Raw genomic sequence first — 60,000 nt, forward strand, 5'->3', positions numbered from 1 at the left:
GTCGCTTCGGAAAGTGTACCGCTGTCATCGTGTTTTGTGAGGGAGAAGACGAATATGTATAAGAGAATGTGTCCGTGCTCAGATGCTCTTCGTCAAAGCCTTTTACTATTTATGTGTTGCTGGGAAAACCATCAAAGATCCCATGATTCACCTGGTGGAAGTGGACTGTTGCCTATCCCTATAGCACCTTTGTCTTACTGAAAGATGTCAACTGGCTGAAGATGTTAGGTTAAAACATTCCATCTCTATGGAGAATGCAGCCCAGTTACCTTAGTGACCTGTGTGATGTCACCAAATCCTGTTGTGAAGCCAGGGTCGCCAGAGTGCCCGCATATGCCAAATCTCCCATCAACCCTCGCAGTACCTCTGCCTCAGTCTCTGCCAACTTCTGATGAGGTGATGTCAGTGTTGGCAGATGATATCGATGCCTCCTCAGTGGTGGCATCTTCCGCGTCAGTCCAATGCCAGAATTTGGTAGAGATCTCATCTCACGCCGACTCTCCTGAAAACAGGGCGGCTTTTAACTCGCCGTCCTATTTTTAAAACAACTTGGCATTTACTTTGTAAAGGTTCTCTTTAAACTTAGACAAGAACCGCGAGATGAAGGATTTTTTTTAAAAAGACAAATAGAAAAGAGAAACATTGTTCGTCATTTTAGAACTGGATGGTGACATTTATTTAAAGTATTATTTGAGGTCCTTTATAATTTCCCTCGAGCTTGAGTCATCACCCGGTTCATAATAACTTAAACCATCTGATAACTCAATCTGACTGCTGACAGTCGCAATGCTCACAATGAGGATGCAAAACAGGTATAAATTTGCTTAGAGTTACGGTAAGTGTAAGGTCAATGGTAGTTCACAGACAACTGACAAATGGCTGCTAGTATTTGTTTTTCATCCATAATAAAGCCATTCTTAACGATCCACCCAAATCCTCCATAATGGTTTTTTTTCCATTAAGGAAAGTCTCACCCATGTTTTTTATTGTTTTGTGCTTCTGATTCTTTGTGTTTATTGTTCTTTCAGCTTCGGGCCACACTCATACCGATGAGCTATTGGTGCATGACTCAGCTCATCGGAGACTAAAGTGCAACTGCTCCTCTTGGTCCATGGGTGTGGGGAATTCATCCAAACTGTCATGGAAAAATGTTAATCCACGTATTTAACGTTCTATTTATAGATGGTGGATTTTGTAAGGATTTTTTGGTTGACGGAAAGCTGAGATGACATCATGGTGACTAAACGTTAAGAGATACACCAACTGCTGATGCTCTGAAAGAGAGGAGAACATCTCTGACAGTGGAATTGTGTTTAGTCCAACATTTAGCACCTGTTCAGACTGTTATCAGACAACCGTGATACCTGATGAGCAGACAGGTTGTGACTGTGAACAGAGTAAATGGAGGATTCAGTATGCAACAGCTTAAAAGCAATGAACATAATACATCATAAATGGGAGCATCATCAGAGAATTCTCTCATCTGACACATTTTCTTTTCTTTTGTTGCCATCTTTGGCTTAGCTGTCCAAAGTCATTTATACTATGTTCATTACTACAGTCCATTACAACTGATGCTTTTAACGTTTAAAGTAAAAATCCGTCAGTAACTACACGTTCCTTGGTTGCTGCATGTTGCACTGGAAAAAAACATGAGTTTGTCCCCAAAAAGGCCCTCAAGTTGCGTTCCTCATGGATCCCCATGGCATAGTCCCCGCTGAGGTCATTGTTCTGTTTTCCTATGTGGCAATCTGACATTTAGCAGAACGTTCAGCACCTCTAAATATGGGTCCCGTGTCAGTTCCTGTTCTTGCTCCTGACAACCTTAACAACCTTTTTTTAAATCATTTTCCATGATGTACCACTGGCCTTAAGATAGGGACCCCCCACCTCAACACACACACGCACACACACACACACGCACACACACCCTACATCCTCCAGAAGACAGAGACCCCTGCGTCCCACAAACACACACTCGCACACACCCTTCAACCCCACATACACACATATATAAAAAAACTTCAGGAAATAAGGTGGACCGAGAGGTCCGTCTGGGTTGCCATGGAGGGTGGAGGACATAGAGGTCTGTCTGGGTTGCCATGGAGGGTGGAGGTCACAGTGCAGGGCCCTAATCAGACTCACATGGCACGAGGACCACAAGCTCTTATCTTCAGTGCTGGAATGTATCGGTGCTCAGGGACCCTCCCTGAGCAGGGCACGGCGCTTGGCAAGGGGAAGAAAAACGTGAGGGGAAGAAAAACACACACACACTCTTCTCAATGGCAACCGTCAAGCGGTAAGGTCAGTGAGTCAGCAACTGTGTTTTTGTGGTTTTCTAAGATCGCATCGAGCTTGAGACCGCGATGGTAAAGCTTCTGGGACACGACCGTGTTGGGATGAGACTATCTTGGTCTTGGTGACTAAACTATAAAAGGCCCTATGGAGTGGTGTGCACTCCACCGTGTGATCTCAGCCCCCCACTCCCACCCACCCCCACCCCCCGCTGAGTGAAACCTGGATTAATTCCATCCGAATGAGTCACAATCTTACCACAATTAGTCTGTCTGAGCCTCACCGCAGACTGCTAAATCATTGCGCTGAAAAGGCGAGAGGAGTTCTTTGGAGTGTGTGTGTGTGAGTGTGTGTGTGTGTTATGAACTCATGTCTCTTTTTCACCCTCATAAAAAAGTGCAAACATCCCCAGGGGCTCATATACCAAGTTCACCTGTTAACGTGTGACAGCAAATTTGTTGAAACTATTTGACAGTATGACAGCACTCGAGTCACTTTCTGTTGTTCAAGTTGTACTTCAAAAAGCCAAAATATGTTTCGAAGTTATCTATGCCAAATAGCTTACAGCACTTAACCACAATGATGCCATAGTTTTTTGAGAAGATTACATGATTACATTTTAAGATTTGAATGAAAGTTAAGAGAAATGTCTGATTCCCTTTTTATGTGAGAAATGCAACCAGACACTGATGTCTTCAATATGCTAGACACTACAGCCCTAAACATGGCAGTTTAGACTTGAAATAAAAGGAATGATGGCACCACTATGACATGGCACCACTATGACCAGAAGCGTACAAGAAGTGCTTTTTTGCCGTGACGTTAGCATACCCTGGTGCTACGTGCCAGCTTCAGGTGTACCTGCTGCCCTCGCTAAGCTAACCGCTGTGCTCAGTGTCCTCCTCAGTTCTGCTATCACGGTGTGCCATCTCTGCCTGTGTCCATGGGACAGCCCTGCCTGCACGTACATATGAGAGCTCCCTTACTGTGACACTCCAAAAATGCAGGAGGCACGTGTGTGTGAGTCTGTACGTGTGTGTGTTTTCGTATGTGTGTGTGCGCATTGATGTGTGAGTAAGATTGCTTCATTTGGTTACACCCTACGTAAGAAACTATCTGCATTTGGCAGATTCAATTCGAGCTGTTCCATCCCATCACAGACAATGAGGCTTGATACGCCTTCACACCTGGCCAGCACAAGCGTCTCATCACCTCTGATATTCCATTGTTTCCATTTGATTTGATTTGATTCCATTGTTTCTCTCCTTCTTTCATTCTGTCCAATTGAGCAGACACTTTGATTGGTGCAGTACAGGGAACCCATATACCTCACTGGTGCTTCTTTAACCCAGGGTATCTGATGAATGCGGTGTTCTTGTCATTCTGCTATTCTTCTTTATTCTCCTCAGGGCAGCCTGGATGCTGTAGGAGCTCATTTAGAAGTGGACCTGTGCCTGGTCAGCCACTCTCACTCTAGAGACTATGTGTTCTATATGTGTCCTTATTTACTCATGACAAACCTCTCTACTAAAATATCATGACGGCACTGTTGTTATCCCTCAAGGGTGATGATGTAAAACATTCAGCACTGTGTCTGTGTCTGTTTATTCTTCATTATTTAGCTGGATGCTTTCAGCCACAGCACAGACATGAAGACACAGAGCTTATCTTCATCCCGAACATCCCGATTCTGTCATGTTTAGGTGAGTCCTGACTGATGTGTCCTAAAAGGCATGACGTGTATAACTTTGATATGACCAATCAGATCATTTATGTGTGTCTGACAGTGAAAGAAGATTGAATTGGTGAGATTTACTTTGCGGTGAGAGTAAGTGTGCACAATGATGACAGTCACTGGAGCATTAAATGAGATAGACTTCAGTGGGTGGCTATGGACACAGGGTCTTCATTGTCGCCCATATCAACCACATCTGCCTATCAGATGAAGTCATGTCAGGTGGATTTGTGGGAGTCGGCACACCCTGGAAGGTCTGACTGAGAGCTCCGGTCCACTCATCACTGCCCTTGACACCCATCCTGGTAGGTTATCAGGAGAGTTTTGAACTGGTGTCAGAGATACAAGCACACATTATTTCCATGGCGACGGCCTCTATTGTTTCTGTTCTGGTGTTTCCAGAGCCCACGTAAGATGTGGAAACTATTGTGGCACAAACGTATTCTTTTGTTCTAAATTTAGAACCAAAGTTGTGTCCTTGTACTGAAATAATTCTTTTTTTGTCCCCCCCCTTGTCTCTGTTTCCCTTTAAGAGTCACATTTTATCTGCACCTGAGTGGGCGTCCAATAACGCGGAGGGGTCAGAAAGAGTAAACATGTGACGGATGTGACGGGGGTGACTGCGGGGGCTTATGGTAGACGACCATGTTTGACTGGCGTGTCTCTGGACTGACTGGCTCTTATAACAAAGGTCAGCATGACTGGCTGCTCATCCCCAGTTCACATTAAGAGCCATGCGAGATTAACATGTTCTCATTCAGTAGACACTTTCATGCAAAGGACTTTAAGTACAGGTAGAGAATATCGTTTATCAGTATGTGTGGGGATAAAGCCCATGAGTCAGATGTTCTTTAAAAGTTGAGCCATAGGAAACATTAGCATGATGATTGTACATCCTAGACATTCAGAACAAGCAGTGGAATCAAGCAAGCATGTGATAGACCCATATGGAATTGTTTTCTTCATTGAGTACTATAATCTACTAAATCAGTGATTTAAATGCGTACTGAAATGCAATTGTTAACTTAAGTGTAGAACTACCTAGTTGAAGTACCTATCGTATCACCAAGCATGGATCTTTTTTTTTTTTTTTTTTTAATGCCATTTTGCCAAGACACACAAACATATTGTACAGACAATAACAGGAATATGGTAAAAACACACATGGGGAAATAAGTAAACATAAAGAAATTAATTAAAAAAAAAGAAAAAAAAGAAAAAAGTAATACAAGGGGGTGGGGTGAACCTGGCCTTTAACAGGAGGAGACTTTACAGGGGCCATATTATGATTATATGGGCCCTTTAATATATAATATCATTTGTATTTATATTCTATTTAATTTTATTATCCAGTCATGTCTACATATATGTTTCATTTTGTAGCCATTTTCCCCAGTTCCTAGCAAATAACTTCTTTCAATTCCAGTTTGTTTTTGTTTGGTGACATATCACTACATTGTCTCTAGCATGAGTGGAGAACTGAGTTGAAAACTGTTAACTTGTAATTAGGGGGATGATAAAGTAGCGGATCTGATTTTCCCAGGCAAACTCTCTCCACTTTTGAGATTGTGTGGTGGTCTGGTGACATTTCCACATTTCACATTGCCTTAGGTATTTCTCTACAGTAGGACGTCACAAGAATCTTGATGAGGGGATGAACCTCCCCATCCTTCTTTTTTTTTTTTTTTTTTTCATAATAGTCCCTCCCAATAGTATCTGTAGATATCTGAACAATTCTGCGTTCCTTATACCAAAAATATCTTTTATTTCTTGGAAACTCAGCATTTCCCCTTCCTTGATAATGGTACATATTGATAAATGTTTTTTAAAGTAATTCTTCATCAAGCGTATTTGAGCCATCAACTGCACAATGCAGAATAACAATAAGAAAGATCATAAAATCATCAGCAGACAATCAAGAGGGAAAATGTGAGGCTGTTAAACAATAGTGGCAGTGTCTTTGATGATAGTGTGATAACCACAAATAGCAAAGCCCTGCCTGGTACCAAGGTCATGTTGGCTGTCACAACAAAACAATGCTCAGGCCAGAGGGGGGAGGGAATTTGAGGTGCGTTGAAATTTCCAGATTTCAAAATATCAAAGTTCAAAATTTGAACGCCTTTGTGTAAACATTCCAAGTTTTTTTTCATTCAAACGATGACCCTTACTTCAGTGTCCATGTACGTTCGCCGATAACTACTTCCTCAGACTGTTGCGTGTGTTCGCAAATGCAAGGCAAACGAAAGTGTTTGACAAAGTTTGTAAACGTTTCGTTTGCTTTGCTAATTTGAACGCACCTCTGGTCTTGTAATGATACAATTACATGCGTGGGGTATCCCAAGTCCATGGTTTGGAGATAAACCTGGGTAGGCTATCTCAGCGTGAGTGATAAACCTAGGTTAGGATTCCTTGGAGTATGGACTCTTGTATGGTGAGAAAAGGTGACTAGTAAGATGTTTCTTAGTCAGAGCATATTATTATTATACCATGGCAGTGCTCTCATATGAACAGGTCATTGAACAGCAGTGTGAAAAGTGCTCTCACCAGGACTTCACCAGGACTCCATACATTTTTGACAATATGTCTGTCAGACTGAACCTCACATTTTCCTCCATCTTCCAGCCAGTTACCATGTGTGAACTGAGTTGATGGATACAACAATGATTCTGCCCTTGCACGTGTTTTCCTTAAAAAGCTTGGCAGACGGCCAACATGGAACCTCAAATAAACACGCGCAGAATCAGTGGCAGGAGGAAACAAACACTATTTGATTAATATCTCTGCACTGGAGTTCAAACAATAGGTGCATTTCTACTACTGATACTCTGATGCTCCTTATTTTTCACTTTCCTGTCTTGAATGTGTGCTTTCCAGGCAATATATTTCTGAACTGACCAAGAATACTGACCAAAAATTCTAATTAAAGAATACTCTTACAATTAACTTACTGAACAATGCTACAATCTACTAATGTAAGAATACTCTCACCATCAACTCGTGTGTTCAGAATAGGTCACAGCCCTCTTCATTTAAGTTGTGGCAAAGTTTAATGGCTATTTGTGTTTGTTGAAGGCTGACAGTTTTACAGTAGGAAGAAAGAGATAAAAAGATATGAAAAAATTCTGATGAAAGATGATTCATTTTAAATGCCATCTGACCTAAATGTTTTCTAGACTATTCTGCAAGCAAACAGGTGTTTCCACCTTCATACCAATGTTGAAAGTCAAAATAACTTTGATAATGAGGTGGTCATATTACAAATATCCACAAACACAGTCATCACAGAATGCCATTTTGCCAAACAACTGTACATGAAATGCATGATTCTCAGAGTAAGGACAATGAGGGCACAGGCAGTTTTGAAGTGGAGATTAAATCTCAATTGTTCACAGTGACCCAAAAGAATGTGTTGTTTACTCATTGAGCTATGCAGTTCCCATAGTGTGGGCATCCTCGGTGCTGACAACATCCTTCACCAATGAGGAAAGAGGAAAGACTGCAGAAACAGCGGACAACTTTGCACTGCATCGAGGCCTGAAGGGCTCGGTAAGGACAGGTAATGAAGGAAGCTTTCCTTGAGCTTAGGACTTGTGTATGGTGGTGAGGTTTTTTTCACAAGAAAATGATATACAAAGACACACACACTCAACACACAGACTAAAAATAAAATGGACATGTCCCATCTCAACACGTTTTTGACTGGTTGATGAGAATGAGCTTTAATGTGCCATCCTTCGAAACAATGACAAAATTATAGAAGGATTGATACCACCTAAGACGGCAGTAAGGAGTTTTCATCTAAAACTAGCAAACTTACTTAATGAAAGACAATGTACTTGACTTGCATACATCAACAACAGCACAGATGACACTGAGAGAAGATGGCTAGCTTGCAAAATGGTTTAGTGTTCTTTTTACAATGCTGGCCAGTAAAAGTTATACTAGCATGTTCAGTTCCAGACTCAGATTACAAAACTATATAGTGCATTAGCGGGGAGGCTAGTGGGAACAACAGGTGTGTTTATCCGTCCTTCACAAGGCTATATACCATCAAAAAGAATTTGAGGATGACATAAAAACTAGTTTCCATCAAAAACATCATTCAAACACACACACATTTTTTGAATGATGTTTTTGACGATAACTAGTTTTTATGTCATCCTCAAATGCTTTAAAAACAATGGTGAGTGGACCATTAACTAAGTCACAAACCTCTCTACTGGCATATTGACAAATGAATTGAAGCCAAATGAAATACTTTCAGCTATAAATGGTGTGATAGCTCCATGATAAACATATAAGGAATAAGGAAGAGATCAAACAGATACACAAATACAAGGGGAAGGAAAGGTTATTTCCAATTTATTTTCTAATCGGTATCTCAACCATTTCATACCTGTGTCATAAAGAAGGGCACTTCTACCTTTCCACACAGATGCTAAAAATCAACATGGCTTTGAGAGCTGTCCAGGAAGTATTTGAATTGGTAAAACCAGGTGCCTCCAGATAGGTCAACATATAATGGAGGTCAGAGAGGAGAGCTGGTTTCTTTCAGAGCCTACACCTCAGGGTTACTATGAGGTCAGGAAGTGTTTGCCTACAATTGTATAACTATTGAGTAGCATGACCCAGCAAGTTATGAAGGAGATAGAGAATAGATGTCAACAAAGGAATATAAGACCAGGTCATAGAGATGGATGTGCCGCTGTGCCCTACTAACTGCTTTATCGGTGCTCTCTGAGATGAAATAGATTAGATAACAGAGTTTGAAGGTAAATTCTGCTCTGCGTTTGGCATAGAGGAGAGGTTATGTATTTGTTTTATGATAGGCTGTCAAAGGCAGCTTTCTTGGACAGCCCAAATTCTTGCCCATCAATCAAGAACGCTTTCCTGAAACCTCCATTTAACAGAGGGCAGAAGTTTGGCTTCTATTGTGATGTTTCAAACAAAGCCATTTTTAGAGCCAAATGCCAAGGGACATTTTTAAGTTTAGACTTTTTCCCCATTGTAAATGCTCTGGGGCTTTGCTTTTGAGACTTCAGGGCTTATTTATAGAAACGTCTTTTGCAAAAGCTTGGACGTGGATTTCCTATGTTTGTCCCCTGTTTCTAAATGTGATAAAAGTGATTTCTATATTAACCCGAGGGTTGTTATCGGCATAAAGATGGCAGAAAGGGCAAACGTCTGGCACCAGATCTGTAAGATAAAAGTCTGATGTGGAACATACCAAGTGAGGACTGAATGGGGATATGGAAAATGTGCCCACCCAAAGGCAACCCCTTCACTTTCAAAGTGCTAACTGGGAAACCACTGTTTTTCACAAAACATAAATACATTCTGTTCATACTTTGAGTGCCTGTGGTTAAATTGGCAGAGCACCTGGTAAAGCAATTTTGACAAATGAATCTAGACACCTCAGTTGCGGTTGTCAAACTCTATGCTTCATGCGACAGCTTCATGGGTAAAGCCCTTCCAGGTGTGGTCCTGATGTGGCTGCATCCCCCTCGGGTAAACTATAGACACCCCACTGAACATCGGCACCTTGGAACTAGAACTATGGAACCCTATACTTTATTCAAAGGTCGGCATGGTGAACAGCTGCTGATGTCACACATAACAATCTTGAACAAAACAAAGAGCAAAGAAGCATTCCTCTGCAAAGATCACACTGAACAGCCAGAAAGAAGGATTCCTCTTCAAAGATCACACTGAACAGCCAGAAAGAAGGATTCCTCTTCAAAGATCTCACTGAACAGCCAGAAAGAAGGATTCCTCTGCAAAGATCACACTGAACAGCCAGAAAGAAGGATTCCTCTGCAAAGATCTCACTGAACAGCCAGAAAGAAGGATTCCTCTTCAAAGATCACACTGAACAGCCAGAAAGAAGGATTCCTCTTCAAAGATCTCACTGAACAGCCAGAAAGAAGGATTCCTCTGCAAAGATCACACTGAACAGCCAGAAAGAAGGATTCCTCTGCAAAGATCACACTGAACAGCCAGAAAGAAGCATTTCTCTGCAAAGATCTCACTGAACAGGCAGAAAGAAGCATTTCTCTGCAAAGATCTCACTGAACAGCCAGAAAGAAGCATTTCTCTGCAAAGATCACACTGAACAGCCAGAAAGAAGCATTTCTCTGCAAAGATCACACTGAACAGCCAGAAAGAAGCATTTCTCTTCAAAGATCACACTGAACAGCCAGAAAGAAGCCTTCTGCAAAGATGGGAAAGCTTTCCTCTCACTGAACAGCCAGAAGCCAAAGGCCACACAAATGACAAATGTACATTAAGCACATCACATCAAAATCACAGATTAACTATGACTTTCCTTTCTGGCCCAGATAGAGTTCAGGGTCAACTGCCCTCCAGGTAATGTTAAACCAGGAGGGAGCACTGAGGGTTAATGGATCTCTTCATACCTGAATCAAGCGTCTTACTCACAGTAGACTTCTTTTAAAGGACGAGGCTTGCGGGATCAATATTGGCCTTGCAGCCACAAGTGAAAACAGACTGCCGTAGCCACTTTTATTGGTAATCATAAAGATAAATGAGTCACTGTAACAATTCACAATAAACACAGGAATACAAAGGCCGTTAATTCAGCATTTCTCAAAGGCACAGACGCTAGGCTAATTCCACACCCAAGGCACCAGTACTTTATAGCCCCCGTCGACCTTTATGTACAGCAAGTTTCCCATGAACTTTAGTACACTGAGTTATCAGCGCACACACAACAAACACTTTCATTCACTGCTGTGTCTCGTCTCGTCTTGTATGCTTTAAGTCATCTGCATTTTCTCCACGAGGGGTTAAGTCTGTTGGAAGATTCACGCCAGACCAGCCAAGCTCCTCATCCATTCTATAACTTATCTGCGATCTTGATTTATCTTTATAATTCATTAGGTGATTAGAAGAATTAGAGGTCATTAGAAGTACCGCCTGTGACAACATTCACCTATCTGCCTAATCTCAAGACAAATTAGTAATTCATCCCTCTACTGCGTGCAATTACACTGTACTTGATAGAGCACATATTTCTCAATACACTCCTCAATAAATGTCAGAAACTAGATAATATATTACATTACGCAAACAGGCATCCACACAATTCTGCACCCCCCTACCCATACACACACACACACACACACACTCATTTTATTTTATAATTGGTATCTGAACCATTTCATACCTGTGTCATAAAGAAGGGCACGTCTACCTTCTCACACAGATGCTGAAAATCAACATGGCTTTGATAGCTGTCCAGGAAGTATTTGGATTGGTAGAACCAGGTGCCTCCAGATAGGTCAACATTATAATAGAGGTCAGAGAGGAGCGCTGGTTTCTTTCAGAACCTACACCTCAGGGTTACTATGAGGTCAGGAAGTGTGTCTACAATTGTATAACTATTGAGTAGCATGACCCAGCAAGTTAAGAAGGAGATAGAGAATAGATGTCAATAAAGAAATAGACGGCCCGATCATAGAGATGGATGTGCTGCTGTGCCCTACTAACTGCATTATCATCTGCATTTTCTCCACGCTGTGTTCAGACAAAGACTGTTCAGAGCCGGCTCTATTATGGTTCAGGCCTGGAAGATTCACGCCAGGCCAGCCAAGCTCCTCCTTCACTCTATAACTTATATGCGACCTTGTTTTATCTTTATAATTCATTAGTGGGCTAAAGGTGAGGGGTTAAGTCTGCGCGTCACCATACCACACCACACTCATACCATCACACACATACACACTCACACTCACACTCACACGCATATAAAACTTGTCAAAAAAAGTTTGGAATTTATGTTTCGTCGATTATTTCTCTGTTGTTACAATGCTAATTGGCATTGTATTTTACATCATTGGAAAGCCTGTTTATTTACCTTTTTCAGTGATGTCCAACTTGTTACGATCATGCTTTTGTGGGATGAGCAGCACAGTTGATTATGTGGGTAGCGCCCTAGTAAGATTTGCCTATATGGCATGCCATCAAGGTGAGCAATGAGATCGTCCTTAAAAAAAAAAAAACAGTCCACTAGATGACAGTGTAGAGAATCATCAAAACTTGGAACATTTAGATGATTGTGCATGACTTGACAAACCGTAAATTATTGATCATGTCCTGAGTGACTGAATCTCCAGATTACAAGATGTAAGCAGGGATATCAGATGTTCTTCCTTCCCCTTGTGTTTTGAGTTATTGCCCCCTTGATGCTTTCAATTTTGTCCTTCTAAAACATTGTAATCTGGTAATACACCGCAAGGGGGCACTCTTGCCCTTCTGGTACAGTTCCGCAACCCCGTTGTTATGCTGGTTCACATCTACAAATAATAACTAGGACATATATGACTACAACATCCATATATGTTACCAATTTGAATGTACAATATAATTAAAGTGCCAACAAAATTACCATGGGAATGAGAAGAAGAATTCATATAACACTGTCTATAAATGCCTGTCTGTCATTTATGTTAATCTGAAATGTAAACATGAACTGGCTGGCAACATGGTAAACATGGCAAAAGAAACACATACGTGAATGATAGAGAATGATATGATGTAAAATCTCTCTCTCTCTCTCTCTTTTTCTGACATTTGAAAACATTGCACTGCTGATTGACACTTCAAATGCAACACACTGGTTGCACACATGTTGATTGTTTGTTGTTTTCGGGTTTATACGGGCTTACTAAGGCCCTGCAATGCAATAAAACATATTTCAGGGCTTATAAGCAAATGCAATAAAACGCCTGATCCAAAAACAAGATGTAAAATTATCAAACACTACATGTAGGCTTACAACTCTAAAGACGTAACCAGCTGACCACCAAAAAAAATCAAAGATTCATAAAATCCCAGTTTTGATACTAAACCAACTAACAGGCTATAGAAGCAATACGTTTTCAATTCTTGTCAATTAAACTTCTATGACTAAACTACGGACTTGGAATACCCCCTCGATTGCTCCACCGAATTTGTCAGCATGTACCTGTCGTAACTATAAGGAGCTTGTAAACAAGACGAATTGTCTGTTTTCATAACATGATTAGGTGTACGTCGCCCCCCTTGAGGACAGTAATCTTGTCCATTTACACAAAGTTAACACCACGGGAGAGGGTGGGGCGATTGTTTGGAGGGTACGCATGCGCACTAACGAGAACCAATCTTTCGCAGGTAAAGCGTTAGTATCGGAGATTGGTCGATTGTCTCGAGTTTCAGCTATGGTTTCAGCAAGTGTATCGCCTGGCCCCTGCCGTCCAGTAAAGAAATAGACGTTAGGTAAAGCTCTCTGTCAAGCTTCCTCAGTTTGTATCTGAAGTTTTCTACCCAGATTGATTTGAATTTTGTGTTTGTCGCATGGAGTGTTAGTCAAGTGGATACATTTTAAAGTCTGACGTTAGCCACTCATGCTAGTTAGCTACACGAAGAGTTTGTAGTATCGTTAGCTTACAAGCTAGCCTGCTACCTGTGTTTCCGTTTATGGGCTTCCAGCAGTCTAGCTAAGGAGTAACTTCAGTGGAGGGTGAGTAGAAAAGTCATGATTAAATAAATTGTGTTTGTGGTGTTAAATGCTTTTTTGTTTGGTTTTCTTTGAATTACTTAATTTGCTAATCAGCTAGCAACCTGTTGCATGTTTCAACAAGTTTGGCATTAGCGATGCTAACAATGTATTCGTTGTCATAGGTCTAAAGTAGCTAGCCACCTGTCAACTGTAACTGTCAAGTATTTCCGACCTGTGAACTTTTTGGTAAATGCTCATTCTGTTATCTAGAATCGGAGGAAAATCTCAATAAACTCTTGAAAGTTAGATAGGCAACTTACACTCTTAACGGTAGCCTGTAACTGGGGTCTGCAAAGATGATATGATAGTCAGATGATTTGGAAACAATGAAATGTATCATCAGGAAGTAGAATGGCGATTAGCACAGCAAAGTTACATCAGTGACTAATTGATACAGTTTTATGTAAAAGCCTTATGTAGCGAGAGCGTAACGTTATGTTCAGGTTGGTGAGATACAAAGTGAGTATTGCCAACTTTGCATGTCAACTCGTCCCCGTTTTATGGACCACCGCCCGGTACCCCTCCGCTTTGATCAGGGAGATCCTGTCAAATGAAGATTATCCTTCAGTGTCTGAAGTGTATTAGTTAAAACATTATCGTAAAAGTGGTTGTCCGCAGGATGTCTTTGTTGTTCTGTTATCTCACTATTGCAGACGCAGAAAATAAGTGTTGCTTTTTTAACAGGCATCCATACTGTGACTTAAAGTGTCATTGAGCCATGGACTTAGTTTATGTATTGTGACAAAATAAAATGTTGCATTAAGGCACATTTAGTATTTAGACATAACATTTAGACACTACTGTTATATCATGTGATTTGTGAGATCATATAAATTATTTTATATCTGTATAGCTGAAGCTGTGGGCCAGTCATAGAGTCGTGCCTTTACCCTCCTCCATGCATTCTCCAGCATTCCTGGCCAGCAAGTCCAAACGTGCTCACCTTACGCGGAGATCTGATGGAATGAACTTCCTCAGGCTCTGTATTCATATTACACCAGCAACACACACAGTCTTTGAAGGAGGTCTCACAGCCAATGCATATTGATTTGTATGTTGATATGCATGCATAGGTTTGTGGCCTTCACGGTAACCAGTGATTGTGAGACTTTAAGTTTAAAGTAGTGTTTTGTCAAAACCCTATTCTCTCAGGTACATGGAAGTTGTGAATGTCAGGGAGTCAAACATTGTATTACTTTCCCACTATTGTTGCTTTTGTTGTTGATTTTGCCTGTTGCTGTTAGTTAATCCATTCCAGTCAGTTGATATGTGTGTATTGTTGTAAGTGTCAATGTAAAAGGGAGATCATTAACCAAATGTCTGTCTAAACTGGACATCAGTTGTGGAAGGGCTTTGCTCTTGACCTGGGAAAACTGATAAGGGAGCCAGTGGATTTGACCTTGTACTATTTGTCAACATCAGTGACGTTTTTTAAAAGTGAGGCCCACACAATGAGTGCTTGTTTTGACCAGGTCACCCCCTCCTGTGGGATACCCCTTCCATTGAATTCATACTGCCCCCCCTAATGAGCTGGGGTTAGGGGGGGATGGTGACCGTAATATGCTGGGGGACACCTCTCATCTCTACGCATTGTCAGTGATTGAGTGCAGTTCGTTTCCATGCAATAGAAAGACTGAAAATAACCCTTGGGCAAAAGCCAGTGCAACTCTGTCAAAGTGTAATCAGCCACTCAGCTCTCCTCTACTAAGGTCACACTACACTCTACTTATCTTTCTCGCTCCCTCTCTTTTTTTACCTTGATCTCTCCCTCTCTCTCTCTCTCGCTCTCTCTCTCTCTCTCTCTCTCTCTCTCATTCCCCCTCTCTCTCCATCTATCTGTCTATCTATCTGTCTCTCCCCCTCTCATTGTTTTCTCTCCCTCTAATCTTTTCTCTTTTTCCCACCCCCATTCTCTCTCTCTATCTCTCTCTTGTTTCCCGTTCCCCCTCTCCTTGAATCACATAGTAGTTCTGCTCTCAGACCAAACAGGAACTGATACAGAGCACAGCGATTCTGTAATGGACACCAGTAGGCTGTAGACTGAGAGAGCTGTGCTTTCCTCTGAGCAAATGCTCCCTGAGAAAAGATCCAGAAGAACAAGAGAAGGAAAAAAAAGACACTAATCAGGTAAAAAAACAGTTTGGCCTCAGCTGGCACTTGTAGATTGGTATTACTGCGATCAAAAAGTATGTTTTTCTTTTGGAAGGTTCCTAACTTGAGTGGAATGCCCTGGAAGTATATAAGTGGCAGCCATGATAACAGCTGGTGTCGTTTTCTAAATGTTAAAGACAGGTGCTTCAATGCTTCCTTTCTTGAGCCCTTTAGCATAGGGTATACTGAACCATCCTTTACGAAAGGAAAGGAGATAATGCTGTCCCACAAGTCTGACAGCACATTTTAAGTGGCCGTTCAGGAAAACAAACGATCAACGTGATCCACCTCAATAACATCCGCCGTTGCATAAATACGTAACCTAGTGTAGGCGGATTCTCTTAGCACCGCAGTTGTCCTTATGAATTCTTCTTCACATCTTTTCTTGACCTCATAACGTTTTCCTTGAGGTCAAGGCGATGTGGTTAGGAAAGCACATAGATCGTAATTGTTTTGACTATTCGACGCAGCCTTCGAGATTTGCTATCTGGTTTGGTAGGTTCTGGAATTTATGGTGCATTTATATGGGTGTTAATTGCAGGGATTTTTGGTGTGCTATGTACTTTCACCACACTGAGCTGTGGACAGATCATTTTTCAGAAACCTGTCGTTCAGGTTCTGATGTTTTCTATGAAAGGTGTGTAGGACATTTGGTCGCGGTGTGTGTAAGTGTTTTGGTCATTACTTTGTGCCTTACAATTGGCAAGCCTTCAATGTGAGGAGCTGAGTTGCAGTAGTATGGTAATATGCTCATACGTTACATAATGGCAGCCAGCAGCACCTCTCTCTGCCCCTCACTGGCTCGTTCAGGGTACACATGACCGCTCGAGTTGAGTGTTTTTAAAGTGTGCCAGGCTGGGAGCAGGCACTGGGAGGTAGGCTGTATCTGCTGGCCTGCTGCTGTCCAGTTGATTCTGACTGCACTGCCTGTCCGGGCAAGATCGAGCCTACTCTACACTTAGTGCCTCAAGGGGCTCCGGCTCCACTGCACTGCACTGCGCTTTTGGCAGAGCACTGGACCTGTCCGGAAGAGACTCGGGAAACTGTCCATACTATTCACTGAGGTTCAGGTTCTTTCGGAGGAGCTTAGTATTCCACACAGAGATATTTTCTGGTATGTATGATCATTGCAATTTCCTTTCGAATGGGGTTCAGGAACTTGTTGTCGGCTAAAGAGTCCTAAAGAAATTATGAGTTTCCATTAGGGTGGGAATCTTGTTGTTCCTCCCATCTCTAGCTGGTAGGCATGGTCAATGCATTTGATGGAGTCTATTTCATTGTAAGACTTGCATTCAACCTGTTCCCCTCTGATAGTTCCTGGACCAAGCACTACCTGTGGAGTTGGAACTGAACCAGGATGAAATGATCTGCTGAGCCATATTTGGCCTGGATACCCTAATGTGGAACTGATCGTAAAGCTCTGAGTTCTGGAAATAGTTCCCTGTGTTGATAAAGGCCCTTAAAAGTGCAGCTTAGTGATTTTTCTGTTTACCCTGAGGATGGGTAAATGTCAGCACCCCTACGTCTGTGTCTGTGTCTGTGTCTGTGTCTGTGCTCCGGTTCCTGGCTCGGAGTATGCAGACATCTGAGCGGCACCGGCCCTGGGCAGGAAAGCAGCTTCTGAACCATTCTTCTCTTCCTCCTCTTCTCTTCCTCCTCAATCCTCTCCTACTCCTCTCCTCCTCCTCTCCTATGCTGAATAATTTGGATTTGTGCCGCCGTGTCTGTGCGACTCTAAACCTCCCTTACAAGGCACCGGCCTCGCTGCAAAAGGCTTGCGCTGTATCGGCGAAAGCACACACACACACACACACACACACACACCAACCATTGCCAAAAGCACCGTTGGACACACCTTTGGGGTGCTTTTTTGAGTGGCACTTCCAAGAAAACTTTATGGATTTCCAGGCAAGCCTCTGGCTGTCTATTGATTAATGCAGCTGAGGGTTTAGACTTGGAGCTGTTCAGAGAGTGCCTGCTGGTTATGGTTAATGTTGTAGCATATAGGGTTTTGTTGTCCAGAAAAATATAAAGACGTGCAATAAAATGCCTAAAGACAATGAAGACCATTGTTAAATGCTTTCAGAGTTGTTTTTTTATATAACTTAGTCTACCAACATTTTAGTTTTGGACTGTAAAAACTACATTTAAGGGCATGCTTCAGACCTGCTGCTGTTACAAAGTACTGGGCTGCATTTTTTTCCCCCTTGTTCTTTTTCCTCCCTGAGGTCGTTTGATGTTTGTTCACCTCTGTGAGTAACTAGGCCAGGAGGGTATTCCAAGTACGCTACATGGTTTAGTATCAAACCTTATGTGGTAAACCTCCTAAAAGAAGAGCCCTACGACTTTGTTTTGCTAGAAGAATGAAGCCTTAGGGCTCTTCTATTAGGAGGTTTACCACTTACTGAGTGGTAACTCAGCCAGTTTTGTCATTAAACCACTAGAATCCCCCCCAGGTGTCTGAACTTGCCCTCTGGGTCTGGGCCGTCTCCAAGCCCTCTCCCCCCCCCGCCTCTGTTCCAGCTGCTGTGCCTCTGTGTGTTTGCCTATGTGGCTGTGTGTACACACAACCCCATGCACTCTAAAGTGGTCCGACTGGTTCAGGCAGCCCAGGATTATTGCTGTGACCTGACGTTTTAAAGACTTTCATTCCATATTCTTATATGGGGTGAATTGCTTTTGTCTAACATTGGTCTGGTATTTGTGAGGAGAGATTAGCTGCAAACAAACCCAGGGCTCAATTCACCTTGTGTATGATGATGATTTACCTGTTTTGAGAGCTTTGTACGTGTCTCCCTGTTATTTGGGCTCATTCTCCATAATTAGGGTTACTTAATTATGTTACTTTTGACTACAGCAATGGCCTCTAGACGTCCAGCACCTCAAGTATTTTCTCTCCTTTTGAAAATCCCATATGTGACAACATCTCATAGGGTGTCTCAATACAAGATGTGGTGTGGTGTCAAAACATTAATGATTAAGGAAGTACTGATGACGTAGGAAGGACTGTACTTTCAAGGGAGGTTTAGGAATGTAGCTTATTGTGTCTTCTTTCTTCTTCCAGTAAAAGGTCCAGTCAGGAGAGAGTCTGAACATTTGAGAAACCAAGGCTACTGTGGTCAGCTCTCAGAACCCCTGCAGTTACACAACCCCAATCTGATGATTCCTGGATAAGCGAATAATTCATGTAAGTGAGGTTTATGCAATGTCAAGTAGGGTAGATCTCAAAGTGTCATGTTCGAGTGACCACACTGTTAGTGCAAGTTAGGCATGTTGCTCTTGGCAGACAGACAAATCCAATCCAAAGTATTTTGGCTTGTCTCGTCTTGTACTGTAGGAAAGTGTCGGGTAATGATGTGTTGACCATACACTGCCGTGCATCAGGGCCTCCGTGTCCCTTTCCATAACATAAAGGACATTCCCAACCTTGAGCTCTGGCATACGCCCTCAGCATGTAACGGCTGGAGCGCGTGATGGCAGCGTTTGTTTTGTTGCTCCACACTTTGAACAGAAACATTCCAAAGTGCAGGCCGATACCACACCAACCTCTCCCTTCACTTCCCGCTTTGAGGCACGCCCACCGCCGTACGCCAATGCGAGCCTCGTCTGGGTCGTCATGGCAACGGATTGACTCACCAATGGACTCCCAGCCCAAGCTGCACAGATTAAAACAGCCCAGCCTTGATCCCTCTTAGGGTCGGGTGTGAGCGAGCGAGTGAGCGAGCGCATGCCCCCACTCCAGCTAACCCAGCTCAAAGTGCGCCACGGGGCCCGTTTGGATGCCTTGCAAAGCTGGCTTGAGCCGTGATTAGCGTCGCCACGGCAGGTAACTGACACTAGTGGCTCATTGAAGAAGAAATCTCTCTATTCAATCTCTCGGTGGAACACAGAGGTGTGATGTAAGTTGATGGAGTGGTCCAAATTTGAGGTCGGGGATTATCCAGCAGGAGCGAGGGTCTCGCTTCTTAAACCTGGTGTACACTGTGTGATTTTGGGCTGTCCCAGATAAAACATTACCAATGTGAAAGAAATGTGGCGATATCTTTGGTCGGTTCTCCAAAACTCTGGTCTACGTTGCACTGTGAGAAGATTGCCATTGTCCCGGTCTTGCGACAAAACTGAGATTGTGCCTTTCCATTTTTCTAAGGGTTTCGCTCTCTCTCGTCGCCTCTTTACTATTTGCCTATTTATTTGCATTCTCACTTCCTTTCATAGTGTTCACATCGATGTCTTGCCCGTAGTCCACGCACAGGGTCTGAAACTCACACAAACCGGGGTGGAGCCATGCTGTGACACAATCACAAGTGTGGTGTGATGCAACTCTAGGGTCAATTCCAACTCTGATCCCGGCATCCAGTCTTTCTCGGCCTCTGCAGTGTTTACGTTCAGTCACTCCCTCCACTCCACTCCAGCCCTGTTCCACTCTCTTCCAAGCCACACTCAGGCCAGCCAAAAGCCTCCAGACGGAGAGTAATTAGTTTATAGCCGTTCAAATGCTGGCAGATGTTTATGTAATGCTCGCCTCAGTTTAATATGGACTCGGACTTGGAACAACCCTCTGAGCACCTCAGGCAGACTGTGTGTGTGTGTGTGTGTCTGTGAGGTAACACAGCTTGTCGCTGGCTTGAGCACCAACCTTGTCTCCGGGCTAATTATTGCTCTGTTTAACTGTGTTTAACTCACCCGATCTCCCCTCCTCCCTGCCCACATCCTTGGGTAAGCAGTGTCAAACATTGGCCTGAGGACTGTTGCATTGATTGACCTGAGGAAATGGAGACTGCCTGTGGTTTGCGAATGGATAACAGAGAGGGTTTAGTGCCTGTAGAGGGTGAGGGACAGAGATTGCCTCTGAGCTTGTTAAAGTAGCAGTAAGGAGTTTTGGGCTAAAACTAGTGAGCTAACTACCTACAAAGCATGCAGAACCCTTGTAAACAAGTTAACTACCTAAGAACCATACACACATCACCAACATCCCAGTTGGCACTGCTAAAAGCTGGCTAACATGCTAACTCTTTTTTTTTTTTCATGGGCTGTTGGCTGTGGGTTCGACAATGTGTTTTTGTCTATCGTTCATGTGACCAAATACTATCAAAATGAATTTGAAGATGATACCAAAAGTAGTTGGCTATAAAATCATCCCTCAAAATTTGGCAAATTGCTGCATAGTGTTGATGTAGCTCTAAATGAACTGAACTGAACTGAGACTCTTGGAACACTCTCTCCCGAGCAGTCATGTGACTAGCAAGCCACCGAGTGGCGTTTGAATCTGCTGATGAAGACAGTACTGCTGTCCGTGGTTCTGCTGGCCGTGGTTCTGCTGGCCGTGGCACTGCTGGCCGTGGTACTGCACACGCGCAGGCAAGCGAGTCTTAACACTCTTCTCTGCTCTCTGCAGGAACCTCTGGCCACTGCGGTTTGGACTCTGGGATGGAAAACCGAGGTAAGCGCCGCACGCGTCCTGCACGTAAGTCTCACTTAATGCCTCCATTAATGCTCATTAAGATGTGTTCATTGAAACGCAGCCAGTGTCCTAACAAGCTCCGGAAGTGTACGCACCTCAAGTGCTCTAGTTCACTACACAAATCACTCCTGTGGGATAACAGAATATGCTACATCCCTCCAAATACACACACATACACAAATACACACACTCCCACAACCATACACATGCACACAAATAAACAAACATACATGTGCACACACACACACACACACAAAAACAAACAAACACTGACACGGATGTGTACACACATACATGGCTGTGCACTCACACATATACACACACATACACACACACACACAAATGACTTTGTCTGGAATGGCCTTGACTTTGCTTGATTTCCACCGATTGATATGATGATTTTTCTGTTGCCTCACCTTTGGCAACTAGACCGTTGTGCTCAGAGTGTGGCTGTGTAAATCAGCGGGCGACGGTAAATCAACTTCAACTTCACTTCAAAAGCGTTGCTGGGTTTCAGTTGTGTGATTCATGGCCGTGTGTTGACTCAGTGGGTTATCTGATTGTGCTTTGCCCTGTCGGAAGAGCACAACCGCTCACACCTCGAGGAGTCCTTTTCTCGAAAGGACCTACGTGTCCGGACAGCACAGCGTGTCCGGTTTCGCTCAGCATGGATGGTATTTCTTCTGAAGAGGAGAGCCTTTCAGGTACTCACGTGCTTGTTTGTCTCCTGGGTGATAGGGAATAGGGCCCATTGGAATATTGAGTTTTTTTGAGAGTTTTGTTTGTAGTTTTGGCAACTTCCTTGTTGTGGAAAAACCCAACGGAAGTACTCAGGGCAGTGGATTGAAAATGGGACAGGGGTCCCTGGTTTGGTGAGTCCTGATCGACATTTGCTGCTTCGTTTTCTGAAAAGAAAAGAAAAGAAAAAAGTCTTAGAGGATGCATTGATTACTTAAGTTTTATTGTTGGACAACAGCGGTTGGTTTGTTTAGTCACTCTATCATTTGAAAGTGTGCTGTGAATTAGACCACCCTTAGTAATTACATGTCTGTCCGCACTTTAATGGAGATGGAGAATGAAGTATTGGGAGTTCTGTTGAGGGAAATCTCATGAGCGTAATAAACTGCTCCTGAAGAGTTGGACTGTCTTCTTTGCCTTTGTAGTGGAGCAATGAAACTCATTATCAGTGACACACCACTAGGTGTGTGTGTGTGTGTGTGTGTGTGTGTGTGTGTGTGTGACTGCACACAGCTATAGAGGCTCCGTTGTGAGTTGAAGTTGGTTCCCTGGCCTGATTGTTGTTTTAATTGGCTTGAATACGCTTACACAAATATCTCCACACTCTTATACACTTAAACACACACAATTACACACACACTTACACATACACACACACACACACACACAGAGAGCAGCATCATGGTTTGTCAGGAAATGGAGAGCAGAGGGGATTAAAAGGTGAGCTCCTTTCATCCCTGGCTGGCCCAGTGTTCTTGCCCTGATAAAAATAACCTGTCTCTCTCTCCAACAACACCTCCACCGCCGCCTCCACCTTCACCAGCCCTTACTTCTCACCCCAGATAGGGTTATCGCAAGCAGGGCTCAACTCCTTTCTGCCCCACGGGGGGTGGCATTAGGTGCGGTAGCTAAACTTGTGTTGATAGTTTTTAGTGCTGACCTCACAAAATAAAAGTTCTCAAAACAACAAGAAAAAAAAGCATTTAAATATACCCTTGCACTTCTGCTGATGCGAGCGGGTTAATAGGTATGCTGTATGCCTACTAATCTGCTGACATGCACAGAAGTGCAGTGGCATATGAAAATGTTTTTGAGTCGTGCACTTAAAGTGTCAAAGTGAGATGACCCAGCAACTTCTGCAGAGTTTGGGAGGGGGGGGGGGGGGGGACAGGAGGCTCTGGGTGCCATGGTGTATTTGATGGTTGTTTCCAGGGAGGTGGGCCAGGCCAGCGAGGAACAACTTCCTTTCGGGTCGGTTTTGAGATGAATATATCCCACACATCAAACAGAATGGAAGACAAGCTCCTGCATGCCAGAGATTCCACACGCTGACAGGCTGACTGACAGGCTGTACCTATGGGAGGCCCACAGAGGGCGCTGCAGTCAGTAGGACAGCGGGGAATGAATTGCATGAATCTGTTTGGTGTCAGCGCACAACAGCAACTTCTTTTGCTTGTGCTCCAGTTTGCAGTTTGCAGTTACACTCTCTCGCCCGGCAACAGAGGCACCCAAGGGCTCGTCTAACAATAATGATGAAGATTATGACTACGATGAGCAAAATGATTAGTACATGATTATTTCCCCATTACTTGCTCGTTCAAAGGCCGTTTGAAAGAGATTGTGGTTTTAATTGGCTTGAATACTCGGCAGAATGTGAAACTAATCGAACTTAATGTAGTTTCAAAACTTGCTCTATTTAAATATTGAGTAGTCGAAATGAGGGCACAGTTGTGTAAACTGTTTTATAGAGAAAGAGAGAAGTGTGTGTGTGTGTGTGTGTGTTTGTGCGCACGCCTGCATAACCACTATCAGACTTAAAACGAAGGCCTGTTGCTTATGCCTATCTTTTTTTTTTTTTTTTTTTTTTTAAGTCACAGGAAGAAAGAACTTCCTGCGGAGGAGGTGATGTTTTCACTTGCTGTTCTTTCCCTCGGTAGATAATGGCTTCATGCTACTAGACTCCCATAGTTCTCCCATTGAGTCAGATGTTTAGAGTTTTCACGCACAGCTGTGTCATTCTCCAGCTCTCATTATACCGTGTCCACTCCTGACTTGTTACTCACCGATCTCTCCCTTACTCTGTAGTTGAAGCTGTCTGTTTGAAGTTGTCCTATTTTATTTAGATTTTTTGCTTGTTTTTTTGTGCTCTGCTGTATTGCTTGGCATGGTTTTGCTTCCGTTCGATAAGAAGGAGAAGCCTGATTTGGGAGCAGGGCTGGCGAGAGCAGCTTGGTCCAATTAGACAGTGTGTTTATTGAAGTCACAACAGAGGAACTAATTAGTGAGTCATCATATGCTGTGAGTCATTACGCAATGCAAACTCAGTCCTGAACTCCCATTTTAGTTTCAAGATCTAAAATAGATTTCCTCGAAGATTTCCTCAGGCGGGACAAAAAATGACTTTATTTCAGAATGGGTCGGGTTCATCTCAGCCAGTGCCTAGAGCGTGGGTTGAGGGCGCTTAACCAATCAATAACTGTGGAAAAGTAGCTTAAGTTTGTAAGATCATTTTTGTCTAATATGACCCCAAATTAATGTTCAAGAATATTTGAGACCCCATCAGAGAATAACTCACCTTTTTAAACCTTTCGGTTTAATTATTTAAGTTGATTGAGGCCTATTCTATAATCATATTTTTGGTATTATTATTACTATTGGTGTTGTTGTTGTTATTATCACTTATTATTAGGAATAATTCTATTGCTGCCTTTTTTTTGTTTTTATTGTATCTGTTTTGTAATGCCTTTTTAAAGTTTTATAAGTGGCTATGAACAACGTGTCTACTAAATACTATAACCATAGAAATATTGAGAGGTCTCATGCTGTAGCCTCATAGAGAGCTTTTTAGAGCTCTCTTGGAGACACTTGGAGATCATAACATTCAGGCTTCTTGCTGGGTAGCGAGAAGCTTGTGTAGACCTGTACAAATCCGTCAGACATTTCTGTCTGAAAAGCATTAAAAGTGTGTCATACATTTATTCAGGTTTTATTAGACTCTACTATTATCAAATACTAGAAATAACACAAGCAGAGGTCCATCTGAAGGAAGATCAGTCTCACATACAGACTTGATATTGGCCTAGACAGGCATACAACAGGTGATGGGGGCTCTGTTGTAGAGTCAGATTGTTATAGGTGACCACATGATGTTTGGCCTGACGCTCTGATTTCTTGACACTGTGTTTGTTGTCATTGAAGACACGTCGTGTTTTAGGTACAGTCATATCCAGTTTTCATGAGCCCCTTTCTTGATCAATTTAAAAGGCATGAAATGGCTTTTTCAGCTTGATTTATAACAAAATTCCTACTGTTGAAGTTGATTTCAGTGCAAATGTTGTGGCCAACAGTAAGCTCTGAAAACACTCTGAAGGACACTTCAAGCCCATTTACTATTGTTGGATCACATCAGTGTGTTTTTGGCTTGGAGTGTGAAAAAGACCAAGAGAGATTTGGCATCTGGAGATGGTGTGTGTGTGTGTGTGTGTGTGTGTGTGTGTGTGTGTGTGTGTGTCCGTGAAAAAGACACTCTCTCTGAACTGATGAACAACAAACACCAAACCGTGTGGTGTGAGCCATGTGTCAGCCGTCGCCTAGGTAACACACAGTCTCCATCTGGCACGACGGCGGAGGAGGCATTCCGACGGACGGCTGCCTTTCAGGAGGAGCCGGGAATCCCACTGGGATCAAGGAGGGAAAACAAATGGAGCTAAACACTGGCAAATCCCCGAGGAAAATCTGCCTCGGGTCGGCCGGGCCCCGAGAAGAACAAGAGAGGCCGCGTCTATGAGGAACCCTTCTTGCTCAGCCATCAGAACGGCGCACCAGCAGCGCCAAGATGGGGGATCAGTTTCAGGGTAGCGTAGTCCCGGAGAAAAAGGATTTCTCATGGTTGTCAGTTGAAGAACCTTTTAAATGTTCTTAAATGATCAAAGGTTCTTTATGGAGACCATTTGTATCCATTTCAAGACAGCACTTTTTATAAACGCTTTGGTTTTTTTTTTATAAAGAAAAGCTTAAGCTGAATGGTTGTAGATGGCACAATTTTTTTGTGTGTGTTTCAACTAATTCCTGATAACCTGTAGGGCATCAGAATCTGTTTGATGGTTTGGATGGTACTGTCATCTAGCGATGTAATGTATATGTAGTCTACATGTTTATTGGAATGAACTGATGGTCATAAAATGTCCTTTGCACTTGGCCAGAACTTGGCGGAGGTCTCTCGAGCCGAGTGAGTACGTGTTGTGCGATCTTAACAGGCAACGACCAAAACAATCTGAAAAACACACGATGCTCTACCTCCTTGAGAGGTTCTCAGTTTGTGAAGCACCATGTGTGTTCAGTGATGCTATTGTGCTTAGTAGTCGTTTAGCGTGATCCCATTTCAACTCCAGGAATGAGCAGTTAGAAGGGGAGGTTTATCTGAGAGACTTACTGACTCTTTCTGACGTCTGCAGTTTAATGAGGCCCATCTCACCTCCAGTCTGGATTACATCTCCTGACACATGGGGTGGAGTCAGCGCTATCTCCCATTCCTCTTCAAGGAATGTGTGTGTGTGTGTGTGTGTGTGTGTGTGTGTGTGTGTGTGTCTTTGTGTGTCTTTGTGTGTTCTGTTTCTGGACATAGAGCACTAGCCCTGACTGGAACAAGACACACTCAGACACTGCACAAGCACAAACGCACGCACACACACACACACACACACTCTCTCTCCCCTGTCTCCCCTCTATACCCTCCCATACACGCTGATTACATTTAACACTGCACTCCCTCTTACACACACACACACACACACACACACACACACAAAACCACACTCCCTCCCTCCTATCTCCCCTCTATACCCTTCCACACACACTGATTACATTTACCACAGCGCTCCCCCTTACACACACACACACACACACACACACACAGAGACAACCCCTTCTCACACCGTCTCTAACTCTGTCTTTGTGTATTTCTGTATCTGTCGTGCCTTCTTTCTGTCTTTGCCTTGCCCTAACTGTCTCATACACACAAGCACAGCAATCTCTCATAGAGCAGCATCTATCTATCTATCTATCTGTATCCATCTATCTGTTACTACACAAACACACACATTCACCAGCAGCACACACTGTCTCTTTCTATTCTGTTTGTGTGCTTCACTAGGCAACACCCCCAAAGGAAACACAAACTCATTGAGAAAAATATAATATTAGGCCGGCAGTAACTGGTGTAATAGGCCTGCTGGCGTAGCCTGTCACTGTGTTGTAGTCTGACATGGACCCCAAATGCCGCACTGATTATCACAACTTGTCGAATGACTATTAAAACCTTTTTGTTAATGGCGCCATTAGCTCGCTTCAGGCTGGCATCTCCATCAAAGGCTGTTCTCTGTGATTGAGCTGATTTTAGTTTAGCGATGTGTTATCCAGTTTGCGTTGTGCTTTGGATACACACAGCGCTGCTCTCTGCTCTGAGCTCCTTGTTTGGATCAGGAGGCTATCTGTCTCACCGTGATGTTGGGCTACCTAGGCCTACCTGTGAGGTTTTGTTTATTTATTATTATTATGTTTTATTCCTAACACTGTACCATCTTCTGGCTATATTTAGCAACTTGGTGTTATCTAGGTTAGCCTGCAGTTCAGCAAATTCAGGCTATAGCCACACTACAACATTTTCTAGGGTCGGGCACCAAAAGCCGTTCAGGACTGTTGCCTCAGAAGAGCAGACTTTTAATGCAGTGTGGTGTGGGGGTTGGAATAAAGAAGGCCTAAACCACATAAAACTGTGCTGTTGTGGTCTCATCCCTGGCTAAAATGAACCCCAGTAGATCTGCATTTGTTCATTTACTAAATTAAAGAGCAAGTTTAGTGGTTTTATAAAGGTACTCAGAAATGTTGTATACCTATCATTTTGCTTCTGGGGACAGACGTGGTGTACAGGGTTCTGGTCAGTTTGGCATGTTTCAGAGGGATCTTTCAGATACAGCCCCTCAGAATGGAAAAAAAGAACAACCCCTGATTGCTCATCCTGCTCAGTGCCTGTTCTGTCAGGAAGTGTGTACAGTAGCTCCCACAAGACTCAGTGGGGCATGAAATCACTCTGCTGCTGCTTGTTTACCCGCGCACATCCTGTCAGCCACCTGAAAGGTGTGTGTGTGTGTGTGTGTGTGTGTGTGTGTGTGTGTGTGTGTGTGTGTTTGTGGGGTGTATGTGTGTGTATATTTGTGTGTCTGTGACGTGTGTGTGTGTGTGCAAGTGTGTATATCTATGTTTAGGTGTCGTGGTTGGTTGTGATTGGATAGATGGGTTTCTATTTGGTGAAGGAGAAATATGTGGTTGTGTTTATTGTGTGTGACTTGTGTGTGCTCTCTGTTTGCTCTCTATGTGCTCCTCTGTGTGTTTCTTCTTTTTCATGTGGGCATGGTAGAACTCTTCAGAGGATACATGCTCTTTCCGGTGACACTCAGATGCCCTACAGACACACACACACACACACACACAGATACACACACACACACAGTCTCAAGCGGGCCTGTAGCAATTCTGCGATTGCATCACTGCACCAGCCAAGGCGCCGTCACACCACAATGCAGTGGTGTGGCTTGTGACAGTCACCCGGTTGCATTCGTGAGTGTAACGTGACACCTTTGTGATGTCACTTCCTGCTGCCTGAGCCGCCCAAGCTCCACCTCGGCCAGGCTCCGAGCCAGGGCTCTCAGGTTACTCATCCCTACACCCCACCCCCCCACCCCCTCCTTTCGTCTGTTCTTTCTCTATTTCTCTCTTTCTCTCTCTCTTTCTTTCTCTCTCGCTCTCTCTCTCCTTCTTTATGCGGGCGTCGTTCTAACAGCACCTGACGTCGAGATCTTTAAGGGGCCCGCTTCAGGACTTCCAGGGGCCCCTCTCTGACTTCTCTCCACTCCACTTCTCTAACATTAAGGGGTCTCAGGACCCCTGCCGCCACTGTCGCCTCCCGTGAACTTTGACCCTGAAAAATCTGCCCCAAGAGAATGATAGGCATTTGAGCTTGATGGCATGCCTTTGGCCGCGTACCTTATTTATGAAGTCAGAGTACCCTAGGAGGGAGGGACTTAACTAACAACTGATAGAGAGAGAGAGAGCGAGAGAGACAGGAAAGCGAGGGTGTGTGTGTGTGTGTGTGAGTGAGAAAGAAAGAAAGAAAGAGAGAGGGGGAGGACAAGTGGGAGAGAAACCAAAACACACTGTCGAGAGAGGAAGGGAGGGACTGGTCGGATCTCACGGGAGGGAAACCGACAGAGAGAGCAAGAGAGAAAGAGAGTGTTCCGTCTGCCGGAGGAGCAGCCAGAGTAGCTCACGAGTGAGTGAGCGAGGGAGAAATAAGGCGAGCCCAGCGGCGGCCTGACTGGGTCTTGGATTACAGGAGTGCATTAAGGGAATAACGCTTACGTTCCACCTCAGGAGAGAGCAAGAGAGAGAGAGAACGGCAGAGAGGGCAAGTCAGGAAGCCACTGTTTTGCCCTAACCTGCCCCCCACTCGGTGCCCTTCTCTGCCCTCCTCCCTGCCCGCTGCCCCGGCCCTGCCAGGGCTGCCGGCGGGGTACGGGGGCATCCCCGAGGGCAAAGGACTATGGGACACGCTACCAGTGCTGACACATTGGCAAGGCAACCACCAGTCATCAACCATGGTGAGTGCAGAGATGGCATAATTATATATATATAATATATATAGAGAGAGAGAGAGAGAGAGAGAGAGAGAGAGAGAGAGAGAGAGAGAGAGAGAGAGAGAGAGAGAGAGAGAGAGAGAGAGAGAGAGAGAGAGAGAGAGAGAGAGAGAGAGAGAGAGAGAGAGAGAGAGAGAGAGAGAGAGAGAGAGAGAGAGAGAGAGAGAGAGAGAGAGACTAGAGAGAGAGAGAGAGAGAGAGAGAGAGAGAGAGAGAGGAGAGAGAGAGAGAGAGAGAGAGAAAAGTGCTGTCTCATGTAAAGAGAGAAAGGAAAGCAGCTTGGAATGGTATAGTCGATTAGTTTGACTTGAAGTGAATTGAATGTAGAGTAGTTACAGTAGATGGGGTTATCAGTGAGGGTCATGGTGTTGAGACAGACTGGCTACCCTGCTTCAGACTAGAGATATGAGTGTCTTAGAAAGAGAGGGACATTTTAACTAAGATGGCAGGTGTTAGGATATGAATGGCAGTTTGGGTTTCCATAGTTGAATAGTGTTTTTTCTGTCTGTGGGTGTGTCTGTATGTATGTTTGTGTCTGTGTGTGTGGGGGGTGGTGGTGAGAAAGCTGGGCAGGTAGTGGTGATTGGAAAGTGTGGTACAGGGGTTGGTTGTACACAAGAGAGAGACTTTAGATAGAACCAAGCCAAGCGGGCAGGCATAGACGTGTGTGTGTGAGTGTGTGAGACCTGGTGTCGATGGAATGCGGTGATTGCGAAAGAAGTCTTCTTCATGCTGATATCTGTCCGTCTAGCCCCATCCTTCCCTCTTTCGTTCTCTCTTCGTCTTTTTTCTTTTCTTTCTCTCTCAAGCCCTCTGCTGGTTTCTTCAGCTGTGTGTAATGATTAGTGAAAAGCTGTGGGTTAAGGTTTGCGTTAGGGTGAGTTTGACTGTGCTGTGCCCTGTGCCCTGTGCTCAGATCCAGCACGTTAGGGTGTGACTTAGTGTCCTAAAGTGTCATTGCACTTCTGATGCCCAGTTCTTATCAGTGTAAAAGGCTCCTTAAGTGTCTGAACTCAATTAGCTGTCTTGTCAGGACATGTGTGACGAGTGTGTGTGTCAGTCTCTAACCGCAGTAAACCCTCAAACCTGTTAGTGTGGACACAGTTTTTTTTTTTCTCCTCTACATCGCTGTGTGTGTGTGTGTGTGTGTGTGTGTGTGTGTGAAACAGCCGCAGACCTGTTCTGTCATATGGGGAACATTGTGCAGATAAGACTGTAGGTTTCTTGCTCTGTATTTAATTACAGGTTAAGCCTTCCAAATGCCAGCGCTCACCTTGCCCTTCCTCTGTGACTGTGAGCTCTGCAGAGGGACTAAGTGCCAACTGGAGCAACAGGCTGTTTACTTGGAAAGGTCTTGAAATCGGGGATTTTACTCTATGTTACATGTTCCACCCTACAGGGATTAGACCTTCCTTACTCAGGGTGGACATTGAACTGCGTACATGGTTGTAGATTTAGTTGTGTGTGCATCACAATATTTATTTATTTCATGTTATGAGACCAGAAGATGGCTGAAGACCTCGTTCTTCTCCTACGTCACAGAAGTAGTCAGAGCTGAGAACAAAGTTACTGCGCCAAGATGGCTGTATCGTACTTGTATCGTAAAATGTAAATAATCGCACACACACACACACACACACACACACACACATTTACAAGCACCATAAACTAGTCCGTGAAGGGTTAGTGCTCTTTCCTGGTTGCTGACATCCAGTGTGTTGACTGAGTGCGTGTCACAGCGCTGCATAACTTTCACAGCCCCCTCCATATAGTGCACGATCACCGCAGATTGTGTCACAGCGCACTACATGGAGTTATGCAGCGCTATCACCGCAGATTGTGCAAGTCTCCTACCGCAGCACAGCAATGCAGGTTGCTGTCACATCCAAGTATGAAAGAATTTACACACCTCCTTGCTCTCGCCCCTTAAACCACACACACACACACACACACACACACACAAACCCTTGGGGAACAATGGCAGCATTGACTCCCTGCCATGATGTAGCCTGTTGTGGTTGTTACTGTGGCATTCAGTTTCAGATGGCATAAGAACTGAGTAGATCTATCTCTCCTCTCTCTCTCTCTCTCTTTTCTTTCTTTCTTTCTTTCTTTCTTTCTTTCTTTCCCTCCCCTCCTCCTCTCTCTGCCCCTTAAACTTTTTTTGGTCCTTTTTTCTGTCAGTCTTTCAGTTTTATCTCTGTGTTCTTGTCCCTGTTTGTCTGTCAGAGAGTAGTAGAGATAGCACTCACTCAGTCACTCACCTACTCACTCAGTCATCTTAATCTCGTTTGAGTGACTGAGTGCCATCTCTACTACCGTAATTTCCGGACTATAAGCCGCTACTTTTTTCCCACGCTTTGAACCTCGCGGCTTAAACAACGACGCGGCTAATTTATGGATTATGATACCTGTGACTGTATACGGTGGCTTTGTGTTTACGGTGGCTTTGTGGAGCTAGGATGCTAGCATGGATGCAGCCGCATGGATGCTTAGCTCCACGCGATTTCTCAGTATCTCAATAACTTAACTAATGTCAAAATAACCACAGTCTACCGGCGTAGACAGAACACAACTCAAAACAGTTTACAACAATACAAATCCAGTCTTTTCAAGTTCTTTAGCTCATTGGTTTCAAACTTAGCGTCTTTCTTCTATCTCACTGTCTTCAATCTTCAAACGTTCTAGCTTCTGATTGACTCTTGCAACTGTGCTCTCTTAAAGCAACAGTGCACTTATCGTAACTGGCTGCACCTGCGGCTTATAGACATGTGCGGCTTATTTATGTTAAAAATAATTATATTTAAAAAATTCAGTGGGTGAGGCTTATATTCAGGTGCGCTCAATAGTCCGGAAATTACGGTACTCTAAAGAGATTAGGGTGACTGAGTGAGTGTTGGCTATGCTACTCTAACGAGATTAGGATGACTGAGTGAGTGTTGGCTATGCTACTCTAACGAGATTAGGATGACTGAGTGAGTGTTGGCTATCTCTACTACTCTAATGAGATTAGGATGACTGAGTGACTGAGTGCTATCTCTACTACTCAGTCATCTTAAACTCTTTAGAGAAGTAGAGATAGCACTCAGTCACTCAGTCATCCTAATCTCTTTACAGTTAGCACAGATAGCCAACACTCACTCAGTTATCCTAATCTCTTTAGAGTAGCCAGTGTTGTGCATGAACGCGTTCAAAAGAACGCGTTCATTGAACACGTTCATTTTTATGAGAACGATGAACTGAACGCAACTTCATGACAAATAATGAATTTGAACGGTGAACACTTTCATATTATCTGAGGTCCAGCGCCACTGAGGTCTAGCTAAAACATTACGGAATGTTTTCCTTCTGCTGAGGAAAGACGCTGTCTAAATCGAATGCTTGTACCATGTCGTTGCTCAGTACCTGTTAAAAAGGCCATAGTAATTATTTTTTAAATTGCCCAGACAGACCATGTTTCGGTAAATGACCATATTTGGTAATTGCGTTGGTCATGTGACTCCACTTCTTACGGTGCAATGTTTTGATATCGCTTCATGGCATGTTTAGATGGAGTAGCAGTTAACTTCGGGCATATTTTCACATAATTGAACGTTGCACTTTGTTGAAGTTGTGTGCGTCCATGTATACGTGAGTTTGACTTTGTAGCCTACCTTGTCATTATGTGTTTGTTATAGTTTAGCTTTCTCATCATTGTTACGAGCACTGTCACTTAATTGATCTAGCATGATGCACTGTTCGTGAACTCGCTTAGCATAAGCTGCTAATGTACAAATACGAGTGTTACAGGGTTTACCTATGCTAACTTTTGAGCGGTCTTTCATTTAGTGTACATGCCCTTGTTGATCTGAGATTAAGCCAGTAGCATATCATTGCTGAAGAGCAAGTTATTATTATTAGTTCCCTGTATAATTCATTATTTTAATGGTACTACATACTAATACATTTTTTTTTTTTTTAAATGAACTGAACTATGAACTAGTTCAGAATTTAAATGGTGAACTATGAACGTGAACGATTCATGTTTACTTGTGTGAACTGAACTTTGAACTAGTTCATGAGAGGTGTGAACGTGCACAACACTGAGAGTAGCACATATAGCCAACACTCACTCAGTCATCCTAATTTCTTTACAGTTAGCACAGATAGCTAACACTCACTCAGTCATCCTAATTTCTTTACAGTTAGCACAGATAGCTAACACTCACTCAGTCATCCTAATCTCTTCAGAGTAGTAGAGATAGCCAACACTCACTCACTCACTCACCTACTCACTCAGTCATCCTAATATATTTAGAGTTAGCACAGATAGCTAACACTCACTCAGTCATCCTAATTTCTCAACACTTTTTTTTCAGCTTTGCACTTTTTTTTCAATCTCTTCATTGATCTTTTGCACTCTCTCTATATCTTCCTTTATATCTTCCTCTCTCTCTCCCCCTTCTCGTTGAGACAGAGCTCTGTGTGTGTGTGTGTGTGTGTGTACTCCTGCTGTACTCTGATACCTGGCTCTGGCAGCGTCACACTCCATTGTAACACGAGGTGCAGGTGCCGTGGCAACAAGCTGCCCCTCACCTCTCCGTCATCAAACCCCCCGCGCACACACACACACACACACACACACACACACACACACACACACACACACACACACACACACACACACACACACACACACACACCCCTTCACCACAGGCATCTGTGTGTGTGTGTGAGAGAATGTGTGTTTGTATAGATGCATTTCTTCATGTTCAGGTGTCTGGATATGTTTTGGATATGTTTCTATGTGCTTTTGCATTTTTCTTCTATGTATTTGTAATGTGTGTGTGTTTGTAATGTGTGTGTGTGTGCGCGCACGCTTGAATGAATCCCCTCCTTCAGCTGTTAGAGGTGAGCAATCTCCACATTCTCACGTCACATTATCATAATGGTACAGCCCGTCACACTCAGGTCAAGAGGCGTCGCGCAGTGTGTGTGTGTGTGAGTGAGTGTGTGTGATGGAATGTCATGTTTAGTGTGTGTGTGTGTGTTTGAATGGGTCATGTTGAGTTCTCTCCTACAACGCCTGGAGGTGAACAATCTTAACACTCCCCTGTCACATTACTGTCATGCCATGTGACACTCTGTCACCCTGAGGCCAAGGGGTCAAGGGGCGCCCAACTCACACCGTACCCCAAGGTCAGCAGGTCAGGACCGGCTGGGCTCATTAGCATCACTGGATGGGTCCTCACGCTCTCTTAATGCAGGCCTTTGATAGTGTAGCTGATGTCCAAAGTCAGACAGGACAGGGGTGTGTGAGTGTGTGTGAGTGTGTGTGTGTGTGTGTGTGTGTGAGAGAGAGAGGTGTTGAAACATCCGCCTGCCTATCTGCCATATATACCACAGGGGGCTAGAGTGGGCAAGGGGCTGTGTGTGGGGGTGTGTGGTTAGGGGTTGGATCTGAAAGTTTACTAGACTGAAAGTCTATGTATATCATGACATAGATATGTACCAACTGGTCGAATCTACATTGATATTGGCCTTGGATGATTTTAAACAGTAGATGGTGCGTTGACATTTTCAACCCGTAAAGGGTTTTTTAAAAAAGATGGTCATTTTGGTAACCCAATATTAACACCAGCATTGATGCGTTTCATCACAGTCCAGTCATGGTGTGTAGTTTACAGCTCGAAAACACATTCAAGTCTACACTTTAAAACACATTTAAGTCTACACTTTAAAACTCACTGGCACCTGTCACATGTAGCGACTCCCACTCCTCACAGCTACAGCTGTTCTTTGTTTCTTTCTCTCTCTCTCTCTCTCTCTCTCTCCCCCACACCCCTTTCCTTCCTCTCACCCCAACCTCTCTCTCTCTCCCACTCCCCTTTTCCTTCCTCCCCCCCTCCCTATCCCCCCTTTCCTTCCTCTCCCCCCCCCCCCCTCTCTCTCGCCTTTCTGCTCACTCTTTATTTTCCTTAGTTTCCCCTAGTTTTCTGAACTCATCAATGTTTTTTTAATGCAAGATTGTTAATGTATCCTGAGAGAGTTGTTCTAATGAAGAGGATATTAAAGTCTTTCTCTCTTTCTCTCTCTACCTACATATATTTATATCTGTATGTAGACACAAACACACACACACACACACACACACACACACACACACACACACACACACACACACACACACACGCTTACTTCCTCCCTCCCCTCCCCCTCTATGTAGTGTTCTAATCTCCAAACTGTATTTGAAGCAAGATTGTTAATGTATCCTGAGGTAATTGTTATAATAAAGAGGATATTAAAGTCGTTCTCTCCTTTTCCCTGCCGCTCTCTGTCCTCTTCTCCAAAACCTCATTACAGTCTCATTACTTTCAATTACTAGCCTAGAGATTTAAAGACTACAAACTCATATATATATATATATATATATATATATATATGTGTGTGTGTGTGAGACTACAAACTCATATGCACAGTACTACAATTGGGATCAAATATCTCTCGCTCTCTGTCTCTCTGAAATGCATACACGCACACATACACACGCACACACACAAGACTCTCTCTCTCTGATACACATACACACAATCTCTCTGTTTCTCATTCTCACACACACACACACACACACACACACACACACACACACACACACACACTCACTCATGCCAAGCAGATTGCTGGAGTCCGGCAGCCAGAGAGGCTTGCCAGTGAGATATCAGCACTACCATCTTTTTGGCCCAGCGTAGCATGACTTGACTCGTCCTGTATTCCACAATCCTCTCTCACTCTTTCTTTCTCTTTTTCTTTCTGTATCTCTCTCTCTCTCTCTTTCTCTTTCACATGTTACATTATTCATACCGATAGTGAATGGCACCGTATTAGACACTGTACTTTCTAACATGCTGTTCATTATCGAAAAACCGCTCTCTCTCTCCTCTCCCTCCTTCCCTCTCTCTGTCTTTAAACCCTAACCCATATCTCTCTTTGTCAAACACACCCCCGTTTTCTCTTCATCTCCCCCTCCTTCACAGTCTCTCTGTCCCCCTCTCCCTTCTCCTTCTCCCACAATCTTTCTCTGTCAAACTCCCACTTTCAATCAGTCAGTCGTTACCACTCCCATCCTCCCTCTCTGTTCACTCCGCAGTGTGTGTATACGCGCGCGCGCGCGTGTGTGTGTGTGTGCACACGTACACGTGTATGTGGCTGTTTACATACGTGTGTGTGTGTGTTTTAATACTTGGGCGCTGTGTATGTGTGTATTTGCTATATATTTTGTATGTGTGTGTGTGTGTGTGTGTGTGTGTGTGTGTGTGTGTGTGTGTGTTTATTTTTGGCGTGGTTGATTGTGCGTGTGTGTGTTGGTTTTCATGTGCACGTGGGCGCTGTGTATGTGCTTGTGTGTATTTGCTATATATTTTGTATATGCTTGCTTTGTGTGTGTGTGTTTATTTTTGGCGTGGTTGATTGCGTGTGTGTCTTTGTGTGTGTATACATGGACTGAGGCAGACAATAGATGAGATGAAATGGCACATTGGCTGCTGCACAGACTGCGACCTCAGCAGCTCTTTAGGGTCGACTGTGACCTCAGCAGCTCTCAGGGTCGACTGTGACCTCAGCAGCTCTCAGGGTCGACTGTGACCTCAGCAGCTCTCAGGGTTGACTGTGACCTCAGCAGCTCTCAGGGTCGACTGTGACCTCAGCAGCACCCAGGGTCGACTGTGACCTCAGCAGCATTCAGGGTCGACTGTGACCTCAGCAGCTCTTTAGGGTCGACTGTGACCTCAGCAGCATTCAGGGTCGACTGTGACCTCAGCAGCTCTTTAGGGTCGACTGTGACCTCAGCAGCTCTCAGGGTTGACTGTGACCTCAGCAGCTCTCAGGGTTGACTGTGACCTCAGCAGCACCCAGGGTCGACTGTGACCTCGGCAGCATTCAGGGTCGACTGTGACCTCAGCAGCTCTTTAGGGTCGACTGTGACCTCAGCAGCATTCAGGGTCGACTGTGACCTCAGCAGCTCTTTAGGGTCGACTGTGACCTCAGCAGCATTCAGGGTCGACTGTGACCTCAGCAGCTCTTTAGGGTCGACTGTGACCTCAGCAGCATTCAGGGTCGACTGTGACCTCAGCAGCTCTTTAGGGTCGACTGTGACCTCAGCAGCACCCAGGGTCGACTGTGACCTCAGCAGCTCTTTAGGGTCGACTGTGACCTCAGCAGCTCTCAGGGTCGACTGTGACCTCAGCAGCTCTTTAGGGTTCTTGTGTGGTGGAGTTTTTTTTTTTATTCAGAACGCCGTCGGGGTTCCGGAACCACTCTCTCCGTCACAACCCATCCAACTGTCATCACGCAGCTCAATTACCTCAGTCTCCCGGAAAGCCTCTCTTGTTGGCCCTGTCCCACAAACATTTTCTCACTTCTCACTTTCTGCCAAATAAAAAACCCATTTTCTCAGCCTGAGCTTGCTGCATGTTATTTTGTTCTATTTCATTTTGCCTACTTCACCGTATTCATTTCTTCTGTGGGATCATAAACATGGCAACAGTCAAACACAGATTAGCACAGTCCAAGATATACATCATGATATTTACAATAATACTAGTAAGGAGGAGGAGGGGAAGAAGGCCTTGGAGGAGAAGAAATCTTACCCGCTTGCACAATATTATGCCCAGGCTATTGAGTAGTGCCATAAATAGTGCCTGCTTTGTCTGCAGTGGGCCTTGCCTCTACTTTTAGAGATGTTTTGAGAGCAATGTTGGACTCATCACTCAGGCATTGGTGACTAGTGTCACCCATCTCTCTCTTTCTTTCTCTCTCTCTCTCTCTCTCTCTCGGCCTACTGCCACTCCCACTCCCACAAGGGTGTGAGGAAACATGCCTCCATGACTCACGGCATCACCTGATGCTGCGTTCTGCTTTGCCATAGTTTCGTTTTATGAATAGCACTCCCGGTTGAAGCGACACATCCCGTCATCTGCTGTTGGGTGGGGGCTGTAATGGGAGAAGTGGGGAAATTGTGTTGTCATGCAGGATGAGTAAGTGTGTTCTTTGTTCTTCTTGTATACGTACAAAATGTTACACGTTACCCACAGGGAATCTAATCTTAACTACCAGAAGTGCATCTTGGGCAACATGGACTTGGACACTTGGCGACAATTATTAACAAATTAAGTCTTAGCCTGGTCTCGGCCTGTAGGCTAGAAATAAGTGCACTTGTGTCACTAATCTGAAATGGCAAAGCTCTGAGAAGATGGCAATGCAGAGCGAGTGTATTGGGTATTATTATTATTATTATTATTATTATTATTATTATTGTTGTTTTAATTATTATTATTATTAAAACATTGAAATCAGCGATGTGTCAGATAAGAAACCGTGTTGCTGTAATCCAAGATACATCACTGGTAGCTGTAAGGAGCAGTTTCATCTGAAATGACTTTGCACAATTGTCATGGTGAGAGAGTGACTTGGCAGAATGGCCCACGCTGTGGAGAGCCCTGTGTTTTTAAATTGTCTGCCTGCCTTTTCCTCAACGTTTAGCCCTAAGAAGTCACACCAACTCCCGAATCTCACCCCCATGCTTTGAGATTAACCCACGCTGTGAAATGTGACACATTGTCATTTCATCTTGTGAATGTTCTCCTCAGATTGTGTCCCCTCAGTCTGTTTTAATTTCCTCCCCCAGTGGCTAAATTAACGTCACACATGGCTTTGCACTTCTGCTTCTGCATCTGTGGGATATATTTGCTCTGCTAGCTTGCACATTGCCCTGAGCTTATAGCAATTCTAATATTAAACAGTGATAAATCAGAGAAGCCAGCATGCCAGCTGTGTATGTCTTTAACATGTGGGTTTTAAAGGTCAGGTGTCTGATTTTGATGAGATGTTCAGTTTGTCCTCAGAAAGTACCAGATGATGGCTATGAATGTGGGTTGAGGGCTTCATTAAATGGGTATTTTGAGGTGGCTGACCATTCTTGGTGGATGACCTTCAGTAGACTTTAAGACTCTTTTGGGAGTGTGGGGAATCAGGTCTTGTGCTTCTCCAATGCTTATCTGCGGAGCATACTATAATAGTCTCTCTCTCTCTTTTTCGCTACCTCCTTCAACCAATCTTGTTCTCTTCCTTTCCCTCTTTCTTTCTTTCTTTCTTTCTTTCTTTCTTTCTTTCTTTCTTTCTTTCTCTATTTCTGTCATTCTCCCTCCCTCGTTCAGACGATGAAGTCGACCAGCAGCACAGCACGACAGGCAGCGATGGGGGGAACTCCGGCGACAGCACCGTGCCGACCAAGAGCAAGGGCAAGTTCTCCCACCTGGGCAACATCTTCAAGCCCTGGAAGTGGAGGAAGAAGAAGAGCAGTGAGAAGTTCAAGGAGACCTCCGAAGGTGAGGATGATGATGATGATCAATAGAATCACAATAATATAAATAAACCCCCAAACGCGCCTGCACTAGTCTAATGATGATGACGGTAAATAGAAGTGAAAACGGTAAAATAAAGGTATCCGACCACCGAGGGTACCTGCGTTAGTTTAGTGATGATGATGATGATGATGATGATAAATAGAAATACAAAATATTTATTTAAATAATCATACCTGCTTCCACTCAGTTGACTAGATTCTGTGCACTTGGTTTGATGCCCTCCAGCCCTTAGTGTGTAAATTAATCATCACCAACAATATGTCCATGATGATGATGTTGATGATGATCTATGGTTATGGTTTGTAAAGGTAATATTTCTTCTCCTCATCCTCAGTGCTGGAGAGGAAGATCTCAATGAGAAGGCCCCGACAGGAGCTGATTGAGAGGGGCGTTCTGAAAGAGATCCCTGAGAACGGTAATAATAATAATAATCTTTATTTATATAGCGCTTTTCAAAATCCATGTTACAAAGGCCTTCCCAGCCGTTCTGTGTACAGGCTTAAGCCGATTAATAGATTTTTGGTTCAGGCAGGTAAAAAGGCTGTTGCAGTAATCCAGGCGTGATTAGGCGTGCAAAATGTTCTCTCTGTCATGGATCTCATTTTTTGATAAAAACATGATTACACAAGCTTTGTGATATGCTGCTCAAAACGTAGGTTACTGTCAAACCAGACGGCAATATTCTTTGCAACAGCCTTGCTATAATCCACTACAGAACCAGCAGATGGCAGAACTGTGTGTGTGTGTGTGTGTGTGGGTGTGTGTGTGTGTGTGAAAATAGTCCTAGTCCTTTTCCACTGTACCTTTTTGTCTTTGAAAATGCTCAGTTAGGCGTGTGTGTGTGTGTGTGTGTGTGTGTGTGTGTGTTTCCTAGAAGCCAACAATGGCAACCTCTCCAAGGGGCCACCACCCTACTCAGCCAAAAACGGGCACGCCGTGGGTGGTGATCGGGACCGAGATCGGGACGACCGCTCCTCGGTGCTCGGGGGTTCAGAACCAGCCCGCCTGAATCCCACCTGGCTCCCGCAGGGTTCTGACGAGCGAAAGAGTAGCTTAGTCCCCGAGGCCGACCGGCGCAGCCGCGCTCCTTCCGACGCCGCCTCCGAGCGCAAGAGACGGGCGCCGCCGCCGCTGGATGTGGACGCCCGCATGCGCATGCACGCCGACCAGGACCCGAGCAGCAAGATGGCCGCCAACGGCGACGGGAGGAAGGATGCCACGCTCCCCCGCGGAGGAGGGGGGCAGGAGGGGAGGAAGGATGCCACGCTCCCCCGCGGAGGAGGGGGGCAGGAGGGGAGGAAGGATGCCACGATCCCCCGCGGAGGAGGGGGGCCGGAGGACGGGCGAACGAAAAGGGACGAAAGAAAAGACGACAGAAAAGACTGGAGAGACGAAAGGCGAGATGAACGGAAGGACGACAGGAGAGATGATAGAAAGGACGAGAGAAGAGACTGGAGGGATGAGCGAAAAGACGAGAAGAGAGACGAGCGGCGAGACGACAGAAGAGACGAGAGGAAAGAATCGAGAGACGAACAAAGAAACGAGCGAGATGACCGGGGAAGGAGGGACGACCGAGACGAGCGAGATAAACGAGGCGACAGGAAAGACGAGCGAGACACCAGAGACACCAGAGACAGACGAGACCGCAGAGACGAGCGGATAGAGAAAGATGAGAGGGAGAGAAGAGACGGCAGAGGAGAAAGAGAGGACCGGGAGAGAGACCGAAGAGACGACCGAGACAGGAGAGATGAACGAGAGAAAAGAGACGAGCCGCAGAAAAGAGAGGAGAGTGACCGAAAGGACAGGAGAGGAGACGAACGTGAGAAGAGAGAAGAGAGGGATAGAAGAGACGAGCGAGAGAGGAGAGACGTGCGAAGGCCGTACTCTGAGATGGATGTGAGAACAGGCCTGCAGAAGAGCGCATCAGAGGAGGGCCAGAAGCCAAGGCCTGCCTCAGAGGCCGACCGCAGGACCACGCTGCCTCGACACACACCCATTGTTGAGGAGGGCAGGGGACGCACAGGTGAGAACACACACACACAAACAAACACACAAACAACCCTGACACACCCATTACAAACGGCTCCAACATACACCTGAAATACACTGTTGAGAAGAACAGAGAACCAACAGGTGAGAGGGTTGACATGTTCTATTTTACACACACACACACACACACACACACACACACACACACACACACACACGGACTGCCCAAGGCAGTTTCTGCAGGAGAGACTAAATAACATGCCGACGTTCCCACCAACAGATTCCTAATAGCCCTGACCTTTTATAGATTAACATTACTCAACACACCAACTCAGCCAAACGTGTAGTGCAGCCATAATCGTTCCATTTCCCCCTGAACTGAGAAGAATGTACCGGAATGTGCCATAGTTGCTTCACAGCTTAAGCCCCCAGAAAGCTGCTTAGGCTACTGCCTTAGGGAACTGTTCCGCTTTAGCTTGTTCCTCTCACAGCAAACACACTCTGCTCTGCAGCTAGTAAGTGTGTGCTTGCGTCAAACAGATCTGTGTGTGTACTCTTCCATTAGTGTATGTTGTGTTGTGTTGTGTTTGCTCACCGTGGCATGACACTTTTTTTTTTTCTCCCTCTGTTCTCCCTGTTCTTCTGTGTTTGTGTTTGTCTTTGTGTGTGTTTCTGTTTTTTTTTTTTATCCTAATCCTGTCATAATGTTTGTGTTTTTTCTGTCATTTGTGTGTTTGTCTGGTGGATATGTGCTGAATGGTACAATAATTGTAACACACTTTTTGTCTGTCTGTCTGTCTGTCGGTCGGTCTGTCTGTCTGTCTGTCTGTGTGCGTGCGTGCTCTGTCTGTGTGTGTTCTGTCTGTGTCTCTCTGTGTGTGTGTGTGTGTTCTGTCTGTGTGTGTGTGCTTTTTTCTCTGCCTGATGTTTCTGTGTGTCATATGTTGTTGTGTTTGTGCTTTATGTGTGCTGTGTCTCTTGTGTGTTTTGTGTTGTGATCTGTGTGTGGACCTGTGTGCATTGCATGCTGTGTGTGTTCTGTGTGTGCCTCCTGTCCTGCCGTAGAGTCGCTGGGCGTGCGCTTCGCAGCCGAACCCGACCCCCGACCAGGACGGGACTCCCTGAAGGACCCTCCACCCCACCAACCCCCCAAACAGGCCATGCTGCCCCCCAAGTGGTTGATGTCGTCCACGGAGCAAACGGGAACCCCCCCTGGCTCCTCCTCCTCTTCCTCATCCTCCACGTCCTCCGCGCCCCCCATTGCTAAGCCCCCGCCTCGGACCGTGTCTCTGCTGGTCCCCAGCGACGCCCCTTCCCCAGTTCCTCCTCCCCACGGGGGCGATCAGGACACCCCCCATCCCTCCTCCGCTCCCGTGCCTGCGTCCGCCCCCCTCCCCACCCCCCACTTCAAACAGCCCCCGGTGCCCCCTCCAAAACCCACCAATCGCAACAGCAACCCCGCCCTGCTAGGTGAGTTCCCCATTCCTGTACATGTGCCGCCTGGCTGTTGTTAATCTCATCACTCCAGGCATCGATTGGCTGTTTTGGCTCTACTCTGCCGTGGCAGCCAACTTGAAAGTCTGTGATATCTGTTATTGGTGTTCCTGCTTAAAATCCTGGTACAGGAAAATGACGCTGTTGATTGGCTGGTGCAGAAGATGCCCTGGTCTATTTGTGTTGTAACGCCAAGATAGCCGTTACCCCTTGCTGTGTAGTATACAATCTCTGGCCTAAAAGCAAGACAATCGTTACATTGTGGCTCATTGTGGCACCTTTTCCATGTGTATCCAGAAGAGATTCTGGGTATGAATGTGTGCCGTTACCTGCTATGCAAGTATTTGTTTAATTTTCACATTCCTACTCAAGACGTGATGGAACATGAGTGTGTGTATCAGGCCCCGAAGCACCTGTGGAGTTTTTGGTACACACCTCGCCTCGTACTCCACACAGCACAACCCTGCCCAAGGGCCGCTGTGCTGGAGAGGGGCTGGCCGGCTGGCTGGCTGGCGCCTGCAGACCTGCGGTGCACTCAGGTTGTGCATCTGGGGCGGTTGGAACCTGGCGCTATAGCGGTGTTATTTCCCCCTGGAGAGGGGCACGTTCAGGCTCATCACAGCTGTGGAGGAGCCAAGGGGCAGGTTCAGGCTCGCCTGTGCTGTGTTTTTGATGAGTAGTGCAGCTCCAAACAACAACAATCTCTCTCTCTCTCTCTCTCTCTCTCTCTCTCTCTCTCTCTTCCCCCCCCCTCTCTGTACCCACTGAGTAGGAAAAACTGAAAATACCATACACCCATCCACACTCACAGACTTGAACACACACACACACACACCGAAAGTGGTTACCTAAAGGTAAAACAAGTTTCTGTTGTAGGTACAGTCTTAATTTGCCTATTGAGTGAAGTGCTCTAATTGGTCAGGCAGGCACAGGCCCGGGATTGGCTGGGATCCAGTCTATCCATGCTCAGGGGTGTGTCTGTGTGTGTCTGTGTGTGTCTGTGTGTGTGTGTGTGTGTGTGTGTGTGTGTGTGTGTGTGTGTGGGGGGGGGGGGGGGGGGGGGGGGGGGGGTCAGGGTCAGATGGGAGTGACTGCACAATGTTTTTGTATTTCAGGCGGTCTGCGTAAAAACTCTGTGCACACCAGATCTCTGTTCTCACACACACACACACACACACACACACACAAAACGGTGTACTGCAGCGCTCACCAGCCTCCTCCTCCCCACCAGCTGCTGTCAGCATTCCCGCCCTGGGCCTAGAGGGGATTGTGTATGTGTGTGTTCACCACTTAAATGCCTGCCTTATCAGGACCCAGGAAGAGCCACTCCTTCCCTCCCCTCCCGCTGCGGGCCTGTGACATTCCCAGAATGCAACTCTGCGTAGTCAGGGCTTGAATATCAGAACTAGATAAACATTCCGCGAAGGGTGCGAGGAGATAGACGTGTAATGTGAGCGAGTGCTCGTTGTGTGCGCTGAGTGAGCGCTCTGTCGTGAAGTGACGAGCTCACTAGTCGTAAAGGGCCATCATGCGTTTAAATGTAGGCAGCAGAGGAGCTCTGATTGGGAAGATACCAGTTGCTGTGTGAAGGGATTAGACTTTGATGTGGTAGAGTGGGATGTAGACATGTGCACGCACACACACACACACACACACACACACACACACACACACACACACACAATAGCTTTCTCCCATCCCATCCCTCTCTCTCGCACACACACACACACACACACACACACACACACACACACACACACACACACACACACCCCCACAGGCCTGCCCAGAGCAGCATGCTTAGAATGCAAGTCTGGTGCTCTTGTCTGCTGTGCCCAGTCAATCTCTGCTGGCATGAGCCCTGTGGCAGCTGAGGACTCCCCAACGGTGCCATTTTGTCCTGGGCTATTTATAGTTCTTATACCTCAGCGCCGATCACAGGAACCGAACAGAACATCGCTGTTCCTCTCCACCCACACCGCCCACACCACCTTCCAACCCTTCTCTCAGGCCTTCAGACCAAACGTGATTGACATATTGGACTAGATAAACATATCGCTCAAGCCAAATGGAGAATTGAGGCCAAGGACTTAAATCAGTTCTGAGGCCAATGACCTGCAGTGTTACAGTTCAACCAGTGGCTATGCCACCTTACATGTAGGCATTTAGCGGACACCTTTACCCAGAGCAGCATACAGTGTTATACATTTTTATCGGTAGCCTACGTGTGCCCTGGGTATCAAAGGCATGATTTTGGCATCATTAGCACCCTGCTTCACCAGCTTAGCTACAGGAACAGCATCCATCATTGAATGCACTCTGTTCTACTGCTTAAGAGTTCCATCATGTTGAGAAGCTAATTAAAACCTGTGTGCTTTTGGAGCCCCTTGTAAGTGGTCTGAGATTAGTGGAGTATTTATTTAGTGAAGCAGGAAACCATTGAGTACATCCCCACCGAAGTACACTACTGTGCACAGCCAGACAAAAGTACTAGAAGTTATGTCCATGAAGTACTGAAGTAGCCCTAACCCTTGACCCTTGACCCCCCCATTTGCCCCAGCGGCCACTCTGAACAGACGCGCCAACAACCGGCCCCGCTGGACCAGCTGGCGCCGCCAGGGCGAGGGTGGAGTCTACCTGTCTCTGCCGGCCTACCTGTGCCGCCGGGGCATGCCCCCGAACTCCGCAGGTATCCCAGAGGGCCGTGGGGTTTTTACCCATGAGGCCTTGCGCTGGCACTGACTGACCAATCCCACTAAGACCTTTAATGCCAGATGAACTAACAAACTGAAACTAAACACAGCTACATGCATGGTGAAGAGAACATGTAAGCAGAGTGAATGAAGATATGGTCTTGTCATCTGTGTGTGATGGGACACCCACACACACACCCGCCATGTGTGTTTTCCTTGAGCACCATAAATAACCCCCCGTCATCTGACCATCCGTCCGTCCGATCCACCCCATGTTGAATGCCGAGCTCCTGCGAGGAATCTCCCCTCTCATTGCATGGTCATGTGTAATCAGAAATGAGTGGCATGTTCTCTCAATCTTTCTCTCTCTCTCTCTCTCTCTCTCTCTCTCTCTCTCTCTCTCTCTCTCTCTCTCTCTCTCTCTCTCTCTCTCTCTCATCCATGTCTGCCGAAAGCGGTAGCACTGACGCTAGCAGCTGTGTTGCATGCTAACTCCCGTGCATTCGTGGCATGTTCGTGCCGACGTGTCGTGCTTTACATGAAGCTTGTGAAGCAGAGAGACGTGAGGCCGGTGTGTGTGTGCCGTGCCAAATGTTCCAAGAGAGACGGATTAGTGTGTGTGTGTGTGTGTGTGTGTGTGTGTGTGTGTGTTCGCTGCGTTTCGACACACAGGGCAGAGGTAAGCCTTGTGTTCAGCAGTGCCTGTCTGAGCGTCAGCTGTTCATGTAACCATTAACTTCATACGGTGACCGAGATCAGTGTTAAGTATTTGACAACACATGAATATGCCTCTATTGCCCATCATTGTGTTCCCTTCACTCTGCTTCCCCTCTATCCTATGCTGACACTGGTTCACAGTAATGCTCTGTGGAGGCAGACTGAGACTGAGACTGAGCCTTAGCCGCTCATGGAACTATTCACTTCCCACACTGACGGAGCTGTCAGGCTTTTATTTTGCTTTTAGAAAAATGCCTCTCTGTCTCTCTCTGCATCCTTTTCACTCTATTTCTCCATGTCTTTAGTGTTCAGCACTGTCTGACGAGCCCTTTAGCTGCTCATGGAACCGCTAACTCCCCATACTGAAAGAGCACAGTGTTAAACTTCTGTTCACAGAACTAAATAGCAGCACTGTCCAGTGTTGTCTTTATTTTTATTTTTTTTTAAATCTTAGTCTCTTTTTTCACTGTCTCACTCTATCACTTCATTAAGCCCTGTGTTTGGCAGTGTTTGAGTCTGATTGAGCTTCAGCTGTTTCCTGTAACCATTAACCTGGCACTCTTACAAAGCTTATAGTGTCATGTTTCTTAGAGCAGAGTCATTTCTTGCAAATACTGTTCCTCTTTCTCCTTGTGTTGCTGTGTTTTATTCTGTCGTTCCATCCCTCCCCGTCGCTCATCCCTCTCTCCTTCTCCACAGCGGAATTGTCTCAGGCTGCGGGCGGAGCCAACCTGCTGCACGTCAAGCGCTCCCCTCCCACTCCGCCCAAGAGGACCACGCCCGTCACCAAGCGCCACTACGAAGAGCAGCCCGCCTCAGCCAATCAGGGCGAGAGCTCATCCTCCGCCCCGCCCGCCTCTGTGCCCGTCCCCACGTCCTCCGCCACGGGCAGCGCTGAGGACGGTGCCAAGGCTGGCATGGTTGCCGCGGCGTTCCAGCCTCCGTCTCCTCCGGCCTTCTCACCCCCTCCAGCCCACATACCCCCGACTCCTAACCGCGTCCACCCCCAGCCGAAAGCTGCCCCCGCTGCTGCCCCCGCCCCTCAGGTGACTGTGACCGACCCCCCCAGCCCCACCACGGAGCCCCCCAGCCAACCGCCCCTCCCGCTTCACATCCTGATCCAGCGGGCTCTGGCCAGCCCCGGGCCGGCGGTGGCCAACCCGGACGGCTCCCAGCGCGCCCACTCGCTGCTCTTCGACAAACCCCCCGACATCATGCTGGAGGAGGGCAACCGCCACTCGCTGCCCATCACCATCGAGCCGCTCCGACTGTGAGTGTTTCCCCCGACGTCACTGCCACACACACACACACCCAAGTTTCCACTGCTTTTGTAGTTGTGTACTGTAGTGTGTTGCCTTTTATGCCACTGCTTTTGTTCTGTTTCTTTGTGTAGCTGTAGAGTTTCTAGACGTAGATGTTTTTCTGGGAAGAGAAGCGTTGTTCGTGTATAACAATGATTACTTGAATTGGACACATTTATTACTTCTGTAACTTGAAACTAAAGTGTTCATTCCCTCCATTCGGTCAGCCATTGGAATGCTCCTATCTATGTTTGATGTAGTGCTTTAGTGTTTACCATGGCAACAGGGTTACTGTTGTCTTCATAACAGTTGTGACTGACAGCAGTGAGAAATGAAATGCTTGTAAGGTTAAGAAAAGCGCTCTTGGTTCTGGCTTCCTTCCTCATGGAAGTGTCTTTACGGTAGGACGACTGTTGTCATGAAGTCGTCATAGCGATTTTTTTTTTTTTTTCTGTCTCCCGCCGGTCCCTCTTGATGTCTATTGTTCTGTATCTTTCCCCTTCACGCTTACTTACCGCCACTTCCTCTTTTTCTCCGATGATTTCCTCTTTCCCTCTCTGTCCTCTTGTCTTACACTCTTGCTTTGTGTCTTTGCTCTTTCTCTTTTTCTGTCCCTTCTTCCCTCTCTCCCTCCCTTTCCTTTCCTCCACATCTCTCTCTCTCTCTCTCTCTCTCTTTCTTTCTTTCTTTCTTTCTTTCTTTCTTTCTTTCTCTCTCTCTCTCTCTCTCTCTCCTTCTCCTCTCCCTCTTCCAGGCAGGAGGATGATGACTTCGACATGGAGGAGGAGCTGCGTAAGGCGCGTTCAGCCGCGCGGCGCCCCCTACAGCCGGCCCTGGAGCCACGCAGCCGTCGGGGCCTGGTGGAGGACCCCCGCGTCTGCGTCATCCCCGAGACCAGCGGCCCCGGAGACAGCGACGAAGAGGAGGAGGGGGACGAGAGAATGTCCGAGGAGGAGGACGACAGCGACTCAGACGGACCCATCCTCTACAGGGACGATGATGAAGATGAGGACGAGGATGTTCCCGTTAGTGAGTACCGCAGGCCTTACTGGATTATGTGTGTTTTGTATTTCTATGAAACGTTTCATCTTGATTTGAGGGCTTAGGTGCATTTATCCCTGGTAACAAGCAAGTTTGTGTGTGTGTGTGTGTGTGTGTGCGTGTGCGTGTGCGTGTGCGTGTGCGTGTGCGTGTGCGTGTGCGTGTGCGTGTGTGCATCAGGTGGTCTTGCGGGCCGTGTGAAGCGTAAGGACACGCTGGCTCTGAAGCTAGAGCGGCAGCAGCAGCAGCTGCAGCAGCACGAGCAGCAGGACAATGGCGTCTGGAAGAACCGCGAGCAGTGGGAGGCCATCCGCAGCAAGATCGGCTCTACACTCACACGGTATGGCGTGTCTGTCTGTCTGTCTGGTGTGTGTGGTGCATGTGTGTGTCATCTTTGTTTGTCTCACCTGTCATACATGGATATGAGTTCAACCTTAACCTAGTTTTGAATGAAAGTGTCATCCCAGTAAAGTTAAAATGACAATGTTTAGCTTGTCAACCGTGTCTGATTTGTGATGTGTGCATCTCTCCTCTCCTCTCCGCTCAGGAGGCTGAGCCAACGGCCCACTGCTAACGAGCTGGAACAGAGGAACATTCTTCCAGGTGAAAATCCCTCTTTCCTCTTCCTCTTTCCTCTTCCTTTTTACCAGCTTTCCTTCTCACTCTCTCCCTCCCTCCATCTCTCTCTCTTTCATCACTCCTACCTCATTCACTCCTTTCTGTTTTGTCTCACTTCCTGATAAATATCTTTACAGTGCAGTTATCGGCCTCTCCTCAGTCATAAGTCATCAGTCATGTTCACCCATGCATTCCTAGGTAGCCACTCAATCACTGTTGGTGGATCCCCTGTGTCTGTAATGACACTAGCGCCCCCTTGTGGTCATGCTGACTCCAGCCTTACTCACCTTCCAGACATTTGCGTTGGGAAGTTAGTTTTCTGACTTGAGAAATTCCACGTTCTACGTTCTTTCACACCAGTTTCGGGCAGTGAACATGTCCCTCTACATGAGAAGAGCAGCCCAAGCAAAGTCAAACAAAACAAAACAAAAGCAGGTTCTAAGTCCTGTGCCAGGTCCTCCTCTTGAGAGAGAGCGAAAAATCAAAGCAGGAAACGCCATAGAGACTCCTGTTACTAATGCTACCATTGTTCATCATCACAAAATCAACTCTCTGTATCTTCAGCTATGGGTTTAGGCTTTGTGTTTGTTTGTTTGTTCCTTTCAGTACTCTCTCTCTCTCTCTCTCTTTCTTTCTTTCTTTCTTTCTTTCTTTCTTTCTTTCTCTCTCTGTCTTTTTCCCTCTCCTGCTCTTTCTCTCACACACTTTATATATTGTTTCTCTCTCGCTCTCATTCACACACACACACACACACACTTTCTGCATCACTTCTCTCTCTATCTCACACTCTATCTATCTCTCTCTCTTTCTGTGTCTCTCTCTGTGTCTGTCTATCTGTCTGTGCTGATTAAATGTTCTGTCTTGCAGCCATGAACGAGGAGGACCGTCGGGAAGAGAGGAGTGAGATCAAACGCAGACTCACCAGAAAGGTAGGAGACCGAAAGAGCCAGACAACACACACTTCAGATAAAACACAGCTTGACACACACACACACACACACACACACACACACACAGACACACACAGACACACACAGACACACACAGACACACACAGACACACACAGACACACACAGACACACACAGACACACACAGACACACACAGACACACACAGACACACACACAGACACACACACAGACACACACACATACACACACACAGAAACACACACACATACACAAACACACACACACACACACAGAAACACACACATACGCACACACACACACACACACACACACACACACACACACACACACACACACAGAAACAAACACACATCTTCTCTCAAACTTGCACTGCATAGACACATAAGGAACATTTTTCCTCCTGATTCCATAGACCACAGTAAGCACATAAATATAGATTTGAATATATTGACTTTAGCTGGTCATCTGTTTATTGCGCATAGGTGCTTACCGTAATTTCCGGACTATTGAGCGCACCTGAATATAAGCCTCACCCACTGAATTTTTGAAAAAGAATTATTTTTAACATAAATAAGCCGCACTTGTCTATAAGCCGCAGGTGCCTACCGGTACATTGAAACAAATTAACTTTACACAGGCTAAAATGAATATAAAAAGTAATACAATAGTGATGCATATTATTAGTTTTGGCAGTTACGATAAGTGCACTGTTGCTTTAAGAGAGCACAGTTGCAAGAGTCAATCAGAAGCTAGAACGTTAGATTGAAGACAGAGAGATAGAAGGAAAGACGCTAGTTTGAAACCAGTGAGCTAAAGAACTTGAAAAGACTGGATTTGTATTGTAGTTAACTTTTATTTTCTAAAGTGTTTTGAGTTGTGTTCTGTCTACGCCGGTAGACTGTGGTTATTTTGACATTAGTTAAGTTATTGAGAGATACTGAGAAATCGCGTGGAGCTAAGCATCCATGCGGCTGCATCCATGCTAGCATCCTAGCTCCACAAAGCCACCGTAAACACAAAGCCACTGTAAACACAAAGCCACCGTATACAGTCACAGGTATCATAGTCCATAAATTAGCCGCGTCATTGTTTAAGCCGCGGGGTTCAAAGCATGGGAAAAAAGTAGCGGCTTATAGTCCGGAAATTACGGTAGATGCCTAGGTTTAAGTTCCAGTTTAAGGTGCTTATATATTGCTGTATGTAAGGCTATACATACACTTGCTTTGGTTTGAATTTGTCTAACAGCTGTGTGTGTGTGTCTGTGTGCTTGTCCGCGCGCATCATACAGCTGTCCCAGAGGCCAACAGTAGCAGAGCTGCAGACCAGGGCGATCCTGCGCTTCAACGAGTACGTGGAGTGTACCGACGCCCACGACTACGACCGCCGTGCAGATAAACCCTGGACCAAACTCACCCCCGCAGACAAGGTGAGACACACACACCGTTTCCACAACATCAGCTCTCTTCCTTTCTCCTCTTCTTGACTCTTTGACTTGTGTCCCGTGAAACCAAAAGACGGGTGAAGGAACTAATGACATGTTGACATAACTGAGGGACAATTCAAATGTTTGAAAAATGTATCTGTAGTGAAGGGAGAGCGTAGTCACCCCACCCGGACTTGAACCCGGGTCTACAGGGTGCCAAACATGCACTCACACTGCCCTCACCTTCGAGAAGCGCACCCTTGTGCTTCACGCACACAGGCATTCCTCGCGCATCCACCAACTGTACTTCTCCCATCCAGAGCGCCCCTCAGACAAGTGCTTCACCCATCTATGGGGTCCCTCAAACAGAGGTCAAACTACCTGGGGGTCCTTTAGACTGTTTTACGGGCACGCCTCCGATGACCTCCCGGCAAGCCGTCCCACTTCTCAAGTTTAAAGTTCAAGTTCAAAGTACTTTATTGTCATTGTCACAAAAACAATGAGACAGACAAGGCAGCATCAGACAGCTAAAAAAAAAAAATAAGCTGCTGTGCACATTAACTGCCACAGCTAAATAATAATACAGAACACTTAATAAATAGATAAATAAATATCCCTGAGTAAATACATTTTTTTTTTTTTTTTTTTTAACGCAATATATATACATTGAGGTGCATCAATAGTTGCAGGGTAGAGTGTTAAAGTGCAGTCCATGGAGGCGGGCCGGGGGGAGGTGGGGGGGGTATTGGGTGAGCTGTTGAGCCTTATTGCACGAGTATAGAAGCTCTTTGCCATTCTGGAGGTGTGTGCTTTTGTGGATCTGAACCTTTTCCCTGACGGGAGTAACGGGTACAGATGGTGGGAAGGGTACGTGAGGATGCGATTTGAACGCTGCAGGCATCGGGAGGAGGAGATGGAATAGATGTAGGGCAGCTCTGCTCCGATGATCCTTCCCGCTGTTTTAATCAGCCTCTGGATGGCTGCCTGCTCCGCCTTTGTGCAGCTGGAGAACCATACGTTCAGGCAGTATGTCAGCACACTCTCTATAGCACAGTGGTAGAAGTTGCTCAGGAGTCTCTGAGGAAGGTGTTCTTTCCTCAGCGTCCGGAGGTAGAAGAGGCGTTGCTGTGCTTTCCCCAAGACGGAAGCTGTGTTGTTGTCCCTGGACAACTCCTCCGTCAGCGTTAGACCCAGAAACTTAAAAGAGGTGGCTTCTGACACCATTTGTAGCGAAGGGAGAGCGTGGTCACCCCACCTGGACTTGAACCCGGGTCTACAGGGAGCCAAACATGCACTCTGACCACAACGCCTAAGAGCCAGGCTCGATGGCATGGCAGTCAGAGCACATACTGATCTGTACATCGTCACAGTATCCTTGACAGGATTATCAGGACCCCGACAGTTTAGTCATTTTAATGATGTTCTAACTAACATTGGTATGGTCTATACCGTTCAATAGACTTTTCCGCTGTATTCTGAAGAGATGTATAATAACACTCATTGACTAAAAACAATGGACAGCGTACCCTCAGTCAAAAGTGAAGCCACCAGAGGGAATTTAAACCAAATGTGATTGTTCATTCTGTGCATACCTGGCCGATTTTCTTTTTACTATGTGTGTTCAGGCTGCAAAAAGCACTTACTGTGCAGACTCTGGCTGCAAATTTTGCCAATATGGCCGACCAATGTTTGCTTCATTTCTTCAGAGCGTGTGTGTGCATGACCCCATGCTGTCATTGATGACACTCAGTAGCATGTACTCCCCAGGATGTGGGTCACACGGGCGTCAGAGTCTCTGACTGATATCTGATGTCTGTCTTGTTTTTTGCCCCCAGGCTGCCATCAGGAAAGAGCTCAATGACTTCAAGAGCCAGGAGATGGAGGTTCACGAGGAGAGCAGGATTTACACAAGGTGTGCTGGATATTGAACACACACACACACACACACACACACACACACACACACACACACAGAGTAAGAGTCATACCTATGTCGTATCAATAATAACGGACCTCTCCTCCCAATGTTTAGGTTCCATCGGCCATAGAGCGTAAGGCAGCATCACTGGAGGGTCCAGAGGCGTCCCGCCTCTTCACCCCTAACCCCTGACCCCTTGACCCTGGACCCACTGCCTCAAAGCCCACTGGGATACGAGGGTCCTCCTCCTCACCGCCCACCCTCCTAGACAGAGACTAGAGACGATGATGAGGGGGAACAGAGACAAACCTGAATTGGTGAATCACACTTCACTCGGTGGACATTCGTAAAGGACTTGACATCCCAGCCAGGGATAGAAACGGTGACGCCATGGTTACTCTGGTTACCGTGGCGCACGCAAGCAGAGGGCCAAGGGCAGGAAGTGCACAGCAAAGTGGAGAGTTCTGGGAAATTGTTGTGGCAGTCAGCCCCATTTATTATGCAAGACTACATCATTCAAGTGGCCTTGGTCTGTTTTTAGATTACATTTAATAATTGACTGTCTTTTTACTGTGGAATCTGGAATACCTGTGAATATACGGATAGCTATGATACTTTGCTGTTCTACTGACAATTACAGCAGTGAGTTATGTCAATGAGAATGTGATACAAGCTGTGTGACTGTATGCGTGGGTGTGTGTGTGTGTCTGGAAAAGTTAGTTGGTGTGTGTGTGTGTGAGTGTGTGTGTCTGCGTTGTGCGTTTACTGTATTTCTGCCTTACATGGAGTCTGTCATGGTGTCAGGTCCCTGTTACTAAACATCAGACAGACGGACTGAACTGAGAAGCCTTGAGCGCTCCACCCTCTCCAGCAAACTCCACACCGCTAGTGTAGCACTGCGCTAGCTACATACAAGTAGCCAACGGCTGTCAGTCACTGCAGTTAGGAGCAGTGGTATGGTTCTAGTCATGGTACTGTGCTGGTACTAGAGTAAAGAGGTGGTTCTGGTCATGGTACTGTGCTGGTACTAGTGTGAATGGAGGCGTCAGCAGAACAGAACTGTTCTAGAACCACCTAAGCACACCTCAGGACGTTCGTTACCAACCAGGGTCTCACATCGCCCAGGTTGTAGCCGACACCCAAACGGCTCCGCGCCAGATCAGGGCCAAATGCAGGCGGCCCGCCGGGTCCACAGACCTGCATTTATTTACCGAAAGTCTTTTTCTTGCCTGTCACATGATGCGCTCCGGCCAATCAGGCGCTCCTGATTTTAGCTGGTGCAGTTGGAAGCTGAGATTTTAGATTCTAAAGTGGGGGGTTTAGAAAGACGACTGGTTAACATTAAAGACACTAAGGCCTCATCCCATAACGCAGCCTTGCACCCTTGAATGCACCTTTAGAGTATCCTACTTTTATATGATGTAGACGAGAGGACCAGAAAGCGTCCCATTCCTTGTCGATACATGCCCTCATTCTTCCACGTCTTTAACTTCTAAAACACATTCACCTCTGTCGGTCGCCCCTCTAATGCGTCACAAGGGGGTACTTTGAAGTTTGCTGCGCTTCGAGGATGCAAGGCTGCGAGCGAGTGGAATGGAATTAGGCCATGCCTCATCACTGGCATGAACAAACTCCTCCTCGGAAGCACATGGTGCTTTTTTTAAACTGGTTGATGGTACTGCGAGCTACCAGTAGTTAGGTCCTCACAGACCCCAGTGTATAGAATCTGTAGATTTCACTGATCGGTGTACATGTTGTCTTCCTAATGTAAAAAAAAAAAATTGAAAATTTTAAATGTAATTAAAGTGTTTCAGTATGTTGTTTTATAAGCACAAATGTTGACCACATTGATTCTGTAATAACTGCAATATGACAAGACAGGTTTAAAAAAAAAAAAAGATTTATTTTAATGTTGTATAGTTTTTTACATAAAGAAATATGTTTCAACTAATGATGAATGGTCAATCCACAACTGAATTAAAAGTTTCAAATACTTCATTTGTAGGTGTTTTGTCATCATTTTAGTGCACTTGGAGCCTTTTGGACCACAAAGCTTATAATTAGCCATGGTTCAAACATGCACAGAGCAACATGAAATAAGGTTTCACTTGGTTGCTTTAAAGATAATTCTATTCATGTAGAACTTAATTACCCAATTGTGGATACATTGACTTGCTTCACATATGAATTGATACCCTGGAGTCTTCTGATCCGAAGCATTTGACATATTCTCAGTGTGGCGCATCCCTGGTTCCCCAATGTTAGCCGACGTCTTACATCCAGCATGCCTGCTCCAAGTCCACCTGTGGCAGTGAGTGCACAGCTACAAGGAACTGAGGCAGGGCGCTGCACTCCAACACGCCAGAAGGGGGCGATATTGGCCAACCACATTTAAATCCTCATGACGTGCTCCTTCGATCCGGTTACTTTCTCCTCTCTTGAACGGTGGGTGAATGAGGCTGAAAGCCAGTGCTGGTCCATCAGGGAGTAAGCCATGCAGTTGGAGAGGACGCCGCCACATTGTCACTCGGCTGTGATTGACCCCCGTGTTGAGGCTCCAGACCTGAACTAAATATGGATCTTCCGCTTGATGCACTCTTTCTCTGAGAGCTTTTTGTCATTCAAACTAAAAGAGCACTTCATTGATTCACTCTCCTTTCATCTCTTGTTTCATCCGTGTGCTTTTAGCCAATATGCCAGGACAGTCGAGAATAATTGCTTTTTGAATGCCCTCTTGATTATTACCTCTTCAAGCATCTCTTTATTGGTTTCATTTTGAGAATTAATGTTGATTTATGTCGTGTTTTCAGCACTCTAACACACCTAATGTTTCAGTCACGATAATCAGTCTACCAATCAATCAAGTGTGTTGTCTGTGCTGGCTGAACTAACCTCTTGAGGTATAGTCAAAGTTCACAAACAAATAGGGAAGCAAAAACCCTGATTCCCAGGGATCATTAAGTATGCTAATATGCCTGTGTTTTTCGGTGGCTGATTCCGTAAATGATCAAAAGAAGCCCATTTGCTACCGTACACCCACATTGCAATCTTTAGAATGACCAGAACTTTCTAGAATCTGCCTGTTACAAACCAGTGAGGGATGGAGAGACAATTGCAGAGAGTTAAACAAGAAGAAGAAGAACAGCCCTGAGAAACTGACCTGCACAAATGCTGAAGAGCCACCACTCCACACACACACACACACACACACACACACCTCCATTTTCAGTTGAAGGATGATGGCGACGGCTCTTTGCTGCGCCTGGTCCACACTGATGGAAGGCTCTCCTCCCCTCTCCTCTCCTGCACATCTTCAGTAATGGCACCTGCTGTCCACAGACACAGAGAGAGAGATGGAGATGGGGGTGAGGTGGAGAGATGATGGTGCCTGTGCAACGTGACTCATCACAGGGTGAGCTTTTATCTGAGGGTCTGAAGGTTGTCTTGGTGCTGGAAGAATAGGGATGTGTCTGCTATGCCAACACAGAGATCATGCCAGATGCATTAGGGTCGTGTGTTTTGAAAAATACAAAAGGAAACTAACCACATGGGGAATTTAGGTGAATCATTTCATTCATCAAATCTGTTTTTTGATAGTTATGTATTGTTTTGGCCCTAAATGTTAATGTAATGATTATTTAACCAGTTGTTTGTTTTGCAAAGAAGTTGTATTTGCTATGTACTTTTAGTATAATTCCAGTGATGCCCCTTACTCATCCAAATCCAAAAAGGCCTCTGGCTTCTTGCAAAATATGTTTCACTACCAGCCGATACAAACCATTCCTCTGCAATCCTGTGCTTTTTAGTCATGCCCCTGACCCAAACAACATTCAAGGATTTCCAGACTACATCTTTTAGTGAACATTGTGTAACATCTGCAGTCTGAAAGAGCTCTGGACACAAAATGGCCCCCGGGGTGTAGAAGTATTGGCACCCCTGAATTTTAAGCACAGAATTTTGAACATCTTCAAAATAATACATTTTGTATTGATGGTAATTTTTAAAAGATTTGTTGGAGACTCAGTCTTTGATATGATCAGTCAAGAAACAGGTTTTAATCTTGTACAGTGATGCGCACCAAGAGAGCGAGACAGAGGTTTCACACAAAAAGCCTCACCTAAAAATCTTTAATCAGCCATTGTAACATTTCAGATTTGATGTCCTCTGAGTATAAAGGGTGTCACCCCATAGTCCCATCAACTCCATGAATATGTATCAGATTATATTATCTTGGAGACAGGAAGGCTCCGAACCATTTGCTCCACAGGGGAAATGGATTAAGACATCCAGCTGTGAGCAACTGTCTCAGAGGCCTGTATTCATGAAGGCCCTTTCACATCTCCATCAGGTAATTTCCTCTAACAGAATATACAACCAGAAGTCTTACATTTTAGCCTAAGTCCAAATAAAATCAATAGTTACAAATGAATAAGATGCATTGGATTATTAAATATTGTCAATCATTATAAACTCTGACCCTTTGATTCTGATATTTCCAACTTCAGTATCATCAGAATATTTTATTAAATGTCCAAAGTTATTAAACAACAACAACAAAACATTGGCACCCTTGTAACGAATTTAAATTGGTTTCCTCAAACAAAATAAAAAACATATATAGACCTTCATTTTCAGTGTTCACATGACCACTGAATGATTTTAAATTTTACTACCGAAAAGGGACTGATTGTTTCCAGTTTCTTTTTCACATTTTGCAAAGACAAGATCGTCAAAGATCCCTTTCAACAGTCCGTCATGTTAACAAGATGTCATCATAAAACTATTAAAACACTTCCAGGCCATGGCGCTCAGAAGAACCTCAGTGAGAGAAGTCTGTGACGACTGGTGAAGATTGTGGGGGAAAACGTTACGCAAGACATCTAAAGAACTTCAGGCTGACCTGGAGCAATCTGGACCGGTGATTTCAACCCGTACCATACGGTGCACATTAAACCACTAAAGTGCTCCGTGGGCGAAGGCCAAGGAGAAGGCCACTATTGATTAAAGCCACTAAAAGGCCAGATAAGCATAGATAAGCCACAGAGCTCTTTGGGGACGCAGTGCATCAGTTTGTTTGCAGGCAATGAAATGAAGCACCCTACCTACAGTTAAATATGGTGGAGGTTCTATCATGCCTGCTTTGCTGCCTCGGGTACTGGAGGCATTGAATGTATCAAAGGAAGAAGATTATTAAGGCATTTTAGAGCCAAATGTGTTCCCCCCGTTTCATAAAACCCAGATTTGAGGCAGAGGTCTCCACCCACCCATCAGGCAGCACAAAAGAGGGATGGAAAAGGAAAGGATGGACTGGTTTTAACTGACCTGACCTAAATCCTATTGAAAACCTTTGGGGAGGGCTGCCGTTGGCAATGGCAAAAATGACTCCTGCAAATTTAAAAAGCTTGAACGCATAGCAAATGGGAGAGTGGCAGAAACTCCCAGCAGATGGGTGGAAGAAGCTTCTAGATGGTTACAAGAAACGTTTAGAGACTTTCATCATTGCCAAAGGTTCTGTTGTAGAATGGTGATGTCAAGCATTGTGTCTGCCGGACATTTTGTGCTTGTATTATTTCACTTTTATGCAAGTTTTATAATATTTTGTTCAGTAAAGTTGGTCATTTATTAAAATATTCTGGTGTTACAAAATTGGTGAATTAAAATATATTTCTGAAGATATTCTGAATTATGTACTTGAAATTCAGGATGCCAATCATTTTGAGCAGGCCTGTATGTGTTCCATGTCAAACACAGAAACACATCCCTGAAAGACAAAATTATGTCGTGCCATTTCCTCTCTCTCTCTCTCTCTCTCTCCTCTCTCCTCTCTCTCTGTGAAAGCCTCA

The 60,000-nt window shown here is 45.3% G+C and overlaps 1 protein-coding gene across 8 annotated transcripts; it reads left to right on the forward strand.

The window, feature by feature from the left end:
- Nucleotides 1-13,176: 13,176 nt before the first annotated feature.
- LOC105903619 (phosphatase and actin regulator 4A-like) lies at nt 13,177-54,536 on the forward strand. 8 transcript variants are annotated; one of them, XM_042704206.1, is made up of 16 exons: nt 13,177-13,550; nt 18,805-18,927; nt 21,136-21,204; nt 39,821-39,991; nt 40,365-40,445; nt 40,905-42,053; nt 43,085-43,489; nt 46,074-46,202; nt 47,623-48,193; nt 48,979-49,253; nt 49,446-49,605; nt 49,813-49,868; nt 50,751-50,812; nt 52,105-52,242; nt 54,075-54,151; nt 54,272-54,536. In XM_042704206.1, exons 3-16 carry the CDS (start codon nt 21,168-21,170, stop codon nt 54,285-54,287), a joined length of 3,327 nt encoding a protein of 1,108 aa, XP_042560140.1. In that variant the 5' UTR covers nt 13,177-13,550; nt 18,805-18,927; nt 21,136-21,167; the 3' UTR covers nt 54,288-54,536. The 8 variants fall into 8 exon arrangements, with proteins under 8 accessions (XP_042560140.1, XP_042560144.1, XP_042560142.1 ...); XM_042704210.1 differs by having other exon boundaries at nt 21,136-21,180; XM_042704208.1 differs by having other exon boundaries at nt 13,177-13,306.
- The last annotated feature ends 5,464 nt before the right edge of the window (nt 54,537-60,000 follow it).

This window comes from Clupea harengus, unplaced genomic scaffold (genome assembly GCF_900700415.2).
Source record: "Clupea harengus unplaced genomic scaffold, Ch_v2.0.2, whole genome shotgun sequence".
NCBI classification, from domain to species: Eukaryota; Metazoa; Chordata; class Actinopteri; order Clupeiformes; family Clupeidae; genus Clupea; species Clupea harengus.

Coding starts and splice junctions, on each gene's coding strand:
- LOC105903619 (XM_042704205.1), top strand. CDS start 29,537: ATGGGACACGCTACCAGTGCTGACACATTGGCAAGGCAACCACCAGTC. Junction 39,992..40,364: donor GTTCAAGGAGACCTCCGAAG/GTGAGGATGATG, acceptor CCTCATCCTCAG/TGCTGGAGAGGAAGATCTCA. Junction 52,243..54,074: donor AACTCACCCCCGCAGACAAG/GTGAGACACACA, acceptor TTTTGCCCCCAG/GCTGCCATCAGGAAAGAGCT.